The sequence below is a fragment of the Triticum urartu genome, chromosome 5A (genome assembly GCF_056163025.1).
Source record: "Triticum urartu cultivar PI428250 chromosome 5A, HENAU_Tu73, whole genome shotgun sequence".
Taxonomy (NCBI): domain Eukaryota; kingdom Viridiplantae; phylum Streptophyta; class Magnoliopsida; order Poales; family Poaceae; genus Triticum; species Triticum urartu.
Window position 1 is genome coordinate 549,140,268 of NC_141877.1, and position 72,089 is coordinate 549,212,356.

At 43.3% G+C, this 72,089-nt stretch overlaps 1 protein-coding gene, 1 long non-coding RNA gene, 1 other non-coding gene and 2 pseudogenes across 3 annotated transcripts; 4 read left to right on the forward strand and 1 right to left on the reverse strand.

The window, feature by feature from the left end:
• The first annotated feature begins 15,021 nt into the window (after positions 1–15,021).
• LOC125510458 (putative UDP-3-O-acylglucosamine N-acyltransferase 2, mitochondrial) lies at positions 15,022–25,295 on the forward strand. The gene is made up of 9 exons (XM_087521670.1): positions 15,022–15,247; positions 15,350–15,426; positions 15,808–15,857; positions 16,199–16,263; positions 16,507–16,558; positions 16,634–16,704; positions 16,809–16,875; positions 25,053–25,124; positions 25,221–25,295. The coding sequence occupies exons 1-9, from the start codon at positions 15,072–15,074 to the stop codon at positions 25,293–25,295; spliced, it is 705 nt and encodes a 234-aa protein (XP_087377796.1). The 5' UTR covers positions 15,022–15,071.
• Positions 25,296–33,001: 7,706 nt separating this feature from the next.
• LOC147972756 (uncharacterized) lies at positions 33,002–35,132 on the reverse strand. The gene is made up of 3 exons (XR_015602668.1): positions 34,125–35,132; positions 33,490–34,016; positions 33,002–33,235 (listed from the first exon to the last, which is right to left on the reverse strand). It is a non-coding gene; the product is annotated as an uncharacterized LOC147972756 (long non-coding RNA).
• A 2,007-nt stretch (positions 35,133–37,139) lies between these two features.
• On the forward strand, positions 37,140–37,213 carry TRNAT-AGU (transfer RNA threonine (anticodon AGU)). The gene has a single exon. It is a non-coding gene; the product is annotated as a tRNA-Thr (tRNA).
• Positions 37,214–53,370: 16,157 nt separating this feature from the next.
• On the forward strand, positions 53,371–54,286 carry LOC147972757 (protein FAR1-RELATED SEQUENCE 5-like; annotated as a pseudogene).
• A 33-nt stretch (positions 54,287–54,319) lies between these two features.
• On the forward strand, positions 54,320–55,557 carry LOC147972758 (protein FAR1-RELATED SEQUENCE 5-like; annotated as a pseudogene).
• Positions 55,558–72,089: the final 16,532 nt, after the last annotated feature.

Genomic DNA, 72,089 nt, shown 5'->3' on the forward strand with positions numbered 1-72,089 from the left:
TTCCATGTACTCACAGTCCCTCTTATACTTTTCTTCAATCTCAAGACGCATCTTCGCCATCTTACGGGAAAACTCCTCACGCTCCTCCTTTATCATCCTGTCCACGTATGAACGTTCTTTTTTCAGTTTCTTATCTACCTCAGCGCGATCCTTTTGCACCTTCAAGTCGATCTCCCGACGCGCTTCATGCAAAGACTTGTCGTACTCCGCACGGATGTTATGCGCCTCTGAGACCATGGTCCCTACAGCAACACATATTCCCATAGTACGAAAACTGTATCCACACCCTCATCCAACTAATTCGAAACAATATGACCGTGAAAAAATATTCATAATCAGTTCGTACGATCAACTAGTACAAACTATCAATCAAAAAGCTCTTGCATGACATCCTGTACTTGAATCACACCAGGACTACTCAACTATGGCAAAAGCTGGATTTTCTAATCTCCTCGGAAATTACTTGTTGGTCGAATCAATTGAAAAAATAATGAGCACTGCAATCGAAGATGAGAGAAGCCGTGGAGGAGACCTTTTTAATCCGGCGTCGGCGTGGTCGCTTGAGAAGCGATGGCGCGATCCCGGCGATGGCTATGTGAGGAGAAACAAGGTAGATGGGGGTGGTTAGGATAGGGTAGATATGTGGTAGAATGAGAAGGTATATATCCGTGATTGTAGGGTTAATTAGTTATTTTGAAGTAATGCGCTTCGATGCAAGTTTTTTTTAACGAGCGCGATCTTTCCGGGGCTTCGAAAACATGTGCACTGACCGCGGGTCGAACCACATATCACACAAGCCCGAGCCATCGCCGTGCCCGTGCCAACCCGCCGCCCACCATTCTAACTTATTGTTCTCTAAAAAAGGAAGAGCAATAAATTCAGTCCAAGAATTTCCAGATATAGTTGTCAACCCATTTTCGTTCGTAATTACGAGATATGTTTGGCGCAATTAGTGGCTAACTGGGTTCTGTTTTTTTGAGGAATAGTGGCAACTTGGTTTGATACATGCCAAACGTTACGTTCAGATTAGTTGCATTATTTCGTTCATTTTTTACCAAAAAAATCTATACAAAGTGTTAATTGGACAATGTGAACAATGTGGCACGAAGATTGTCGGCCCAGCCACTGGATGGAACGGATGGTACATGTACACGCAAGTACGATCTCTGACACGCGCATTTCGGGTCCCTGTACATGTACATGTAAAATAACCCAACATTGATCCGGTTCAGTGGATGCATGCATGCTCTATGTGGCACGAAGTATGTCGGCCGAGCCAGTCGACGGACCAGATCGATGCTACAGGAGGGACTCCATTGTAGACCAACGCTCCATCAATGTCCGGTGTGTGTGCTACGTCCACCGTAAGACAAACATAGTTCCGTCAACCCTAAAACCCATAAACCCTAAACCCTGATAACCCTAAACCCCCACCCCCTCCCACTAAACCATAAAAACATTCAATTTTTTGCCCCACATGGAAAGCATTATGCAAGCATTCTCTATGTGGTCATGGGATGCCATGAAAGATTTTTCGGATTATACACGCAAGTACGATCTCTGACACGCGCATTTCCGGCCTAGCATGTCAACACCCCGAAAGCACTAGCTGGGTTCCTCACCTGTATGAAACCAACCAAACATCGATCCGGTCCAGTGGATGGATGCATGCTCTATGTGGCACGAAGTTTGTCGGCCGAGCCAGTCAACGGACAGGATCGATGGTACCGGAGGGAATTCATTGTAGACCAACGCTCCATCAATGTCCGCTGTCTGTGATACGTCCACCGTAAGACAAACATAGTTCCGTCAACCCTAAAACCTTTAAACCCTAAACCCTGATAACCCTAACCCCCCCACTAAACCATAAAAACATTCAAATTTTTGCCCCACATGGAAACCATTATGCATGCATTCTCTATGGGGTCATGGGATGCCATGAAAAAAGTTTGGGATTATACATGCAAGTACGATCTCTGACACGCGCATTTCCGGCCTAGCATGTCAACACCCCGAAAGCACTAGCTGCTTTCCTCACCTGTATGAAACCAACCCAACATTGATCCGGTCCAGTGGATGGATGCATGCTCTATGTGGCACGAAGTTTGTCGGCCGAGCCAGTCAACGGACCGGATCGATGGTACCAGAGAGAATTCATTGTAGACCAACGCTCCATCAATGTCTGGTGTCTGTGATACGTCCACCGTAAGACAAACATAGTTCCGTCAACCCTAAAACCTTTAAACCCTAAACCCTGATAACCCTAAGCCCCCCCACTAAACCATAAAAACATTCAAATTTTTGCCCCACATGGAAACCATTATGCATGAATTCTCTATGGGGTCATGGGATGCCATGAAAAAAGTTTGGGATTATACATGCAAGTACGATCTCTGACACGCGCATTTCCGGCCTAGCATGTCAACACCCCGAAAGCACTAGCTGCTTTCCTCACCTGTATGAAACCAACCCAACATTGATCCGGTCTAGTGGATGGATACATGCTCTATGTGGCACGAAGTTTGTCGGCCGAGCCATTCAACGGATCGGATCGATGCTACCGGAGGGAATCCATTGTAGACCAACGCTCCACCAATGTCCGGTGTGTGTGCTACGTCCATCGTAAGACAAACATAGTTCCGTCAACCCTAAACCCTTAAACCCTAAACCCTGATAACCCTAACCCCCCACTAAATCGTAAAAACATTCAAAATTTTGCCCAACATGGAAACCATTATGCATTCATTCTCTATGTGGTCATGGGATGCCATTAAGAAAGTTTGGGATCATTAGTACATATACATGCAAGTACGTTCTCTGACACGCGCATTTCCGGGCTTGCATGTAAACACTCAACCCTAAACCCTGATAACCCTAACCCCTGATAACCCTAAAACCCTAAACCCCTAAACCCTAATAACCCTAAACCCCTAAACCCTAAACCCCGTAAACCCCACACCGACTTCACAAGATTTTCTTATTTCTTTATATCATTTATCCAAATCTCACATAACTCACGCGGCCCACCCCTCCCTAAATCCCGCGATTACAGCTCCGCATTCTAACCACCCGGGCCGTCCGCACCTCCCACGACCGCTGTAAGATCAGATCGGAGACGCCGGTCGCCCACGGAAATACAGGAGTCGGCGGCCAGCACTCGCCACCCACCGCCAACGTGATCTGAGGGCTCGGACGTCAGTGTTCTTCTCGCCGCCTCCTCCTCGCGTGAACGCGCCGTTTTTCCTTTGCGCCGTCGACCGCGCTATACCGGCACTTATAGTTTCCGACGCACTAACCGCCGCCAACTACTCGGTGGCACCATCTCCGAGATAAGGTATTAGCTGATCGTAACTCTTTATAATCGTTGTCCGCCGATGCTTTAGTTGTTGAACCCTCATAGGTTTTGCACCCAAATAGGTTCTGTGCTTAAACCCATAAGTGGATCATATGTTAAATGACCCAGTTAATTTTGTTAAAATTAATTCTCTACTAATTTTGTTATACATTTTCCAATTTTGTTCAGATTAATTGAGCCTGATTTTATCATTGCATACGAGGCAGCAATGTCAGTTTCAGATACGAACCTTAATAATGGAGAAAAGCCCATCTCCGAAATTACCGATGCAGTAAGTAATTTACTGTTTGTGTACAATCGTTTCGTACACATAATTCATGTGTACTTAGTAATATTTAATGGCATGTAACAGGAACTCGCCGAAAAGCATGGTCATATGAAGTTAGTATGCTCACAGACAAGGTTCGGAAAAACCATGAAACTGTTGTCACAAGACCACAAAAAGTACATCATATCAGAAACCAGTCTTGGCGGTCTAACCCAGATGCATGAAGTGACTCTACGGCGCATAATGTTGGTTAGACTAGCCAAGAGCATAGATATGGACACGCAATCCATTACCATCGGTAAAACGCCAATTCCTATAACAAAAGAGGACGTGCAAGGTATATTTGGCATTCCGATAGAAGGGGAGGATATAGAGCCACATCTAGAAATGCAAACCGACACAGAATTGTTTACCGCCTATGCAAACAATGGGCAAATTTTGATTTCTGACCTTGAAACGGCGATCCGAGCTTCCAAAGCCCCAACCGGTGATTTCCTGAGGCGGTTCGTTCTGTACGCAATTGGTACTGTTCTAGCACCAACAGCACAACATTATGTGGACTCGAAATTTCTCAACCTTGTTACAGATCTTGAAAACCTTCGGAAATTTAACTGGGGATGTTTCACACTTAATCACTTCTTCAAGTCCGTTCACAAGTTTAGAAATCGAGATCACGTAAATCTACAAGGAAATCTAATTCTGCTCCAGGTTAGTGATAGATCACTACTTAATGTCCTTTAATTATTGTTCTGTTGCATATCTGTATGGTGATGAACTAATTTATTGTGTAGTATTGGTACTGGGAGCACATGCGTAGTGGCCGATTAATGTATGCTTCTAGACCCCCTCCATTGATCGCACGATGGGACGAAATGATGGCTACTTTAAGAAGCGATGCTTACGAGAAAGGAGGTCTTCATAACGGGCTGGTACCTATCTACAATTGAACTTTCTATATCCGATTTTTTATTTGGTACTAATGGTTCATTATATTTTAAAAAAAATAGGCTGTCATGGAAATTTGTGCTCCTCAACGACCGTCCGAGAATTCTATTAATTTTCCAAGAAAAAAAGATGAACATGTGCATCAACATGATTCGTATCGAGCACCATCACAAGGACAGCAATTTAGTAGCCAGCAAGTATGTACTCCAAAGACTATTTGTTTTTGCAATATCACAAATAGGTGTCATGGAACCTCATTCATTTAGCTATTGTTATCAACGGGGTTTTATTTTGTTTACACAGATTGAAATGGTAGTTGAAGTCATGAATGCACGCATTGCTGATCATGAAAAGAAGGTATGCAGGAAGTTAATGGAAATTGAGCACATATTTGATGTCAAATACCAGACTCTAGGTGAAGACTTGATCAACATGAAGACTAAAACTGGCACTAATCCTAGGTTGTCGAAGGCCGAGGACGAAATTAAAGACTTAAGGAGGGAACTCCATGTATGTCATACTGTGCATTTTGTATTTTTTATGAATATGTTCCTTCATGTTCATTATTGTTTGCATTGTTACAGGACTTAAAATACGAATTTACAAGGAACCGACAATCAGTGTCACAGAAAGGAGGCGTGCAGGTGATCAAAATTGGCCCAACACGTTAATATCTAAAATTAACAAACTAATGATGAACTACCTTTGTTCATTGTAGGATCAAGTCAATGTGTGCAATTCATCCCTGACAGGAACTCCTAGGGCTAGCCAATTCACGACAGGGACTTCGAGTACACCAAGTGCAAGACATGTGACGGAAAACAATGAGGAACCACAATTAACTCCGATGAAGCCTGTCTTTGGTAATGATTACAAGTTCACGGATGAGGACATAGAGACAGCCGTTTACATCCGCGGAACACCCTGTTGAAGTAGCTAGAATCGGAGACATTTCCCTCACAGCAGAAAATCTGAAGCGAAATTTGGACGACAAATACATTTCTGGTGATGTAAGCCCATTATACTCTATTCTACATCATTACTGCAACAACTGTCTTATTATTGTATGATTGAAAATTTGGCAGGTTATTATGGCATATGCTCGCATTAGCCAAATTGAGAATGATACTACCTCAATCATATCCCTCAAGAAGCCGAAAAGCTGTTACAAATGAAGGGGGTGGTTTCTGTTGGACGTGCAGCCTCATGGTTAGCTCGTGTAGCAGGAAAATTTGTAGGGCGCCGAAAGGTACACGTTTTCCACACTTTCCTAGTTTACGTACACACTGTACACGACAAATTTCGGTTCTCAACCCAGCCCAAATTTTACTGCAGGTGCATGTCCCACTCAATGTACACCAAAACCATTGGATGCTAATGATGTTTAATTTTAACAAAAAAGAAATTCAGATTCTGAACTCCATGAATTATCATTGCGACAAGACCAAGGAAGATTCTCTTGTAAGTGTTCTCTTGCTGCCTCTTTTGATCCGCATGGAACATGAGCTCCCAAAGTACCGTAACCCTATGTATAACTCGTCGTACCCTAGGTGGACTCGATTCAGTTCTGCATTGACGAAGCTGTCAAGAAAGGGTTGATATCACCAGCTAATAACATTAATTTTTCCAAATGAACCAAAAAACGCTATAAGAACATACCACAACAGACCGATGGGTACGCATGGCCTCATAAATTATTATGTGCGTACACGAATAAGATTACTGATCTTTAACTAAACATCGCAGGACTTCCTGTGCGGTTTGGACACTGCAGTACATGTTGTCATGGAACGGGGATGAAATGACCGACATTTTGAACCAGGTAATTGAATGCCTAATTTAAATTTGTACTTTGTTTAGCTTGAAAGCTATGCTGACGTCAGTGTCGGTTATCCAATATAGGCAAGGATAGATATTTTCAGGTGGAAAATATGTACAGCCTTACTGCATTCAAATTGCAATGCGCTTCGTCTCGAATCATATAAGTTCCCCATAACGGTTAGCGCTACATGAAGAATATATCATTTATTTCATAAGTCTCATGATTAGAACTAACCCAGCACTCTCTCTTATACAGAAGGAGGTGTACGATGCCCAGCAAGCAGTTCTACCTGATGCTTCAGAAGAGGACGTACAATTAGTCAACAATCCCGATGGTTCCAACGAACCTGACACATCCAACTCCCAGAAGGATACCGGTGCAGCCAACTCCCCCAATAATGGTGCACCCAACTCCCCCAAAAGGAAGAGAGCACGTGGACGCCCGAGAAAGCTAGTCGATCCCGAGCAAGCAGCAAAAACAAAGAGTCTTAAAGAACTGAAACTTAAATTTGACAGCAAGACCATAGCCAACCAAGTGTCTTTGTTACCATCACGGTCACGCAGAGAGCATAAACCAGCACCAGCTTTATTGAGCCCATTCAAACACAAATAGGTAGCATCAATTGATACATGCTCATGCTCATGCTATACTTCTAGCATCATTTGATACACGTTTAGTTCTTATCAGAAAGTGGAAATAGGTACTTTTGGCAATCATGAGCATCCTCTACTTATTGCAATATCTAATGCATTGATACATGCTCATGCTCATGCTCATGCTCTACTTTTAGCATCATTTGATACACGTTTAGTTCTTATTAGAAAGTGGAAATAGGTACTTTTGGCAATCATGAGCATCCTCTACTTATTGCAATATCTAATGCATCATCAGTACAAAGCTTGATTTGGCAATAGGTGGAATCGGCAATCATTTGCATGCTTTCATTTTGTCAAAAATTAATGCATAGTTCAGTTGTAATTGCTCATAGATATGGTAGGAACATGCTGAGTTATACACTAAACATAGTCATGCCAAGCTATAACTACCATAGTCATATTATGACAATTCCTAGCATGCATCACCGTACAGCAGAATAACACAGCAACCATAACATAGACCACCGTACGATACTTGAGTTGCTAAGGCCTTGTACAATGCAAGGTGCTTAGGGGAGTTGCTTATAGAAATAAACCAGGCTTTTCTTAAGCACATGTGCTTATTTGTACAAGGTAGACGCATAACTAGGTGTCTCTCCTGTAGAAATAGGCACTGGTGCTTCAGAAATACCCTGTTTATTTTTCTAAGCACCACCCTAAGCATCTAGCATTGTACAAGGCTTAAACATGCATCACCAAAATAGTATTAACAACTAGGAACACTAAACCAGAGTAGCAGCAAACTCTTAACATAAACGGCAGATCAACCACCGCTCAGCATAGGTTCAGACACACCATAGGACATCAGTTTTAGACTCCAACAACAAACAAACATACATAACATAACAGGACACGGCGGTCCTGGGGCACCAGCAGCACTCTAGCAGCACATCACTTCTCTCCCTTCTTCAATGCATGTTGTAGGGCTCATTGACTTTGACAATCTCGAGGAAGCGTGCGTAGGCAGCATGTTTAGCCAGAGTACTGGCGTCATGCTTCTTACCATGTCCATTGCCAGTGCTGAAGGCATGCTGGATCATGCCATCTATGCCGCCACCGATCGACTTGCAACAGAAAGGGCACCCAATCTTGCCAAAGAAACGGTACTTGATCTTCCCAGCAATCAGATGCCTCAGGGTGTACCGGCTCTTGCTGTGCCTGCTATCCATGCTGTAGTCCACGTCGTCGTCATCCTCCTGTGAATTTGTGAATTAGTACACATAGAAGAACTCAGCTAATCTATTATGGTACATTGACTTTAATTACAATGTTTTGAAAGTACACATGTGTAACATGGCAACTATCTATTTGCTAGAAACAAGGCGTATGTGCACATACATAATTGAGCCAAAGAAACTGACATGCATAAATATGGACGGTGGAATAGTTGCATTTATAGATTAGTGCACAAGTAGTACATAATTAACACATGAAAGACTTTATGAAGTGGCTTGGTTTAATGATATTTGATACTTGTTACAGGTGTAATTCTTCTTGGAATCAGAAGAATGGCTTCATTATACTCCTCCATGCTTCACACAAGGGGGGTTTGTTCTATCTACTGGAATGAAGAAACCATTATTCTATCTGACAGCGGTAATACTGCTTCTCCAACATTGTTAGACCCTGATAAGTTTCAGAAGGAAATTGGTAAAGGAGCTATGGGGTGTCTCACTGCTCATATTGATGAGAGATGTGGCTGTGATCATCTAGATAACATACTGTGGAAAATTGGCTAGATAAAATGTTTTGATTTTTTGGTATCCAGTGGATATGTACTGTCAGCCCATAATTATTAAGGGAGCGATCACTTCCTTTACAAAATGGAAAGCTATATAGAATTTGCAAATGGATCATCTATGAACATGTGTGCAAACTAATCATATATGAACATGTGTGCAAATTAATTCATCTACATAAACTAAAATGAATCAGGAACTGCAGCATTTTGTCACTGTCCTTGGGAAGCCAATGGAGAATCCTGCCATATATCCATTGTTTAACCCACTTTTCATTAATGTATCCCTGCCATGAACATTTTCTTGTATTTGGGTTCATTACCCCACTTCTTTCATTAATGTATCTCTTGTCAAACTTATGCTCATCTAGTTAACAAGACAAACCCCAATGCCATGAAAAAAACCAGAGTATCTACTGGAATCAGAATGTGAATCAGATTTAAAAATCTACATCCAACATGAAGATCTATGCTAGATCCCTACAATCCTACATACGTAGAACTAGCACGCCCAAGTGAAATTGATGCTCATCTAGTTTACAACAAAAACCTCAATGTCATGAAAAAAACAGAGCAAAAAACAGAGTACTACCTCAAATAGCTCGTCGGTGGCATCCTCGTCGAAGTCGCTGCCCTTCCTGCTATCTAGGTCGAACTCCTTTATGGCGTTCTCCTCCATGAGCTCTTCGATTTCTCATGCACCTTCCGCTTACGCCTTCTCATCTCCTCCTCCTCCAGATATTCCCCGACCTTGTGCTCGCTGACGGGTGCCTCGACGGCTGCGATGGCAGCGGGAGCAGGCACAACGGTCGCTGCACCGCCAGCTTCCGCCGCTACGGCGGACTCAGCCGCTGCACCCACGGCTACAGCCACGGCAGCAGACTGCTGTGCTCCGATGGTTGCCTCCAGCTCGTCCGCCGCATCTTCATGCCCGCGCTTCATCGTCGGTCGAAGACAGGAGGAGGGAGGCGTAGGAAGGGAGGAGGGTGGTGAGGAAGGAGGAGAGGGTGGTGAGGTGGTGACGAAGGAAGAGAGGGTGGGGAGAGGACGAGGGTTTTGGGGAAGAAATGCCCTGCTCCTGCCTCTTGGAGTTACCGAGAAGCCGCGGGTGCCGATTTGACTTGACACACCCACCCGGCCGTCCCCATTCCACGTGGGGACGTGGCGGTCGTGCACGCGGTCCTGCACCTCCTGCGGTTTGCCATCAATTGCTATCGGTCTCACAAGTGGGTCCCCTTGTCATCCACACAACCGAGCCACCACATGTACCACATTTTTCTTTCTCCCCGTCTCGACCACTCCACATTTTTCTTTCTCCCCTTCTCGACCAGCGCCGCCGCCGTCGCCGCCATCTCTCGACGACCCCTCTCTTCGCTGCCGGTGCGCGGCCGCCGCCAACTCCAGCAAGTACGTGAGATCTCCCCTCTTCTTCCCTTCCCCAACCGCGTCTCCCTACGGAGGCGGATTTGAGCCGATTGGTTTGGACTGAAACTTAGTTTTTGGATTGGATCTTGATTTGGTTTCTATGGTTTGAGACCAAATCTATCAATTAGTTTGAGCCACCACTACCACCTACTACTGCTTCAAATCCAAGAGCCGCTGTTGCTGGCCGGAGCTCGTCGCCTCTCTCGAGCTTTGACGCCATGTCTGATCTAGATTCATGACGTGCCCTCGCGTATGGCTTTGTCCACGGTTTGAACCTTTGGATTCAATCCAAAAGTTGAAAATGGTTTGGACTGGGTTGGATGACGAGCATGTATAGTTCAGTTTGGTCTAGATTCTAAATGAAAATATCTGGATTGGTTTGGTTTTGATGTGTGCTGTGGATTGGACTGGTTTTAGTTTGGATGCCGAACTATTCCCAGTTTTAGATGAGACGGGCATTGCCATTGTCATTGGCATTGCTTTATTACGTAGATGATAGAAAATAGATTGATTGGCCATTGCCAGTATAGGTTATCACTATGATTTATTATATGTATGATCTTTGTATTGTACTATGTACAATTCAACTTAGAGTTCAACACGTTCTGTGTAGAATGGAGGAAGCACAATGTGGACGCTGCAACTCACGGTGCCGGACCAGCCTTTCTACTGCCACGCTGTTCGGCATCTACTTCTAGCCTTCTTTTGTTTTTGCAGCGGTAACAATTTATATGAACCTTCTGACAGTACATTCTTTTTGTTTTTTTGCTATTTCCACTAATGTATTGTGTGTGTTATTTGTTTTTATCTTACATAGATCGTACCATGCAATGTGAGATTGGCATTCAATGAGCTCGTCGCAGACACCGTGACCTCCGATGCTCTTGGGGGCCCATACACTATGCAGGTCGAGAAGGGGCGAAAGATAACCCAGATAGGAGGAGATGATTGGGATCGTTTCATCGCCCGCAACCGTCTTAGTGGGGGTGAATTGATCAGCTTCTCCTTCAGAAAAGATAGGCCTAGGATTTCTGTTATCTATCTAAATTTGATTCCGGATAGTGAGGATGAAGTTCATGAGGAGGAAGATGGTGCTGAGTCAGATGATGACGATTCTGATGATGAGAACCCACTTGTTGAATACCTGTATGCCCAAGGACTCAGACTGGGCGACGAGGAAATCGGCAACCTCTGGGACATGCTTACGCTACGTGAAGACTACCTAGGGAAGCCATTCGTGACCCGCCTCACAAGGACGAATGTTAAACGGCATATCATGGTATGTTACTTAGTGTGGTAATTACATGATATACATGCTTAGTTAGTGTAGTAGTTCATATGATATGCATGTTGTAGTACTGTGATGAGAGGCCTAGTTTAGAATTCATTTAGTGAAGAATTTTATGACATGCATGTAGTGTAGTAATATGCGATGATATGCTTAGTGTACGCAGTAATCTAATGATATGCCTAATTACTGTAGTAATTTGATGCTTGGCGTATAGTGTACTGATGTGATGATATATATGCTCAGTGTTGAATCCAATGATATATGTGTCTTGAAGTGTATGCTTTGTTGATAATTGCACGTGACATGATCATATATCATGTCAACTGTTTTGCTATTTCCACTAATGTATATGATCATGTCAACTGTTTTCAGAAATTACCTAAGAGGTTACTTGATAGCTGTGGCATCGACCCAGACGAAGAAGGCATGGCTGCTGGACTACGCCTTACCAGAACGGGCTCCATCACCAGCTGTGCCTATGTAGTGGACACGGACGGTCACACTGTCTTGAGCAGGGCAGGGTGGAAGAAGTTCCTTCGTGCCAAGAATCTTCGGGTAGGACAGGCCATCCTACTCACTGTTGCGAACACCCGTCGCCATGACTTGAGGATGATGATCACCATCCACCTCATTTAGAACTGCGGTGGGCCATGTATCAATCTGAAATGAACTTGTTATGTTAGCTCTTGTTTGCGAGTACTTGTCGTGTATTACCGTACCTATATGTACTCATATTAACTGGTACCTAGTGCTCTACTAGCTATGATTATTCCACTGTGTGATGTTTTATAGGCTGTAGTGTGACATGGTAACTGTTATATATGGTGGAGGCTTGTCTCTAAGACCTTGTACAATGCAAGGTGCTTAGGGATGTGCTTCCACTGTGTGATGTTTTGTACGTGCCAGGTTGTAGTATGAAATGCTAACTGTTCTATATGGTAGTGGCTGGTCTCTAATTGGACCGACATGTTGAACTAGTATCAATGGTAGAGGCGTTTCGTTATGCGCCACATCCAACAGTTCACATAATTAATTATCCAAAGATTAAGGTATGAAACCCTTGGTCATACATAGCAACATTTCATTCCTAAAAATTAAGGTACTTCCACATTCAAACTAACTAATACTACAAATTCGAAGGAACTACTTAATACATTAACAGCACATAGGGAAGTAGCCCTGGTCCAATGGCTTGAGAAATGACGAACAAAAACTGAAAGAAGAAGGATCAGCCAGTAGCAGCACCATCAGCCTCCCAGCCTCACAACTTCAGCCAGCCTGGTGAACTCCAGGTTTTTTCCTGCAAAACACACATGTGATGTTGGAGGCAAGAAAATAAATATGCCAGGGGTCTTGTCATGGCATCTAATCGCACGGAATGCTAGTACAAATGATGGAGAACAAAACATCCAACATGAGCAAATTCATAGGAGTTCTAGATCCATGGATACCATCAAGAAAAAATGCTCAGTTTTAATTCAGACACAAGACTAGGTGAAAACATGCATATGTCATATCAGCAACATTGATATGGCATCTTTGCAAGCTTGGGTCAGTGACTTGTCTTGTGTTTCATGGCATGACAATAATTTTAACAATAAATAGACATGAAATTGACCCAAACTCATGTACAAAGTTAGGCCATATGATGCATGGATTAATTCACACATAAATGACAAAATGCCAACTTTGTATAGAATTTGCAGTACTGAAATATTTCAGTGTGTACCGGTGTGTACTGAAACTGCAGTAGTGAAATAATTCAGTGTGCATCGATGTGTACTGAAATTGTAGTAACGAAATATTTCAGTGCCTACCGGTGTGTACCGAAATATTTCAGTGTCTACCACTACAACATTACAAATTTTGCCTAGGGCAGTACCGAAATATTTCAATGCCTACCGGTGTGTACCGAAAAATTTCAGTGTCCACCACTACAACATTACAAATTTTTCCTAGGGCAGTTCCGAAATATTTCAGTGCCTACCGGTGTGTACCGAAATATTTCAGTGTCTACCACTACAACATTACTAATTTTTCCTAGGGTTCATATGATGCCTAGGGTTCACATACATCATAATCCATCCTCCAAATCCATGTACTCAAATGTTCATGCAATTCATTGAGATTAAAATGCCATCTAGCATTCCCTCTCTGAACTATTATGATCAGTATCACCACGATGTAAGCACGAGCAGTAGAAAGATGAGGAGTGGGGAAGCTTACTCTAAACATAGCTACCACCGCCATTCAGACGAGGAGAGCGGCGAGGGAAGCGTGGAGAACGGCGGGGAAGCGAGGTCGCGACCATTGTCCTCCTCATCTTGCGCTTCGAAGTCTCCGGTGACTCGGTTGGAGGCTGCACAATCTGCGACGGCACCTCGTGCACGGTGGGTTCCTGATCCAGTGGATGCTCTACCCTAGATCTGAACGCCCACCACCTCCGCCTGGTCCACTCGCTGGACGAATTGGCCTGCTCCATCGCCCAGAGGAGGATCTCGATTTTCTGAATCGGTTGCGCGGGCTGGGGGAAAAGCTTTGCCCTCTCCTTCTTCGTCAAATTCTTGAGAGTGGCCATTGCCGTCCAGCTCATCTGCCTTGTGTTGTCAAACCAAGAACGGATCTCCCTCAACCTGGCCAACTTGACCTGGTCGCCGCCGGCGATCTCCACGAAGTCGGTGTTCTCGTCGCCGGCGATCTGCTCGATCTGCTGCTCCATCAAGGTTCTTGCATGGATGGAAGAGGGGGCTGGATGTGGAAGATGAGAAGAGCAAAGTTGCGGCCGCAAGAATGAGGAGAAGGCTAGGAGATGGTCGCGGTTGTAATGGTGATGGAAGAGGGGAAGGACCACGACGGCGGCTTTGCGTTGGACGAGAGGGGCGGCTGTTTTGCATTGGACGAGAGGGGCGGCAGTTTTGCATTGGACGAGAGGGCCCCACCTTGTCATATATTTCCTGGGACTAAAATGCCCCTAGACTAATTGTACTTTCGAGTACTTTCATCTACGTACTTTCGAGTACTACGTATGTATGCGCCGTTAGATCAAGACAAACGAACGGCTCCAAAAAATGCCAACTACTGTAAAACTTGTACTATACTGAAGTTCCTAAAGGGCTTAAAATTCTGAAATCGTGCAAAATTATAAAAGTCACTCTATGACTCAAGTAAGAAAATTATACAGTACGACTAACCACACCAGTCCCTTTTTCAGTGGATTATACGAATAATGATGATTTTTTATGTTTACTCATAAAGAAATCCTGAACTTTGTTTTCTTACATCACCTCGGTGTATATCGATGACCTCATCAGCAATATCTTTACAAGACCTACATACACAAAATCATCTTAAGATGAATAAAAATTGGGTTCAACCAAATTTTACATAAGTTTACAAATTGAGCATTCTCTGAAGAATGCATATACGCATCAGTCTAGATATATCCAAAACATATAGGAGAAATGTTTCTGCCATACTGTACTTGTGAGATGTGTAGTCTGTACGACCCTGTTGGCTTCCTGAATGGCTTGAACCAGATGCTGGGACAGCGACCTCTGCGGCGGCGGAGTTCATGCCTTGGCGTAATGGTGGCGGCGTTCTGCACCGAGCAGCGTCCGTTGACCCCACCGCAGTGGTGGAGGCCGGCGCCGTCATGCACTATGGTGCTGTGATTGGCAAGGAGGTGGTCATCGGATCTGGGACCATGGTCGGGCCTTCGGTATCCGTGGGGCAGTCCACCAGGATCGGGTATGGCGTTTTGCTGGTGTCATCTCAATGTTGAGACAGAGCAATCTCTGTTTGGTTGCAGTGATCATTTGTTGCAGATGAGTTATGTGTTGATATGTGCAGGTATAATGTTGTGTTGAGCAACTGCTCGGTGGGCGAGTTCTATACGATCCACAATGGCGCCTGCAGCGGTCAAGACGGTGAGCACTTTCTCACCTAGTGTTGCAAATATGTCAATTGGCAGACCTGGTATGTTCTATGCTCTACCACACTACAAAGAACATGTCATGTTACTTATTTCAGATACGTTGCACATGTTTACTAGGAACACTAAATTGCAGCTTCTCGGCTGATCAAAACAGTTCAGTTCTCTTAGTCATTTTAGCTGGTGACTTGCATCTCAAGTTTTTTGGTACTAAAGCCTATTTGGTTTGTTTATTGTCAATTTTTTAATTTTCTTTGTTTTACTGTTATAGTAGCTGAATAGTAAATATTTGGTTTATAAATTACTATCAAACAATAGGGCTTGATTTCTGATGCTATGTAGATGTAGGTGTCCATTGCTGATGTATCCCTTGCAGATTTTGGTTTCTTTGTGGACAAGGATGGACAGGTCAAGAAGAAACCACAAGTTAGTCCTCATCACTATCACTCGGTGGAAATTAAATACATGGGTGAACTGTTGGTGAAGATTACAAATAACTACTAAGTATTAAGGTTGAAGTGTTTTGTCACAATTATTGGGTTGAGTGGTGAAGAAGTTCTTGGTTAATATATGTTAAAACAAATGTGCAATGCTAGTAACAGAGAACAGAGGAAACCCAGAGGTAATGTTTTTACAACGTGACATGGAAGAAATAATGTCTTTCAGTAAGAAGTGCCTACTGACTGAGTGACTCTGTATATCGTAATTTGATAATTTTTATGCATATAAAAAATTAGGCCTCATAGAAAAAGCTTTGTATTCTTCAGGAGCTTTATGCAAGAATTGGAGACAATGTGGAAATAGGCGCAAATACATGCATTGACAGAGGTAGGTAACTTGTCACCTTTCTATCCTTTCTAAATTTATGTATTTTGATAATGTTCGATAGTTCAAAGCTCATAGAGTCGGCGTGCTAATGTCCAGGGAATGCTTAGCTTGGCTAAGGCCTCTATTGGCTAGTCCATGATTGATCTCAATATACCTGACGAACTATGTACCCTTTCCATGCCACCATTATACATTTGACTGCAACTGATTCTTGCTGACAACTTCTAACTATATTTGTTAACTGCAGTTGGAGAGACACAATGATTGGAGATGACACGAAGATTGATAATCTAGTTCAGGTATTCTCTCCCCTGTTTTAGTTATCAGATTCAGGCTCTTCTCTCCTTTTTTGTGAATTGGCATCCCTCTTGCAGATAGGTCACAATGTGGTGATAGGAAAGTGCTACTTGATTTGTGGACAAGTAGGGATCGCAGGTTCTGCAACGTACATATACCTTCATCTCATGGATGAAGTGTTCATTCCTCTTAGGTGTGTTATATAATTTGTCATGTGTGCCTTTTGAAATTTGTCCTATTATGTACACACAGGTTGAGTGACTACACAGTATTAGGTGGTAGGGTGGCCATCCGGGATCATGTCTCCATTGCTTCAAAGGTGTTGTTTTCTCAGCTCCGTCCTTTTGACCTTGCTTTATTTTTATTCCACAATATTTGTAATTTCCATGCAATTCTTTGTTGTCATGTGCTAAAAACTAGCTGCATTCACTAGTAGAAAAAGGGTCAAATGTGAAGCACATTAGTGCCGGTTTGAATTTGAGCCGGCACTAATGTGACCATTAGTGCCGGTTCCAATAGCTAGGCGGGCGGGCATCATTAGTACCGGTTCATGGGCAACCTTTAGTACCGGTTCATGCCACGAACCGGTACTAATGAGGCCAGTGCGGCTGTGGTCAGGCTGGGGCCCCCACGAAGACCTTTAGTACCGGTTCATGGCATGAACCGATACTAGAGTTTTTTAGTAAGCCGATTTTTAGTCCCACCTCGCCAAGAGAGAGGCAGTATGAGCGGTTTATAAGCCGTGAGTGCAGAGACAATGACGAAGAGGCGCAATGCTCACCTGCACGTTGATTAACTTCAAGCCTTTCGGAATAGCATAGATTGCACTGAGCTATGTGCAGTGCAGTCTACACTATTCCGAAAGGCTTGAAGCAAATTAACCAGCATTGCACCTCTTTTTTATTTTTAATAACTTATTTGAACTCGGGACTTCTTCTATTCCGTATGCAGCATTCAAAGCGACGTCATCAATTTTCAACATGTTCTGACATCATTTGTTGTTTTCAGTCATTTACCTAATTGTTTAGAGAGCTAAATGACCGTGAAATTGAAAATCACTACAAAATGAACTCTGAAAATGTTGAAACTTGCCATGGTATCATCATTCACCCGCATAGCATGTGCGAAAGAGTAGAGAGGGTCACGGCAAAAACTGGACGCACTTCGTGTACAAACTGGACAATCTCTTTCGGAGTATCAGGGTTTCAGACGAGAACTCATCTGTTACACGGGCACTTCAATGTTTTTTAAACTTATTTGAAGTCTGGACTTCTTTTGTGTTCAGTATGCAGCATTCAAAGCGACGTCATCACTTTCCAACATGTTCTGACATCATTTGTTGTTTTTCAGTCATTTACCTAATTGTTTAGAGAGCTAAATGACCGTGAATTGAAAATCACTATAAAATGAACTCTGAAAATGTTGAAACTTGGCATGGTATCATCATTTCACCCGCATAGCATGTGCGAAAGAGTAGAGAGGGTCACGGCAAAAACTGGACGCACTTCGTGTACAAACTGGACAATCTCTTTCGGAGTATCAGGGTTTCGAACGAGAACTCATCTGTTACACGGGCACTTCAATGTTTTTTAAACTTATTTGAACTCCGGACTTCTTTTGTGTTCAGTATGCAACATTCCAAGCGACGTCATCAATTTCCAACATGTCCTGACATCATTTGTTGTTTTTCAGTCATTTACCTAATTGTTTAGAGAGCTAAATGACCGTGAAATTGAAAATCACTACAAAATGAATTCTGAAAATGTTGAAACTTGCAATGGTATTATCATTTCACTCGCATAGAATGTGCGAAAGAGTAGAGAGGGTCACGGCAAAAACTGGACGCACTTCGTGTACAAACTGGACAAACTCTTTCAGAGTATCAGGGTTTCGGACGAGAACTCATCTGTTACACGGGCACTTCAATGTTTTTTAAACTTATTTGAACTCCGGACTTCTTTTGTGTTCAGTATGCAGCATTCAAAGCGACGTCATCAATTTCCAACATGTTCTGACATCATTTGTTGTTTTTCAGTCATTTACCTAATTGTTTATAGAGCTAAATGACCGTGAAATTGAAAATCACTACAAAATGAACTCTGAAAATGTTGAAACCTGGAATGGTATCATCATTTCACCCGGATAGCATGTGCGAAAGAGTAGAGAGGGTCACGACAAAAACTGGACGCACTTCGTGTACAAACTGGACAATCTCTTTCGGAGTATATTGGTTTCGGACGAGAACTCATTTGCTACACGGGCACTTCACTGTTTTTTAAACTTATTTGAACTCCGGACATCTTTTGTGTTCAGTATGCAACATTCAAAGCGACATCATCAATTTCCAACATGTTCTGACATTATTTGTTGTTTTTCAGTCATTTACCTAATTGTTTAGAGAGCTAAATGACCGTGAAATTGAAAATCACTACAAAATGAACTCTGAAAATGTTGAAACTTGCCATGGTATCATAATTTCACCCGCATAGCATGTGCGAAAGAGTAGAGAGGGTCACGGCAAAAACTGGACGCACTTCGTGTACAAACTGGACAATCTCTTTTGGAGTATCAGGGTTTCAGACGAGAACTCATCTGTTATACGGGCACTTCAATGTTTTTTAAACTTATTTGAACTCTGGACTTTTTTTGTGTTCAGTATGCAGCATTCAAAGCGACGTCATCAGTTTCCAACATGTTCTGACATCATTTGCTGTTTTTCAGTCATTTACCTAATTGTTTAGAGAGCTAAATGACCGTGAAATTGAAAATCACTACAAAATAAATTCTAAAAATGTTGAAACTTGGCATGGTATCATCATTTCACCTGCATAGCATGTGCGGAAGAGTACAGAGGGTCACGGCAAAAACTGGACGCACTTCGTGTACAAACTGGACAACCTCTTTCGGAATATCAGGATTTCGGACGAGAACTCATCTGTTACATGGGCACTTCAATGTTTTTTAAACTTATTTGAACTCCGGACTTCTTTTGTGTTCAGTATGCAGCATTCAAAGCGACGCCATCAATTTCCAACATGTTCTAACATCATTTGTTGTTTTTCAGTCATTTACCTAATTGTTTAGAGAGCTAAATGACCGTGAAATTGAAAATCACTACAAAATAAATTCTAAAAATGTTGAAACTTGGCATGGTATCATCATTTCACCCGCATAGCATGTGCGAAAGAGTAGAGAGGGTCACGACAAAAACTGGACGCACTTCGTGTACAAACTGGACAAACTCTTTCGGAGTATCAGGGTTTCGGACGAGAACTCATCTGTTACACGGGCACTTCAATGTTTTTTAAACTTATTTGAACTCCGTACTTTTTTTGTGTTCAGTATGCAGCATTCAAAGAGACATCATCAATTTCCAACATGTTCTGACATCATTTCTTGTTTTTCAGTCATTTACCTAATTGTTTAGAGAGCTAAATGACCGTGAAATTGAAAATCACTACAAAATGAATTCTGAAAATGTTGAAACTTGGCATTGTATTATCATTTCACCCGCATAGCATGTGCGAACGAGTAGAGAGGGTCACGATAAAAACTGGATGCACTTCGTGTACAAACTGGACAATCTCTTTCGGAGTATCAGTGTTTCGGACGAGAACTCATCTGTTACACGGGCACTTCAATGTTTTTTAAACTTATTTGAACTCCGGACTTCTTTTGTGTTCAGTATGCAGCATTCAAAGCGACGTCATCAATTTCCAACATGTTCTGACATCATTTGTTGTTTTTCAGTCATTTACCTAATTGTTTATAGAGCTAAATGACCGTAAAATTGAAAATCACTACAAAATGAACTCTGAAAATGTTGAAACCTGGAATGGTATCATCATTTCACCCGGATAGCATGTGCGAAAGAGTAGAGAGGGTCACGACAAAAACTGGACGCACTTCGTGTACAAACTGGACAATCTCTTTCGGAGTATCAGGGTTTCGGACGAGAACTCATCTGTTACACGGGCACTTCAATGTTTTTTAAACTTATTTGAACTCCGGACATCTTTTGTGTTCAGTATGCAACAATCAAAGCGACATCATCAATTTCCAACATGTTCTGACATTATTTGTTGTTTTTCAGTCATTTACCTAATTGTTTAGAGAGCTAAATGACCGTGAAATTGAAAATCACTACAAAATGAACTCTGAAAATGTTGAAACTTGGCATGGTATCATCATTTCACCCGCATAGCATGTGCGAAAGAGTAGAGAGGGTCACGGCAAAAACTGGACGCACTTCGTGTACAAACTGGACAATCTCTTTTGGAGTATCAGGGTTTCGGACGAGAACTCATCTGTTACACGGACACTTCAATGTTTTTTAACTTATTTGAACTCCGGACTTCTTTTGTGTTCAGTATGCAGCATTCAAAGCGACATCATCAATTTCCAACATGTTCTGATATGATTTGTTGGTTTTCAGTCATTTACCGTGAAATTGAAAATCACTACAAAATGAATTTTGAAAATGTTGAAACTTGCAATCGTATTATCATTTCACTCGCATAGCATGTGCGAAAGAGTAGAGAGGGTTACAAAAAAAATTACTCAGAAATAAATAGAAGAAAATAAATAAAGCACAAAAGAAAAAAAACTATATAAAAATTACTCAAAAATAAATAGAAGAAAATAAATAATGCAGAAAAGAAAAAACTATATAAAAAATTACACAAAAATAAATAGAAGAAAATAAATAATGCAGAAAAGAAAAAACTATATAAAAAATTTGTTGGGGCGCTGCCCAGTGGGCCTGCCAAACCTAGGGTGTGCAAATGCAGGCCCAGAAAGGCCATCAGACTCACAGGGCAGCGCGCCCTAGTTAGGCCGAGAAGCCTGCTATATAGAGAAGTTCGAAGGAGCAGCCGCGGCTGGCTTTATAAAACAGTGCGGCTGCCCTTCGCTCGGCGAGGTGGGACTAAACATTGTGCACCGCCGGTGGCAGCGCACAACCATTAGTACCGGTTGGTGGCTCCAACCGGTACTAATGATTGTGCCTTTAGTACCGGTTTGTGGCACGAACCAGTACTAAAGGGGCCGTTTCCCGCCCCTTGGCCTGGCGAAAATTGGCCTTTAGTACCGGTTGATGACTCCAACCGGTACTAAAGACCCCTCCTATATATATGGCACTTACAAGAAATTCAGTTTCATCGATCACCACTTTTTCTCGATCCAACTTCTTCGCCGCGCCCGTCGCCCATCGCGCGCCGCCCTCGCCGCCCCCGCCGCCCATCGTCGCCGTCACCGCCGTCGCCCCCGCTACCCGTCGTCGCCGTCACCGCCGTCGCCCCCGCCGCCCGTCGCCGCCGCCTCGCCCGCCGCCCGTCACCATCGCATCGCCCGTACGCCGTCGCCCCCCGCTCGTACACACACACACACACAGACACACACACACACATACACACACACATACACACACAGACACACACACACATTGTTTTTACTTATTTTCTATTTTCTGTTGTTTAGATTAATGTTAGATAAATTACGTAGATAATAATGTTAGAATGTTCATGTTAGATGAATTATATGGAAATGATGTTAAATATTAATGTCAATTTTAGATGAATTAGCTAGATATTAATCAGGTATATATATGAGAGTTGAACTAGTTGAATTAATATAACTAGTTTATTTTTAGTATGAAAATTAATAGAACAAGTTTATTTTTAGTAAGAAAATTTAGGTATATGAGATTTGATGATCTAATCAAAATATTACTATATAGAACTACGTACTTTATTTTAGTAAGAAATTAATAGAACTGGTTTATTTTTAGTAAATGCTTAGTTGAATTAATAGAACTAATTTATTTAGTTAAATTAATAGAACTAGTAAGTGTTTAATGTTTCACCTATATATGAACATATGTTAGATATTAATGTCAAATGTTAGATGAATTAGATATAAATTATATGTTAGATATATATTTAATTTAGTTATATGAGATTTCATTATCTAATTAACATTTTATTATATAGAACTAGCTACCTTATTTTTAGTAAGAAAATTAATAGAACTAGTTTAGTTGAATTAGTTGAACTAGTTAGTTGAATTAGTTCAATTAATTAGGTATATTTTTCGTAAGTGCTTAGTTGAATTAGGTCAATTAATTAGTTAAACTAGTTGAATTAATAGAATTAGTTGAATTAATAGAACTAATAAGTGTTTAATGTTTCACCTATGAACATAGGAATGTCGTCTGACGACGAACACAATTTCATTATGTGTGAATACTGCGAAGACCAGCGCAACCTGTGCGGCAGAAATTTTCTAGTTGATGATAGATGCTTCAGCATCAAGCTGGATGAGAACTTCGAAGTGGATACAGTAAGTCACAACGACAAGTCTTTTTTCGTAATTAAGCATGACTTATGCTTCATTTGCTTCAACTTTTAATTTTAATTTTTCACTATTCTACTAGCGTATCCCCTGCAATGCAAGAATTTTTGTCTTGGATAAGATAGGTTTCAGTCCTAACGAAACTATGGAGGTAAAAAGAGTTTACTTGAAGACCGAGCATGGTTATACCTTCAACGTCAAATTATACAATGCAGACACATACACCTATTTTGAATGTAAAACTTGGCAAGCACTATGCAAGGCTTATGCATTTGAGCTTGATATGGTTATCACCTTTGATATTCGTCCGGAAGATGATATTGAAGGTAATAGAGACATCTGAGTCGATGTGCAGTCGCCTCCAGTTCTACCATTATGTGAGTTTCTCAACCATATTTATGTCTTCGATATGAGATTATTTGAACCAGTTGAATAATTAATAGATCTCAATTTATATTGACAGCTTACTTCCAATCAAGCAAACATGTCCGACGCTTGGTAGACAGGACCGTCCACTGTCCCGGGGCTGAACTAAACTGCGAGGAGACAAGTCATTATGTTTCATGGCTTGAGGATCTTGATGCTGTCAAGACAAATTTCTTTCCTGCACTTAGAAATGTTAGTACTCAAAATATGCGACCAATAGTGTTCGTACTGAACTACGGTCACATATATTTAGGAAAGATGGTAAGATTTCTACTATTTCTCCTCAGTGCATCTTTTGCATACATTATTTTTTAAGCTAAACTTCATTGCTAAGTATGTTACTATACGATGTTCTTCAACAGGGACTCCCGATGAATGTTGTGCCTGATTGGATCGAGACTAAAGGTACCATGAATATTGTTAGCTTACGGCCAAGATATCCTACAATGCACTTTAGTGCATTCAGGATTTCTAATAGCGAGGAATGCTTAATAGTAAAAGACTGGAGCAAAATTGTGAACAATCACAGAGAAGTACTAGGGCGCAGCAATCAGAAGCGCAACCCACGATTAGGAGACAGGTTCATCTGCATGCTCCAATATGATGAATCAGCAAAGCTATACATGTTCTATACTATTTTACCTAAGAGAGAGAGAGCAGCAGGAGTGATTAATTAGCTAGTTCATGCTCTTAGTACTTGTCCTCTCATGTCCGTGTTCTTCGTCCTGAACTTAATCTCAAAGAGTGATTTGCTTTTGCGGTGTTATGAACGCTTATAATATCATTACCATGTTGAACTTGATGATATCTTTGCTATGAAAACTGTTGTTGGTGATAATATATATGATGCAAGAGTTTTTATATTAATATGATGATGATGAGTTATTATATCATTTATATAAGAAACTACATATTAGTTTCAACTGGATGGATTCTAGCTAAGTGATTAAGTATATGCCATATTCATATTACCTCGATCACTTAATTAGGTGATCAAGTATATATAATATGGATATGACATATACTTGATGACTTATCTAGGATCCACGCATCCAGTCAAACTAATCTGCGGTACATTCATCAAATGATTTAACAACTCATTATAATGTAAAACAATCACTAAATTAAATTGAAAACACAAAATTAAAGTAAAAATAAAAAATAAAACCAAAACACACCCAAACATTTAGTACCGGTTGGTGTTACCAACCGGTACTAATGTCCTACGCGCCCACGGAGCCGGCTCGTGCCACGTGGTTGCCCTTTAGCACCGGTTCTTGCTGAACCGGTACTAAAGGGGGGGAGGGCTTTAGTGCCCACAATTTAGTGCTGGTTACCGAACCGGCACTAAAGGGCCTTACGAACCGGTGCTATTGCCCGGTTCTGCACTAGTGATTGCTCATCGTGCTCTAGTGCCTGATAGCACTTCACAAGTAATTCAGGTTGCAGGGAGAACGTGTCTTACTTCTCACCTTGTTAAGCAACTGACTGTGATACAACAAATCCATTTACGACTTCATCTTCATATCCAGTGGTGACAACAAAGAAACAAATGCTCAAGCAAAACATGCATTTCATTCCTGTTGGTATCCATGGCAAGCATCCAGATAGCACTGGTCTAAACATTTGACCAAGATCTAGTTGATAACATCATATTTTGATTGCCCACAATTTTTTTCCACCGCCCTCGTAAATTTGTTTTCCTCGGTCCAATTACAGGTTAGACTTGCTGCAAATAGTTTGGTGACAAAGGACATTCAGGAGCCCAGTGACTATGGCGGATTTCCAGCTGTAAGCATTTCAGTATAGCAATGTCCACATTTCCAGCTTGTGTTCCTCATTTTTACCATTTGCTTACTAAGTACTCGATATTCATATTGAATTTAGGTCCCAATAAATGAATGGCGTCGACAAACTGTGAACTTGCGCTTGTTTTCGAAGAAACACCATGATAGAAGATAGTATCTCTGCAATCCCAGTGACATCAAATGTGTTGAACTTGATTCTCTTGAAGTGAAGTCGCAATATCTCACTACACAACTAGCATTGAAATTGGTATCCGAAAAAATCTTCACCATGGAAGTTGGATTCTTTATTGTTTAAACTTGTATACTTACTACTATTAAAGAGTGCCATAGTGCTGCACGACATGCATTGCTGCCAAGAGGATTAAAGGATGGTTTGTGAAATTGTGAGGCTATCGTCATGTACACACATATTTTTAGCTATCGTTTGAGTCGATTATACTACACCATGTAGCTAATTATTTAGTGTGGAGAAGTTTATCAGTTACACAAGATTAAGTTTTAGTGTAAAAAGTGTTTGAACCAATACAAAAAATCTCAATCCAAGAAACAAAAGTCTATGTAAGAAACAATTTTGGAATACATTCCTTCAGCAAGACATAAATCGAGACACACAGTGCAGTTCTGATACAAACTAAATTTGTTCTTGCAGGACAATCTCAATATTGTACTCAGGATGACATTCCTTCTGCAAGACCAGCTTGTAGATCTTCACACTGTCGTAGCTTGTCCACCTTTGAGTTCCCCAGATGAATGGCTGGAAATTCTCATCAAGTTTCCAAGTTGAACTCAAGTTACTTTGTTTTGACTTGAACTCACGTTCCCAATGCATCACATTTCTACAAAATCAATGCCACTCAGGCACTCAATATCCTCCCGTACATGAAGCTAACTAAAACCAAGCTTCCGCATCCAACCAGCCATAAGAGTGGTATGAGAGATGAAATTTTTTTCTTACTGTTTTCAGCATTCTACTATGGAGGCTATGCGATTTTGTGAAGCTGCAGCGATGAAACTTAAATATATAGTGCAACAACCTTGCTAAAGTACTTAGGGCATGTCTGGTTGGCATCCACTGTTTGCCACACTTATCTGCCATGAGTGTGGCAAGTGTTTGGTTGTAGCCACAGTTGTGGCTTGCCACATTGGGCTATTTGGATTGTGACTATCTTTTCCATATATTTTCACATTATTTTTGCCACATTTGTCACACTTGCCTTATTTGAGTTGCTCAAATTGTTAGCCACACTTTGGCTTGCCTAAGGAAATCTTGCCACACTTTTTGTGTCTATGACATGTGGGGTTTACTACCTATAAAAAAATTCTAACCTTAGGTGTGGCTAGGACCAAACACACACCTAGCTTGGTCAAATTTGCCTAAGATGAGGTGTGGCAAAGTGTGGCAAGAATTTTTTATGAGAAGTGAACCCCACATGTCATAGACACAAAGAGTGTGGCAAGATTCCCTTAGGCAAGCCAAAGTGTGGCTAACAATTTGAGCAAAGGGGCTGTTTGGTTTCTAGTCATACCTTGCCACACTTTGCCACACCTAACCTAAGGCAAGTTTGACCAAATTAGGTAGGTGTTTGGTTCTAGCCACACTTAAGGCAATAATTTTTTTATGAGCAGTGAACCCCACATGTCATAGGCACAAAAAGTGTGGCAAGATTCGATTAGGCAAGCCAAAGTGTGGCTAGCAATTTGAGCAACTCAAGTAAGGCAAGTGTGACAAAAATCATGTGGCAACATATGGCAAAGATAGTCACAATCCAAACAGCCCCTCAAGTTAGGCAAATGTGGCAAGTATGGCAAAAATAATGTGACAATATATGGCAAACATTGTCGCAATCCAAACAGAGCTAGCTAACTTTTGTCACAAGTGTGTAGGGCAACTAAGGCCATGTTTGGGACTGCCCCGCTCCCTAAAATTTAGCTCCGCTCTAGAAAATGCAAGTCAAACGGTGTAGCTCCATGATATGCCGCTCTGCAAAAAAGAGAGTAGAATCTAGGGTACAACTCAGTGTTTTTGTGAAGCTCTTGAGGGGGTGCTCTAAAAACTCTAGAAGCTAAAGTTGGGAGAAAATTACGCACCATTGCCACCAGTAAGTGGATACCTATTTGTTTATCCTTACGTCATCCAATCAAATAGGTCATTTTCACCAAAATTTTAATTCTTGAAGTTGGAGCTAGCTGGAAGCCAAACATGATAAAGTGCTCTTTGGTGGAGCTGCAACTCCTATATGAAAATGCTCCAAAGTGGATTTGGTGGTGTGATGTTAATTTTGGTGGAGCAGAGCAGTCCCAAACATGCCGTAAACATACCCTTATCATGTGGCTATGATAAATGATGACAAGTAATGAGAATGTCGTCATTTAGCCTTTAAGTTGGAAAAAATGAGTATTTTTCATAATCTCTACTACTATTAAACAAGCAAACATATTTTTCTCTAAACGCATTTAAAAACACGTACACGAAACAACCAAGACAAAATACCACCTCACGATTCGATCCACCTAATTAGATCTAACCGTTAATAGCCCTTATCTGTATATGTTTAGCAATTTAGAGAAGCGGACGAAACTCTGCCATCTATCCATCGAGAGGATGAAACGTTCCGCTGCGAGCAAAAATTTAACTGATTCGTGTGATTAAAGGCCTGCATGCAGCGGCATGGCCCACGTTCAGCATTATGGCGTTCGCATGCATTCGTTCGGCCTGCCGAGGCGCATCTTCAGGAGAGGGGGGAGAATGAGAGGCCTGGCGGCGGCACAGGGCGTGCTCGCCGGCGAGCGTGCTCCCGCATCTGCCTGGCGCACGGGGTTGGATCGGGCGCTAGGGTTGCCCTGCCACCGCCCACAACAGTCAGGGGTTGACGGGGAGAAGCAGTCGGGCGGCGACGGAGGCGGCGGTGGCTCGTTTACATCTATGCGACGATGACGGCTCGGCAGCGGCGAGTGGCCGATTCATCTCCTCGCTAGCCCCTCGACCTTCAAAGGTTAAAGATCTGGCACCCTCTTCCCCCGGACGCCCAGAACGAGCGGCGGATCCAAAAAACCAGTTCGTCAAGATACGCGCATACACAAGAAGTAGACATGCAGACAGCTGGATGGATTTTTCTTACAGGAGCACACACACATATGGAAAAGGCAAGCCGCCGGTGAAGACAGCTTCAGCCTCACCACCAAGGATGGAATCACGGAAAGGTCACCTTCATCCGAACCAACCGCGAGGACCATGCTAAGGTACATACATACATATACCAAGATCGATATTGACCGATGCTTGTGGTTGCAATTTCATGTCCGTCACTGATGTATTGGTGCTCATGGTGAGATATGGGATAATAAGTGGAAACTTTTCACCGCTCAGTTCTTACCGAATGAATCTTTGTAAGTAATCTTTTTTCCCTACCCCCTCTTATATTTACAGGAAATTCAAGTGTGGTACACATATGAGTATGCTTTGCTTCCCTCTGTTGTACACATGTGGTTATTTGTTATCTCTGATTAAGAGAATCAAGGGCCGCTACATTCTTGAATATTGAGACTGTGTTAGTTGGTTTAGGTTAAACTTGATAAATGCTATTTACTTTTTTTTCATCTGACAATTCAGTTGTACTATTGATTTTGACAGTTTTCAGGAATTTTAAGCCGTCTTTGGATTTTAGCTTCCTCAATCATTCTGAATTATTTAATGTTAGTATGAGGTACAAGTGTTCCCAAGATTAAACTTGAGAAATGTGTAGTTGACCACTTGGGTATGTTTGATTTCTTTAATAGATGCAGCAACAACCACCATTGTCCATGATCTATACTAAAGATAGATTATTAACAGTGCAACATCTCTGTTGGTTCAATCAAATAGTTCAGCCTGGTCGGTTCTTACTAATATTTAAGCCACCTTCAATTTTTAGCCTGCTCGGTCATTTTGGAGTAGTTTCAGTTTTGGGTGCATGTCTTTAATAGAACAACAAACTTATTTTAGGTGCTAAAATAAACACTAAACGCCAATTCCTGATGGCGACTATTTTTAGAAAGACCATCCGGCTGGAGGAGATCCTTACTATCGATGTCAAGCCGGGGTGGAAGAAGGGCACGATGATCACCTTCCTAGATGGAAGGATCTGGTTTTTCGGTGCAGTTCTGTGTTTTAAAAAGTTATTGCGATGTAATTTTTTTTATTAACACTACAGTCCATGAAGTTATATTTACGGATATTTCATTTTTCGCATAAGATGAAGCACCATTTTATTTTTAAATATTTTCTGAAGTAAAATTTGTGAATAAACGGAATGATGTTTCAGAGGATTTGAATGGTTGTGACTTGTGGGGTCGCCTGGAAAGGCGACTGCGGCAGGGAGCAGCGGCACATCGGCGGACAACAACACATGTGTAGCGTGCAGCGGCAGCGGCTGCACGACCACGACGGAAGAGCAATAACGCGAATGAGGTGCAGGTGGGGGTAAGAGTAAGTATCACTTGTCATGTTTAACTCATGGCAACAAAGAGTAAGGATCACTTCACACTCACTACAGGAAGAATACTGCTGTGACGATTATATACATATATGTTCCACTTGGTCGCTCAGTTAGTATTAATTTCCTATCTATTCCTTTTTCTTGCAGACACGTTTTGAAACTAGACTTTGATGGGAAGTTCATCCGTATATGGGAATTATACCTTTGTATGCCTCTGGTTTCACATAATGAGCAGTTAGAAATTACCATGTATGGACGCATGTATGTGTGCTCTTTGTGTAGGTTTACCTACATTATTCCTAGACAAATGGAAGTCATATACTCCCTCTGTCCTTCAAAAAACATCTTGCTGGAATTTGTTTGATGGTTTCCAATGCAGACTAAAATTTGAGTTGATGTTGCCTTTTGCAATTATGTTAATGTCAGCCATAAGATTGAGAGAGATCAGCAGACATTAGATCTTTGAGTAAAAAGTAGTAACTTAGAACCTTTGGTGAACTGTAGAAAGTGAGCTTTCGTTGTTTGAGATTGTAAATAACATGGGATGGAGACTTGACCGCCACATAATTATTTTACACTGACCTATTGAACCATGAAACAACATTGCTGAACTTCAACATTTCGGTAAAACATCACATGGAAAGTCGGCTACAACCAACCAGATTGTTAAATCCTCATGTGTTTTATACTGAACTCAAGAAGTGTGAATAAGCAAGAAAGCTTCTGAAGAGATCAGTGTATCATCGCAACTGCTACTACAATTGGCTCCTTTCCAAGCACTGGTAAGATCTTTCAACAGATCTTAGCGACATCTCTCTCTTCTTAAATTTGCCAGGATTTTATATAGTTGCTTTTCTTCTAATAAGGTGCATCCTGCTTGCTGTTGAATTGTGCAGAAAGGCTACATTGTATTAATTTCTTTTTCGCATAGTTGATACAATTCATCACATTTTGTATCAACTGATAATTTTGAATCTTTGCGTCTTTCATCAGATCATGCTTTGAATTTGCACATGAATAACTAAAAGCGCCATGACATTACGCATTTCCTTCATTTTAGCCATTAAACCTACTTATGTATCCGGTGTTAATTTATCATTTCTTGTATATTCATCTTAGTTAGGAAGGGTGGCTTTGGTCATCCTAAATTTTGTGTGGATTCTTTTTTCAGTCCTGGCTAGCTTTGCGAAACAATAATTATTATAATCCTTGATCTGCACATGCCCAATTTCCTTATACCGTATAGTGTCCCATTCTAGAATAGTAGCCTTTCTGCTCTGCTAAGATGTTGAAGCACGGCGACATTTTTAACTCATGTTTAATATTGACAGAACTAAGCATTAGGTAGAGAAAGGGTTGCTTGCATGTCATTCATGTCATAGAGAAAATGTTAAATTCCCTCTCTCCAATTCCTTACCATGAACCTAACGCTTTATTGATCTGTTTTTAGCTTCTAGATGTTCTGAAACTATATACACAATAGATACTGTTTGTCTGAACTGTAGTTCCACTCCATGAAAAGCTGAGATAAACTGAGAATGGGGTAAAAAAAATCCGACTCTTCCTGCTCGCAGGCGGTGCCCGCTATGGCATGGGTGGCTTTACCGCAGCCGCCGAGCCTTCAAATTCTGAAGATAACAAGCAGCTCGAATCCAAGAAGAAAACTAATTTAGTTCAGCCAACACCTATTTTTTGTGCATCTTTGTTCCAACTTTGCATTGACGCCATGTCCACTTGGACAATGTTCATATGTTACTTTGATTTTCGCCCAAGAAAATAAACATTCTGAAATCTTTGTAGGAATAGACTAAATAGGCTACGCCCTTACATTCTTTGTGGAGAAGTTGTTCAGCCAGTCTATTGCCATTGATTTGTGTCATCCTAAAGTTTGAATTCAAAATTTTATACCTGCAAAATTTGATATGGTTTGATTGAGACGTGCGACGTGCGTTGCACGTACACACTTACTAGTAAGATAAATTCCACAACAATCTTTTCTTGTATGACTGCTTTTTTTTGCAGAGTGATGAACAAAGTTTAATGAAAAATAAGTATATTACCATATATATACTCCTCCAATGACTAGAAATGAAAGATTATTAACATAACATATAAAACTTTAAGTTGAAAGAATGGTTTTTGAAATTGGCATTCATATTACACCATAAAGTCGGTAAAAGTAATTAATGTGCATTTAAAAGAGCCCACAAAAAGCATGTGAAAAGGGTTGACTCCGGTCTACAATAGGTTGGTTGGTGGCCCAACTAAAATTTTGGAAAGCAATTATCTTTGTAAGTTGTCCTCAAAAAAAGAAAATTTGGCTTTGTAAGTTCAGAAAAAAAATCAAGTTATTTGAATACTTAAAACATTCTGCACTCAATCAAATATTTTTGCGGGCGCACTCTTGTGCGAGTCAAATGTTATTTGCCGTGTTGGAAGATTGAATAGATTCTGTCAGAAACTCACACATATCTTATTGAAAGCTCTTGTTTCAAGTTTTCGTCATAAGATGGAGAGCTCACCGGTCACAGGTGCAGTACTTTGCCAAACTACCAAAATGCCATCAGCGCTGTTGGGCTAGCTAAGCTACCAAGTGGCACCCGAGACGAGTTCTTGCCGGTATCTATGCTGAGCAGTTGACCACAATTTAGCTACTAATCATTTGCTAAATTGCGAGTTGTTCCAGGTAGTGATGCATGTAATGCTTGTGTCTATCATAAAGCAATGCAAACATTACGACTCCCAATGTAAACAAATATAAGACGTTTTAGGTCACTAAGTATTTGTTACAGAGGGAGTAGTAAGCAAACGATCCTGCGAGCCAAATTTCACAACATAGATAGAGAGCTCGAGTTGGCATAAGGACATGTCCATTAGACAAACCGCGGTTTCAAGGTCTTGCCAATAATTTCTCATACAAGAATAAGAAAAGCACACGAGTTCTCAATCTGTCCAAAATTTTACCAAGCAATATATGCAGTGTATATATCAGTGTAGAGACCATCAGTTTCACAACAACAAAAAATCAGTGGAGAGGATTAGCCAACATCCACTCACAATCCTTATTTTCTGCTCTTCATCCATCTATTTTCGCACAAATAGATTTAGCTTTGATTCGGTTACTCATGCTGGTGTAATCACTTGCTAATTTCTTTTCTTTGGGGGCGAAATTCTGTAAGCACTAATCTATTGTTATATCCCATCACATTCCTATAGGAAAATAAACATATTAGTTGCGTGTTACAACATAATTAAGTTTGGCACTGTAATGAACAGGCAGAGTGGAAAACAAATAAACAATGACAGTAAAGGGAATAATTTGTGCAACCAAGAACTCTGATGTACTGGAATACAGTAACATTTGGCGAAATCGCCTTTCTTTAGAAAACTAAGATAGGTGCTCACCTCGGACGCCTGTGTGGAATTCGTATTTCCTGTCCCTGACACTGCACCTCGCAGATCCTCTTTGGGTTCTTGGAAGATGTCTAGTTGTGCTTCTGAAGCAACATCCAATCTCACTGCATCAACCATGTTAGCCCTCACTTCACTGATAATCCCACCTTGTTGTTCAGGGTCTATATCCATGATTGACACTGCCCCCTCTTGTTCAATCACAACCCTGTCATTAAAAATAGCGTCTTACTCGCATGTTTTCGCATCGTAGGTAATGATAAGTAATGCTATAAATGTGACATGCACGGTCGAACAGATATAAAGTTTGGAGCGTGCCGAACAAACTCTATATATGTACATTCAAGCAAAGGCATACACATATGTTAATTTTCAGAAAAGTAAAGCATGATAGCAATACTCCAAATCTAAGGTAGACAATAAGATTGAAGAAGATGAAGAGAATGGCAGGTGAATTGTCACCTTACTGATCCCATCAGATTGACATGCGAACTTTGCTATAACCTAAGTCAATGATCCTCACAATCCTGGAGAATATGAAGCGGCCACTTAAAAGAGAAAGGAGAAGCAAACGGTAACTACAAGAGCAACAACGATGGCATGAACTTTGGTGCTAAGTTACCTAAAATTAGCGGAGCTGAACACATGAAGAGTGCCATCTTTTAAGCCTATAATTAGATATGGATGATCAGGAAGAAGACATAGAACTGAAAGAACTGGAGCCATGAAAGCTCTTATTGTATAGACACACACCCTATTCTCCAGGTCCCATATCTGAATTGACAGAATCAAGCAGCAATATTATGCATATCAGATATATAGAACAGAATACATCTTTTAGAATGCAAGTATCATACCCTGGAGGTCAAGTCATCTGAGCCAGAAATCAGATACTGTTGATCACCATGTGCGAAGAAATCAAGGCAGTTCACTTGAGCCAAATGCCCAAACAGAGTGTAGCTAGATTTCGGGGAGTCAAGGTTCCAAACCTGGACAAAAAGCGTGCATAATATCAAGTTTGCAATCAAGGTATAATATTAGAACTAGTGTTTCATTGCGTATTAAGTTTTGGTTAGTGCAAAGGAAAAGGAACATACCTTTACTGTCTGATCTGCGAACGCGCTAGCAAAACAATTGGCATCCTTTGGGTTGAAGGTGATCTGACGGACAGTTCGAGAGTGTTTGTCGTCGAAAGTTCGTGTGCACTCCCAGCCATTTTCCCCGTTCCAAAGCCTAATCGGGCTTTCATAAGCTAAGGAAAGCACATATGGCTGGGTTGGATGGATGGTCATTGCTGTGACATTGGAAGAACCAGCTCTGAAACTAACGATCTGTTGTACTATCTCTTCTTCCGTAGGTGCACACATGGATGAAGCCATCGTCTGCACCAACGATAAGAAAAGAAAGGAAAATGTGTGTAGGATCCAAGGCTGAAGCCGACTGCATTACAGTCGCACGGTTTAGTGCTGCAATTTCAGTCTATTTTCAAAAAAAAAAATGCTGCAATTTCAGTGTGGATGAACTACAGAAGGCCAGGAGGGCGAAATGGTGTGTGTTTGTAGGTTTGGGGAGGAAGACTTGGTGGCTACTACGGCATAAAAGGAAGGACGACACCGTACAAGGAAGGAACTGTCAGGACCTAGCTATGATTTAAGGTGTAGGAGAAGAAATCAGAGAGAATTCGCAAGGGAAGATACCCCGATCTAGGTGTTGTATTGATCTATAGGCGTTGCCGTGTATGTTTAAGTTTCTGCCATCAGGCGAATTGGGGAAAAATCATATCCGCTAAGCCACAACCTGGCTGCTTTATAGGTGAACAAGTTACTTCTCTTGACGGTAACTTGTTGGAACGGTAACAATATCTCTACAGTAGATTGTATCTAACGGCTAGCGATGAAAGTAACTTGAAGAGCTACCAGAACCGTCCGATAACTGAACCGGTATTTGCTAGATGAGCTACAGTTAACTTAAGATGTATCTTCAGTATACAGCAGGCCTGACATTGCCTCCTCCTGAAGAAGCGACGTGACCTCACGGCGTTATGCTGCTGGTCCTCCACTCTTCAGTAGTTGTGCGGAAGAACTATGGAAATGCATGCTTGATGAAGTCCGCATCTTCCCATGTTGCGTCCTTAGGAGCTAAATTTTCCCACTGAATTAAGCTCTTTACGACAGGCAGGCCTGATAGGAACGGGCTCCATTACCCCAGAGATTCGGTCGTTGATAATTAATCGAGCTAGAGGCGAGCAAATCTATCTAGCTCAGCTAATCGTCGCAGTGAGCCCTAATGGGTCCCTCCCGGTCAAGTGGGGCGTCTAGTTGAAAAGAGACAGCCGGATTGTCTCGGGTACCACGTTTCTGGCCAGCCTCCCATGGACCCTTGTGGTGCATCACCTCTGCAATCATGGGGTACAGGTTAACGTGTTTAGTGTAGACGTGAACACAATCAGACACAAAATTCAATACCCAAGTCGAGGTGAAGTACTCCTCTTTCCTGCTACTTAATTACCTTACTCAGAAAACTAATATTTGAAAATAAAAGGATTCCTTGAGAATAATTTAAAATCACCGGGTGGATAGAATGTGTTCAGAAATAAATAAAAACATAAAGTGTGTCATAAGTTTGGTTAAATGGAGTAAAGTGGATGAAACTTTCTTAAATGTGGTAATCTCCATAAAAATGACAAAAAGAAGGTGTAAAAAAAATGGAATTCACTGTAAATTTTATGAACGCTGCTACTAAAAAAGAGCAATTCATGCAATGAAAATGAGAGTGCAATTCATTTTTACTAGAAGCCATGGTTTTTTTTTCTAACTTAAAAGATCGAAAGAAATAATTGTGCATCCATTGCGTATATGTGCATCTGTTACGTATCTGTGCATTCATTACATACCATCTTGCTATAATATATGTCATATTAACACTATAAATAAGGTGGTTGATGCTACAATGCTGAACTGTGGCTATTTGCAACTACACTCCAACCTATACAACCACATAGGGCCTTCATAGACGATCAACATCAAAAGTTGTAGTTTGAGTTAAATTATAGCTTGTCTATCTCTCGTGTGGGTGCAACGTTTTGGGAAAAATGCAAAGACGATGTTAACTTGGTTGGGTTGAGAGTAGGATGCATTAGGAATGGGAGTTTGGCTTGATCAGCAGTTCGAGCTGCAATCGAGATGAAACATGGATGGTTCACTTATTGCATTGTTGGATCAAGGTGAGGCAACTTAGCTTGCAACTATCTCCCGATAACAGCTTCGTCGAGGTTGTTGTGTCTATCAAGACTCCCTTGCATTTATAATACTGGATGACCTGTTATGGCAATTGGCGCAGAGGCAACCACCAACCCAGAAGCTAAGCGAAGCATTTGAATATGTGAACTGTTTCGAGGATGTTTCCTAAAAATGGTCTGCAAGGGATTATGTTCGTAATGGATTTGTATATGCCATCTATATTTACCAACGCCAGATAACAGTGATCGTTTTTCATGTCCTTTTTTGGCCGGCTAGGAGAACCAAACAGTCATTTCGCCCGGCTGTCTACCAAATACCCAGCCTTTCTGTTCAGACTAAGACCTAAACATCCTTTCTACCCAGCCACGTCTTGCTCGACCGTCCCGTTTTAGCACTATGTATTGTTGTTTATTCGGCAAACAAAGCATGGCAATGTTCCTGGATGGAAACAAAGAACCACCCGCATGGCCGGCTCGCACGCGTGCGGGGCCTAGGAGGGCCAAGCGCGCGCATGCCGGACTCTTGCCATCTCGGTCTCTGGCCGGATGCAACACCCACATATGTAATTGCCTCATATATTTACCAATGACAGACAAAGACAACAAGTGTTACAGTAATTCTTAGCGAGCATGCGAGAGTAGGACTCAGGCCCGTCTGTCAGTGTCCTATATATGTTTTTATTCGTGCTAATGCCCTTTGGAGATTATCTATGAAAAATATTTTTTAGATGTGTTGTCCATATATAGCATTGTGTCACTTTGTGGTTGTTCGATCCGTCGGGCACCACCTGGTGCCTGTTATTATCCTGCAACAGTCAAATGAAATCAGAAGACATCGACAAATAATATCCCTTCTGCATACAAGGCAACCGAAGCTTTCATAGCTCAGTTGGTTAGAGCACCCGTTTAGTAAGCGGGAGGTCTTGAGTTCAACTCTCAATGAAAGCATCCCTTTTTATTATTTATCCTTGGCAAAAATAAATGAAAGAACCGTTTTTCGTTTGATTACCTAAATTATGTGTTTGCAATCTCTCCAAAAATGTACTACAGTGTATAATTTTTTCATCGCAATTGTATGTATCTGTTAATATTGGTATTGAAGACCGGCAAATGCTGAGTGGCCGCGTCAACATTCAAGAATATACAACAATGAAAAATAAAAGACTACTTGCGTAACATAGTTTTTCAATAAATAATAGACCCACCATTCCTTGGTTAGGTTAACATCTTGGCAGTCTAGAGATGTGAATGGGCTCTTCTTGAATAAGATTTGATTGAGCAAGTCTGTGATTAATATTCAGGAACAATCTCAAAGTTGTGTTCATGAGAAATGTGCAAAACAGAGGCATATCTTCGTTTTATTTGGGATGAGCTGCAAAATGATGGCTATTGGAATGGACGATCACCATCATGACCATATCGGTCATGCAAGTGAATAGAAAAGACAAAGATGACTAAACTTAGTAAAAATGTTACGGATAATACAGGACAATATTTCCCCCAACAAAAGATAAAAGGATATGTTTAATGAATGCTGGTAAACTAAGGCATAGGCCATTGTACTGATTTATCAGGGTGTGTAAACTGGCCAATGTACGTACCCAGACGTTTCTGTTGAAGTCGAACTCGCCTCAGACGTTATCTCTCGCTGTGCAGTAGTAGCAACAGCTTTCACTATCACTTGCCGCACCATATTACCTTTCTCTTTGATTTCTTCTAAAAAGTTGTCCCCTCTAAATTCGCTACAGTACATTGGCATATGTGCATCCTTAAATGTACTGCTCTCTAAGACCAAATGAGTTCAACTCTCAATGAAAGCATCCCTTTTTATTATTTATCCTTGGCAAAAATAAATGAAAGAACCGTTTTTCGTTTGATTACCTAAATTATGTGTTTGCAATCTCTCCAAAAATGTACTACAGTGTATAATTTTTTCATCGCAATTGTATGTATCTGTTAATATTGGTATTGAAGACCGGCAAATGCTGAGTGGCCGCGTCAACATTCAAGAATATACAACAATGAAAAATAAAAGACTACTTGCGTAACATAGTTTTTCAATAAATAATAGACCCACCATTCCTTGGTTAGGTTAACATCTTGGCAGTCTAGAGATGTGAATGGGCTCTTCTTGAATAAGATTTGATTGAGCAAGTCTGTGATTAATATTCAGGAACAATCTCAAAGTTGTGTTCATGAGAAATGTGCAAAACAGAGGCATATCTTCGTTTTATTTGGGATGAGCTGCAAAATGATGGCTATTGGAATGGACGATCACCATCATGACCATATCGGTCATGCAAGTGAATAGAAAAGACAAAGATGACTAAACTTAGTAAAAATGTTACGGATAATACAGGACAATATTTCCCCCAACAAAAGATAAAAGGATATGTTTAATGAATGCTGGTAAACTAAGGCATAGGCCATTGTACTGATTTATCAGGGTGTGTAAACTGGCCAATGTACGTACCCAGACGTTTCTGTTGAAGTCGAACTCGCCTCAGACGTTATCTCTCGCTGTGCAGTAGTAGCAACAGCTTTCACTATCACTTGCCGCACCATATTACCTTTCTCTTTGATTTCTTCTAAAAAGTTGTCCCCTCTAAATTCGCTACAGTACATTGGCATATGTGCATCCTTAAATGTACTGCTCTCTAAGACCAAATGAATGGATTTTTCATCCCGTTCAAGGAGTGTCAAACTAAGAGTGTGAGTTGACCTCGGCGACACGACCCCGTACAGTGGCAATTTGGCAAAGCGTCGCTCAGTTTCTTCTGCATATGATTCCACAAGCTTAAATGCAAAATGTTCATCTGTGAAGTTTCTAAGGTTCAGTGAACTAGGGGTCAGCTTCTTCGGTACACAGGGAAAGCAGAGGAGATGCGGATGGACAAACAGCTTGGTGGGTACAACGCTGGATAAGACACTGGATACCTGCAAGGGAAGAGCTTGTGATGTTAATGTCATGGTGAATTTCCAACTAAAGTCATTTTTGATTGAATTAATTGCAAGCTATCTTTTTTTTTGCGAGTAAATTGCAAGCTATCTAACATACGTGATTAATTAGTTTTAAATATAAATACAGTTCAATGAGTTTCCTAGAACAATGATACTGCACTTGACATAATATATATTATTTTCAATATGGTCGTTCAGAACAACGTAGGTGATATTTAATTTGATCTAGAGCCCTAAGCTATTCTTACCCTAGCTATTGTGCTAAGGCGCATCATATTAGCATATTTACAAGAATATAATTGCTGAACTAGCCCATCAAGGAAATCAATAATTTAATATACCATCACTAAAAAAAATTCCACTACACATTTGTGTTAGATGTTGAAACATGCAACAAGATTAGCAAAGAATTTAACTGAAAATTTATATCATGAGAATTGTTGCTGAATTTCAAAGGCAATTCTTTTTGGCTCAAAATAGAACAAAAGGGGAACTGAAACTACGATGAAACAAAAAGTCAGTAATGTTTTATTGTACTCGATGTGAACAATATCTACACTGACAAACTATATTATAATTAGTAACTCCATAAACTAATCAAAATACATTTCCACCTTTCCCTTTAGTCTTAAGAATTTAATTTCAGATTTTGTGGTAAGATGCATGGATGCATCTCTTGTCAATGTTATGAATAGATCCTAAACTGTCATTGTGTTTAAATGTTGCATTGTATCATAGCTCCACCAAGATTTGGACGCATAATAACATGTACCAACAACCATGTCCAGTTCACCTCACACACCATATTCGGGCAGCCGATTCTATTTTAAAATACCTCACCTCATCTGTAGTTTCTATTTCCTTGAGCCTTCCGATTATATTACGTGTTCTAACATGCCTCTTCGATGGATTGAAGTCGCTGCACTCTATCCCTATTTCAGTGCAAACTCGTACTTGTTCCACCTGTGTGTCTTCTAGTGGTTTTCCCAACCTTCCACACTATCTCTCAAGTACCTATAATATTAAACCATCAACTTATGACAAAAGTCCTTCAAAAAGTGAAGTGTGCACCAATGGTTTCTAGTCAGATCTATCAGCATTTCAATTACACTTTCATGGTCAATAACAAAAAATTAAAATATCAAGTGAAGTATTTCATGTAAGTAATAACAAATATGCATATGTACTTCTCTGCCTTTATTTTAGTTTCAATTTTTCCATATAGTTCTTTAAGTAAAAGGTTTCATATAGTACATGTGAGGGGCAACACTTCAGTGGTTAAGGTTGACTTGTTGGGACAAAAAAAATCTCAGTTAAAATATATTCACCCGAGACAAAAAAAATGAGATTAGAAGAGACTTAGCCAAGTTACAGTGTAGCAGAAATTTTTGAAGTAATAGATTGGCTAGTTTTCCTTTCCTCAAAATACCTTGAGAGGCCAAAGTCAGTAATCTTTGGTACCATATTGTCATCTAGCAGTACATTTTCTGGTTTCAGATCTAAGTGAACAAATACAATTCTCATGGAGATAATTTAAACCTTGGCAAATTCCGTTGATAATTTGGTGGCACTTTCTTCATTTAAGTCGGCAAAAGATTCATCTATACTAGAAGGGTTGGGCGTGCTTTGCTGCGCCGTTGATGTTGTTGGGTATCTTAAAAAAAATCCAGTCTATTTCAAAATACAGGGTGTATTACTTTTTTGAAAAGTCAAACCTTTTTAAGTTTGATCAAATTTGTAGATAAATATATCAAAATCCATAACATCAAATCTATATAATTAGATTCATCATGACAATGAATTTTCATATTTTTTTAATATTGTGTATGCCGATATTTTTAGCTCTAAATTTGGTCAAAGTTAAAGGAATTTAACTTTCCAAAAAACTAATACCCCTTATATTTTTGAACTGATGGAATATTTAGTTCGGCGAGGCAGGGGGATGATGGAGTGTGTTTTTTATAACATGGTGATTTGGTTTGCCTTTTGTGGTGTGATTCTATGTCATCCATTAATAAACCCATATTTATGTGAGGAAATTTCTGTGTCGGTAGCTGCATGTACTGTATTGGTGCTACAGTACAAGATGGTGGTGTTTCTTTTTTCTATGTGGTGGGAGGTTGCGCGAGATTGATATGTTTCTATAGACCAGTTGCCGCTGATTGATTTGAAAAATCATTGGCCCGATCAAAATAGTAAACCAAATCTAAAATTGAATACCTCAATCGAATGAAAAAGCTTCAAAATTAGGAAGCATAGTGAATTAAAATACTTGAATGCGAGAGCTCCTGGAGAAATTGTTGACTCGATCAAAATCGAGTGACCCAAATCTAAATTGAAGACATCAATTAATTGTGATGCCTTAAAAATTAGGAAGCATAGTGCATAATATAAAAAAGAAATGAATGAGAGAGCTTTGAGAAATTGTTGACCCGGTTAAAATCGGGTGAACAAATTCCAATTTGAGACCTTAATTGATTGTGAGGTCTTCAAAATTAGGGAGCTTAGTATGTTGACCCGGTCAAAATCGAGTTGAACCAATTCTAGATTGAAGACATCAATTAATTGTGAGGCATTAAAAATTAAGGAGCATAGTATATAGTATAAAAAAAATTGAATGTGTAAACTTTGAGAAATTATTGACCTGGTCAAAATCGGATGGCCCAATCTCCATTGGAGACCTCAATTGAATGTAGGCTCCTTAAAACTAGGGAGCTTAGTGTTATAGAGAATGGGGTCATGAGAAAGTGGGTTTAAAATTCAAGACACACTTGGGTTTTTTTAATATTTCAATGGTAGGTCGTATATGGCATGGTACATGATTTATAACATATGTTGGGAATGCTTGACCAAAAATAATATTAGGGTTCATATCCGTACCACTGATATAATCACGTAGACTCCCTTTGGACATGTATTCGAAGCAAAGCAATCTTTGCTGTACATCTGCCATGACTAATTTTCCGTTGTAGCTCAACATATTCTCTTGTGTGTCGCCACAATATCCTAAAAACCGTACTAATGTTTTGTTCCTTTCCTTCATCAAACATTGAACCTCTCCATGAAATTTCTTCTCATCCATACACATATCGCTCAACCTCTTCACAGCGACTGTACCACTCAGTACTCCCTGCGACAGAAACATGCCTTTTCAGCACCGTATGGAGTTCACAAATCAACTAGGCATTTCAAAGTTGTATTACCTTGGTACACGAAACAATAGACTTTTGGCCAAGTCTAGTGAGCGGCCGGCTGCTCGCTTAGCTTACGCAAGCGGCCGGCCTAAACTGGAAATTTTGTGTCCTTTTTTAATTAACCATCATAATTAAGAAAACTTTTCACCTGATCCTTAAATATCTGCACAGCTATCCCTTCAATGCATGCGTTTTACTTTTTGATGTATTTAATTCATGGTTTCAAAAACTAAAAAAATATAACTTTTAATCCGCGTGCCGGAATTAAGATCCGTTTTCATCGCTGGAATCCTCGCGACGTGTTCTTCGAAACCAGATCCCGCATGGGAATGTTTCAACGAATTAATCTTCCTGCCAACTAAACATCAATGTGTGTGCAACTAGACTAGATTGCCGCGCCAACTGAGCATATGTGTGTGCCAAAAAAAGTCCTGCCAACTAAACATCAATGTGTGTGCAACTAGATTAGATTGCCGCACCAACTGAGCATATATGTGTGCAACTAGTGTCCTGCTAACTAAACATGAATGTGTTGTAATTAGACTAAATTACAAGCCAACTGAGCATATGTATGTGCAACTAGTCTTCCTGCCAACTAAACATCAATGTGTGTGCAACTAGACTACATTACAAGCCAACTAAACATCAATGTGTGTGCAACTAAACTACATTACAAGAGGAGGTTGCATATCGACTTTCGTCAAGGCAATAGACTAGTTGCACATCAAAGTTGTCGTGGTTGCTAGGTTGCAACCTCATACGAAGGTGCAGCTCCAAACATTAGTTTGGGAAAAAAGTTGCACGATGTAGTAATAAAGTTGCACAATACAGTAATAGAGTTGCACAATATAGCATCAAAGTTGACATAAAAAAATTCGTCAAAACATACCCATGCGGGATCTAGTTTCAAAGATCTCGTCGCGAGGATTCCAATAGTGAAAAGGGATCTAAATTCCGAAGCACGGTTTAAAAGATATGTCTTTTTAAAAATTTGAAAACCCGAATAAATGGACATGCGCATCCATGGAATAAAACGGTGTCTTACCCATATGACCATCCTAGTAGTACATGCCACGTTACGAATAAAGACAAAATTTAGACCACAAAACTGCATGCATGCGTGTGTAAGACCGGCCACTCATTTCCTCTAATTAGTGTGTATGCACTTTTTAGAATTTAGGTCAGGGGCGGAGCCAAGGGAGGACGAGCAGGGGCCTGCCCCCCCCCCCCCCCAATGATCGACAATTTTAGTAGCAGCGATGAGTAATTACCAACGAGATTAGATCAATATATGTACTCGGCCCCCCCTATACTCGAATTCTGGCTCCGCCACTGATTTAGGTAGACTTTTCTATGGGCCGCAAGTTGGTTTTACATTGCTTCTTCGAACCATTGATCCCCTGGGCGATTAACCCTAGCCTGGGGCTAGCAACAAAGGAGCTTTAATATTGCCCGCACGTCTCCATCTACGCTCGTTAGGGTGTCCGTTCCTGGTGATTATGGGTGTTCGCCCGCCGCCAGAAATCCCTTACGAGGTCCAATTCGGGAATTCCTCGGAGTCTTTGTTGTCTACGGATCTGGAACCCACGGGAATCAGATTAGGTCTCTGTGCGGGTCCTCCAATGAAAGGATCGCCGGGTGTAACTCTAAACGATCGTCATCGTGTTTGGCTAAAACCTTCGACACCTAAATCTCGATTGTCTCTGTCGTTCCCTACCATGGCGCATCTGCTGTCTGTCGCCGGTGATCGGGGTGGTCATGGCGGCGCTGCTGAGGCACCTACCCACCCGAAGTCATCTGGTGGCAGTTCCAGGGTGCTGCTAAATGGCGAGGTCGGGGAGCCTATCTTCCATAAGAGAGGTTTTCGCCAAGGGGATTCCATTTCGCCTTATCTCTTTATCCTAGTGGCCGATGTGCTTCAGAGACTCTGCTGCTGGCACTTCCACAATGGCAGCTTGGTGCATCCTCTTGAGGCTACTACCATGTTTCCAGTGCTCCAATACGCGGATGACACTCTTCTGATCTTCTGTGGTGATGTTCGGCAAGCTGGGATCATTAAAAACATTCTAAAGGCCTTTTCAGACTTCTCGGGGCAGCATATTAAGTTCAGCAAGAGCACGATGGTGCTAGTTGGAGTTGATGAAGATGTGGCTGTGGATATTGCTCAGCTGCTTGGCTGCTCTCTGTCCTCCTTCCCGTGCAACTACCTTGGGCTACCGCTTTCTCTACACAAAATTTCCCATGCTATGCTCCTGCCTGTCATTCACAGGGTCGACAAGCATTTGTTAGGTTGGCTTGCCACCTTCATTTCTATGGGGCCGTTAGATTGTTAGGGTTAGCGCAAATTCGCCAAGTCAAGATTGGGGAGAGAATGTTGACAACAACAATCTAGCCGGCAATTTGACTTGTCGTGATGCGAGCGGATGAGTCGATAAAGGGTGAATCATCAACGAGCCAAGACCGGAGAAGCACAAAGACAAAGAATCAAGATTAAGGAGAGAATGTTAGATAATCTTGTCTAGGTTTGCGTTGTAGCAGTACATGTCCTGTGTAGAGTCCTAGTAGTAGTTAGCTTCGGCTGAGTTAGTAGTAGTCAAATTAGTAGTCCGTGTATTGCTAGGATGTGGTAACCGTGTTAGCTGTCTACGTATAGGAAAAGGACTTTGTCTAGTTGGTTGGTAGTTGCATATATATATATGCACAAACCTGCGTGAAGATTGTAACATCGTGGCTAAGAAAGGAGAAAAGGAAATAAAGAGAAAGAGAGGCACGACATGTGCCTTTGGCTATCAAAGTTTCTTGTGCGCGCCTCTGTCGTGATTTCATGTGATCGATCCTGTGGGCGGAATTCCAACAATTGGTATCAGAGCTAGGTCGATTTGAAGCCGCGCTTGCCCCGGGGTCGCGACCCGATTAGCGCCTCGGGGCGGGCGATATGGTCGCTGGGTGGTGCAGCGACGATGAAGAGCGTGCCATGATGTTGCTGGGTGATGCAGCGACGAGGAGGGATCTGACGATCGTCGTTCGGCGGAGCGACAAGGAGCGAGACGGCAGGCTGTCGTCGGGAAGGCGGTGGAAGATCGTTGACGGGAGCGGTGGTGCCGTGGTGCGGTGCCGGAAAGTCGTCACGTCATCCGCGGGAGATAGATGAGTCAAGGAGTCGTGCGGGTTTGCACGGTCGGTTGTGTCAGTCATCAGCGTCGTCATGTCCAAGTGCTCGTCTTCGTGAGGAGGCGTTGAAGATGAAGCGCATCCAGGTCGTCTATGTGTCTCGATGAGAGGATCAAGTTCAAGTATGTGGGGGCGGTAAACCAGTGAAGGTGAGTCTCTTCAATGAGGCCATGTCTCTACATGAGGCTGGAGTGGGCGGTGTAGTTCACAGGGTGATGTGATCCACAAGGAGCCGGCATGTATCTTGCTAGGGTGGATGGTGAAGTTCACCGGGTGGTGTTTTCCACATGTTACTAGTAAGACTGGGTAGTCCAAGGCATATTTGAGGTGGTCCGTAAATTCGCCAAGTCGAAATTGGAAGGGAGATTGTTGCGATCAATGAAGCCTAGCAATTTAACTTGTCATGGTGCGAGCAGATGAGCGATAAGGGGTGATTTATAACGAGCCAAGATCGGACAAGCATAGATGACAAGATCAAGATTAAGGAGAGATTGTTAGATGTAATCTTGATTAGTTTCCATGTATTAGGTGAGTTCCTGCGCTACGCCAAGTAGCGTACTAGTCAAGTCCTTCACGTTGGCTGAGTCCTTCTAGGACGTGGCCGTGTGTTGGCTGGTTGAGTCCGTGTAGGTATAGGACTAGAGTTGTTAGGTCGGTTGCTTGACGCATATATATATATGCACAGGTCTGGTTTGGGTTTTGTATCGACAGAGAACAAGAAAAAAAATAAAGAGGAAGAGAGGCACGACACGTGCCTTTGGCTATCAAAGTTTCTTGTGCGCACCTCTGTCGTGATTTCATGTGGTCGATCCTGTGGACGGAATTCCAACACTCACTCTCATAAACTCTGTGCTCGTTGGCATTCCCAGCTACTTCATGGCTTGCTTCCCTTGGCCGAGGGAATCTGTTTGCAAGCTAAAGAGTCTCCTGTGCGCCTTCCTATGGCAGGGCAAGAACAAGGTCAAGGGCGGTCAATGCCTTGTTGCCTGGGATCATGTTACTTTCCCCCGCAGCTCTGATGGTCTTGCTGTCTGGGACTTGAGTGCCTACAATCAATCGATGTTGTGCAAGTTTGTGGCCAAGGTTCTGCAACCATCAGATATCCCTTGCTACGTTTGGTTTGCCACGTAATATTGCACTAATGACCTGTCCCTGATTGTGCACTATACTGTACGGCCTTTTGGAAAGGTTTCACAAAATGCATCCCTCTGGTTATCAACTCCACCAGCTGCTCGCTTGGCTCTGGGCTCTGGTTTCCTTCTGGCAAGATTGTTGGCTTGACTCCGGCCGTTTGAAGTTCTTGCTGCCCGTCATATACTCCTTTGCGAGGGACCCGTGCTGTTCTGTTGCTTCACAGTTCACTCAAAACAGCTAGGAGGTCCAACTCCATCCAAACCTCTCGAGGGCCGCGCGCTCTGAGCTCCAGACTCCGCATGAGATTCTGGCAAACATCGCCCCAGTCGGTGATTCTGAGGATGCCCGATCTGCTTCTATCTCTGGCAAAGGTGTGTGGACAAAATAATTCTACAAACTGCTAACTTTTCGAGGTGTCCAAATTCCATATGAGCAGTGGATTTGGGATAAGCTTATCCCCTTAAAGTACAGAACTTTCCTTTGGCTTGCTTTTTGGGGACGGCTAAACACTAGAGATAACATGATAAAGAAGGGTTGGTCAGCTGTCGCCCCGCATGCACACTGTGATCTGTGCCCCGCCGTGGAGTCCTTTGAGCACCTGATTCTGCATTGTCGACCGTCACAAGCCTTTTGGGAGTTCTTGCACTTTTTTCGATAAAAGTCGATTTTATTATCTCAAAATGTAGCATCAAGCAGATACAAAACATTATGAGTAACACCCGGTCTCTGCATAACTAAGATGCACACAGCCAAATCCAAAAATCTGACAAAAATCATGAATAAAAATCGACAAACCGGCAACAGTAGAGTCTTTTAGACCGACACTATGCCTATGTCAAAGAAGGTGGTGATTCGATCCGTAGGTTATGCTGCCACCCATGTTGAGAAAAAATCTCCGTAGCCACCTGCTCCAATTGCGTACACACTGCCATGAACAGCGGTTAGTACTCCGGCCGTTGTAGTATAGACCACGTACGTAGTGAGTGCGTACACCGAAAAATAACCTGTAGAGGAGAAGCATTTTTGTCATTAAAAACCAAATCATTTCTACATAGCCAAAAGCGACCAAATTAAGGCATACGCTCCCACCCTTATTAGCGTTTTGAACCTATTTGTAATACCGTCCAACCAATGACCAAAAATATTGGCAACACTTATGGACGGATACAAATTTGACGCTATTTGGATGACTGACCACATAGAACTTGCAAACTTGCATTGGAAAAAGAGGTGTTTGATTGTCTCGTCATGAGTACAAAAAGAACACTTCTTACTCCCTCGCCAGTTGCACCGTGCGGGGTTGTCTTTGGTTAACACAACTCCCCTACGGAGATACCACATGAAGATTTTCACTTTTAGTGGAATTTTAGACTTCCAAATATTCTTATTATTACTCGTTGGTATCTCAGAATGTGTGAGTGCACGGTACATAGAGTCCGTGAAAGACCCTGATGTAGTAAGGTTCCAGCGAAACACTTCCCGACCTTGTGTCAGGTTAATCGAATCCAGCCGGGATAAAAGATTATGCCATGACATAAGCCGGGGGCCAATCAAATCCCGCCTGAACGAAATATTCGGCGGGGAAGAACCGAGCACGTGTGCAATAGTATTATTCTTATCGCGAGCGATGTTATATAAGACTGGATATTGTTCTCTGAGACTGGCACTTGGCACCCCTGGCTCTTTCTACGTTAGGGGAAGTGCCACAGGTTGATGTACCCCCTTACTGGATCAAACCTTAATGAATTTCTAAGGGTACGCATCAAGTTACCATACAGTAGAAGGTTGCAGCACGAGATCATTCCAATGAAGAATGGCCGACCTGTGGGAAAGAGTTTTGAACTGAAGTATGAGGGTGTCCCATTCTACTGCTTCCACTGCGGCTACATGGGGCATGATAAGGATACATGTTAGAATAAGAGGCTAGGTGTTCCGTCCAAGCACTATGATGATGGGCTCGGCTCCATTGCCCTCCATTTAAGAAATTTGAACACAGGCCGACACACTTCCCTTCACCAGCTAATCCGGCGATGCGGAGAGGGCTGGATTTTTCGTCGTTTGGAAGGGCAGATTCTGCAAGCTCGGGTAGTCAGAGAAGGGAGGCATCAGCTAAGATGGACAATAGGACACAGTGTCGTCAGTATGGTATGCCGATTGGTGCACATGATGGGTTTGAGGAGGTAGGGTCTGTTGGGAATGTAGAGGTTGATGGTGAGTTATCTGCTCAAATAAATGCTTTGAATGTGCACCTTGCAAAAGAACAGACGGAGTGTGACAACGTTGATGAAATATAAGCAGCTTGAGACAAAGGAGAGGCAAGGACAAAAATTTGGGAAGGGGAAGAAGAGTGGGGGGAAGCAAGCTGTCATCAAGCGCACGACGCCCTCCTCTCGGCAAAGCAAACCATACGATTCCAGCGCTGAGAAACCTCAGTAATTAGGGGGTGTTGTATGGTGATTCAGACACCGTCATGACTGCTGCAGATTCAGTACTTGGGAAGCGCACAACAGCAGAGAAGGATGGTCAGGAGGCGGTGCCAGCAGAAGACAAGGCACTGGTGCCGTATGTTGTAGGGCAAGCCGGTGGTAACCAGAAGTGTGGCAAGGTGATTGTGCAGGGGGCTGATACAGAACAGAAGGTGGAGGGAGATGTTAAATTTTTGGAAGCAACCGGTCTTGGGGCTGCCGGTAAACTCACGGGGCCAAGTGTGCTGCCCCGTCAGGAGCCATGAATTGCATCAGTTGGAATTGTCATGGCTGTGGGAATGCTGCGACGATTCCTGAACTTTGTGTCTTGACAGAGACACACCATCTCAAAGTTATCTTTCTTTCTGAAACTCGTCAAAAGTGTGTTCGTATGGGTCGTCTTAAGAGTTGATTAGGCCTTTTTGGTTTTGCTGGAGTTGATAGTGATGGTTTAAGTGGTGGTTTAGCCTTGTTCTGGCATGAGAGTCTGTCTGTTGAAGTCAAGGATTTGAATGAAAGATCCATTATGGCATGCTACTTTTGTGTATGGAGAGCCACGTTCCGAAAACCGGCACCGCGTGTGGTCGTTGTTGTGTAATCTCCGCGCGTCCTCATCTCTCCCTTGGATGGCAGTGGGAGACTTCAATGAAGCTCTTTGGCAATTTGAGCACTTCTCGCTTACACCCCGGGCAGAATATTTGATGGCTGTTTTCAGGGACATGATGTTGGTGTGTGGGCTGAAGGACTTGGGATTCAAAGGGCTGCCATATACTTATGATAATGGAAGAGTTCGGAGTGCAAATGTCAGAGTCCGTTTGGACCGAGCTCTAGCGGATGATAGTTGGCGTGATATTTTTTCTGAGGTGTCTGTGGTGCACTTGGTTTCCCCGGGGTCTGACCATTGTCCAGTTTTGCTCTCACTAGAGCGTGAAGTGCGAACTCTAAACACCCGCAAGTGTAGGCAGTATGAGATTTGTTGGGAGAGAGATGAAGCACTTCCGACAGTCATCAAGGAGGCCTAGCAAAGTGTTCCTCAAAGGGCTGACTTGGGTGGGGTAGGGCCCATATTGATTTAAGGGCACCCTATCTTCTCCTCGGTACCTCGACTCAAATTCGTAGCTGAAGTGGAGCCAGAGGCATGAAGGCAGATTTTGTACAATGCACTCGATGGTCACCCAAAATAACTAAACAATCCATTTTTAATAGTCTAGTTGATATGCAACACCAGAAAAAAATAAAGCAATTTCTGCAGAGATAACATGTACCCGAATACATTTCTACTAGAACTCATACCCAGAACTTTTCTAATATTAAACGCATAAGAAAAATAACTGTGCATTCATGACACATGGTCGCTTTGTATGGCACACTAACATTATATATAGTGGGGAAGTAGGTGGCCAGGCCAATGGCAACAACTGTTCACGCCGCAGATACAATCACAAACCACATAGTGCCTTCGTAGCAGATCATTACCAAAACTCACGCTACGGTGTACTTTAGCTGGGTATATGTAAGCAGGCGATGCTAGATTTCGTAGAAATGAGATGCGTTGGGAATGGAAGTATAGCTTTCTGCTAGCCTCGTACGGCCTGATTACCACGGTGATGTACATGTTTTTTCTCGGCTGGAAGCCCTTTACTGCTAATTCGTACTTTTTGGAGAGAGTAAGCCACCACTTGAAAGCACATTACATCCAGTCTTCACATGATTGTTGCTCCGAGAACTCAAGAGGCCAGTTCCCTCAGCATCCAAAGCAAAAGCAAAGTTTTTCAAATTGTCATCTCTAGTTAGTGCCGTTGTCGCAGAACCTGATCGAAACTGGAACACATTTTTCATCGACTAGCTAGGAAGAAACGGTCTGACAGTTCCAGTTGTGAAGTAATAAACTTGAGTTCAAGGTCTTGGAATGATGTTCCATAGACATGCCTAGACACAAAACGGGCTAAATGAGTTGTTCTATTTTTTTTTGCCAATTTCATGGACTAACAAAAGATATTTAGTATAAACAATTATGCATCTACTTGTTTTATATGGTCGGTTTTCTTTTCCCAAGTAGATCCAAGTTCAAAGGGTATGGGCTCATCAACCTCTATGTCGTTAGCCCCTGTGTTCACATCCCAAGCATCTTGCACCCCCACTGTAAGCACAAGCTCCATCTGGCCCTCATTCACCACTAAACAGATCCCTAAAATGAAAATAACTAAACCACTAAACAGTTTCACTCGGAAATCATAATGGCACACATTGTACCTTCGGTAAATAATTCCATGGTACCATTGTACCATGTCTAAAACCATTTATACTATGCATTCAAGCTTCATGCTGGTCCAAAATATTCTCATAATTTTAGACTACACTAGATTATTAAAGAAGAGCTTCAATATGTGTGTGTTTTGTACCCCGATTGCCTTATCTTCACCTATCAACATCTTTCTACTTCGAAGAGAGACTTCATGGAAATTTAAATTTCACATCATAAATTCCTATCAGTCTACTATAAAAATTGATGGGTTCGGCAACGAACACCTTCGATGATCTAGTTTGCACCTAAGAAACATGCTACTCCCTAACATTTCGTAGTGGTTCTCCTAAACATCTATGTTGGACTACCAACTGGTCCCGTATGTGGGATTGAAATAACTAAAAAGGTTGGGCGCGCTTTGCTGCGCCGTTGGTGCTGCTGGGTTTCTTAAATAATTACTCACTCTGTTTGAAAATATAAGGTGTATTACTTTTTTGTATGTTAAACCATTTAAGTTTCATCATATTTGTAGAGAAATATATTCAAAATTCATAATATCAAATTAGTATGATTAGGTTCATCATGAGATGACTTTCCATACTTTTTTGTTTAATATTGTGGATGTCAATATTTTTTGCTTTGAACTTGGTCAAAGTTAGAGAAATTTGACTTTCCAAAAAAATACCCTTATATTTTGGAACTGATGAAATATTTCGTTTGGCGGGTGGGGAAGATGCTGGATGTGTTTTATGAGGTCTGCTTCGGTACACCCCCCCCCCCCCCCCCCCCGCTTAACGTATAAGGGCATTTTGGGCATACAGTTCTTAACGTATCCCACGCCGTATGCGGCGTGCCCATACAGGTAGAGCCGAGCGCACGGCTCGAGCCGATACGCCGGCTCGCATCTACCCTCTCCCAGTCGTGCGAAACAAAAAAACCACGACCTGCGTTGATCACGCGGCCCGTTCCAACGTCGCCCCGCCCCGCCGATCGCCGCCTTTCCCCACCGATCTAGCCCTGATCACGCTGCCAATTTCAACGTCTTCCCGTCCGGCCGATCGCCGCCTTTCCCCGCCGATCGCCGACCATTTTCCCCGTCTTCACCCGGGATCTGGCTGGCGCGAACGTTGTTGGAGTCGCCCGCCGTACGTGATGTCGCCTCCGTGCAGGTCGTCGCGGTGACGTGGCCTACGTGGACGCCGTCGCCGCACGCAACTCCGTGATCAACCTCTCCGGGAACGTCCTCGCCGTTCGCAGCCACGCCAGGCCAGCCGAAGTGCACGTGCACGCCATGTAAGCCGTCTAGTTTGTCAAAAAAAATTGTATTTGTAAATAATTATGTGCAATCACTTGTTAGATAAGAAGTTGTCATCTGTATGATCGTAGTACATTTAATTTGATTTAAAATTGATAGATCAATTTTTATTATAATATTGGAGTGTTGGTTGTGAGATCATTCAATGGATAAAGAAACTGCATTTACGGATCTGTTTTTGGACACGAGTGAGTGGGATGGTAGCGATACTGTTGATCGTACGAATGGTAATGATAGTAAAGATGATGATGATGGCAGCGACAATGAATCCTGGTCGTCGTACGATAATTTACCTGAGGAGGATTTTCAAAAGGAGGGGGTGCTTGTAGTGAAAACGTAAGTGTCGTGTACAATCTTTTCGTCGGATGAAGAAACATATGGTACTTACATGTGCATATGATTTTTTTATGTGCAGGAGGATATTGACGTCCAGAACGAGGAAAATCATGGTGTTGAATCTTTCGCGGATAACATAAGCCAGGTTCGGTCCAAAATTTAAGATGTCATTGAATAATAAAAACTTATTGATGACAACTTACACTTGCTTATGTGGAATATTGTAGGCTAACTTTGATGGTTGGAGTGGTGATGATGAATATGAGCATGAGGATGGAGCTAATATGGACATTGAGGAAGATGAAATCCAGCAACGTGCGCTTGAGACACAGCTGAAGGTTATGGGTATGACATTTGCATCACAATGGGAGGCCTACATGTTTTATAATAACTACGCCAAAGATCGTGGATTCAGTATTAGAAAAGATAAGGTGAAACGAGGAAAAGGACTTTCAACCACTGTTCGGTATAGGCGATACGTTTGCTCGAGGGCAGGAAAACGTCTCAGTAAATTTTTAAACCCGGAGGGCCGTACCCGCAGGCTAAGACCTGAGACTCGTTGCGAGTGTGGCGCACATTTAGTCGTGAAGTTGGACAAAGGACATGGAGTTTGGTTCGTGGCAGCTTTTATGGATGATCACAACCATTTGTTAGCGAGACCAGATGAGGTGGTATTTCTGCGGTCACATCGAGTGATGGGAGATCACCAGATAGCTGAGATCTTGGCGATGGAAGGAGCTGGGATCAGAAAGCATATCATCGTCGACAACTTCATTAGCAGGTATGGCTCGTATGATAAGTGTGGGTTTCTGAGATGAGACGTGTACAACCTATGTTGCCGAGAAAAAAATGAAGTTGATTGCGAAGGGTGATGCTAACACGGCAATCGGGATTATGAGGAGCAGAAAGGAGAAGGATCCAGACTTTTTCTTTGAGTACGTGCTCGATAAGGAGGGCCGTTTGAAGAGCATGTTCTGGTGCGATGCACAGTCGCGGCGTGACTATCAGTTGTATGGAGATGTGACTGTGTTCAACAGCACATATAAGATGAACAGATATGGTATGCCGTTTATCCCCTTTGTTGGTGTAAATAATCACCGTTGCACCACAGTTTTTGGTTGTGCCATTGTGTCCGACGAGACCGAAGTGACGTACATGTGGCTGCTCCAGACATTCCTGAGGGCCAATTGTCAGAAAAAGCCAAGGTCAATCATCACAGATGGAGACGCTACAATGATACGAGCTATTCGGTTGATTTTGGTTGATGTGTTGCACCGTCTCTGCTCATGGCACGTGGAAAAAAACATGCAGAAGCACCTTAATTACAAATCGCTAAATGAGTTCAGGGCACTCTTGTACTACTCCACCTCTCCAGCCAACTTTGAGGCGAGATGGCACGCTTTCGTCCATAAATGGAAGACTGATAAAACAGAAGAGTGGCTGAGCAGGATGTACAGGAAGAGGAGTCTGTGGGCAGCATCATATCTGTCAGATGGTTTTTTTCTGGGTATGCGTAGTAAACAGAGGAGTGAAAGCCTTAACTCTTGTCTTCACCTTCACCTGGACGGCGGTATGACTATTGTTGACCTAGTTGTGCATTATGAGAATTGCATAGTTCGACTACGTGAGAACGAGGTGCATGATGAATGTGTTTCAAGTCATTGCCACAATCAGTCACAGAATATAAGGATATTGAGAAGCATGCTGCCGAAGTATTCACTCATTCTAATTTTTATATTCTTCAACAAGATCTGAAGAAGATGGGAGAGCTTGAGATTTTTGAGACGCTAGTGGGAGTTGACTACCACACCTTCATCGTGACATGGAGAAATAACCGCAAATTTCAGTTCAGTGTGAATTATCAAGCTGAAAACTCTGAAAATACGATAGACTGCAGTTGTGGACGAATGCTTCGGAAAGGATTGCCTTGCAAACACATTCTGTATGTGTTGGTTCATCTGAAAATATCTAAAATACCTAAGTGTTGCATCCTTAAGAGGATGTTGAAAGTTGCGAGAGGTGGGCTGCCTGCACAGCGAAAGAGTGACATGTTTGGCTGGGGTTGGACAGGGGCAGAACAGCGTACTCGCTATAGTCAACTCAGTATAACAGGAGCTGAAGCTTTTCATGTTGCTTCAAATGATCCATTCGTGTTTGATGAGTTGATGCAGTGTCTGCAGAATATAATAGCGAAGAAAAAGGTCTCTGATAATGATGTTGTTGGTAGTAGAAGAAATGTGCATGAGGAGCCACGTCAGCCGGAACAACATGTTGATGTCATTGGTGATCCCGTGAAAGTTTTCACGAAGGGCGCCCCTAAACAGAGCACGACAGGGCGGGCAAAGAAAGATCCAAATGTTATAAAAAATGGAAGACCAAAATCATTTTCTGAGAAAAAACCCGGTCCTCTTTGTGGCATTTGTAAGAAAGAGGGCCATAGACGACAAACGTGCGCTGAGAATGAAAAGTAAGTTTTACATTATTTTAATTATTTTTTTGTACTGCTAGCAGTGTAAACTCAAATCATATCATTACTATCTGTCTTATTTTTTATTATTTGCCACACTATGCAAATTTCATGAGTACTATCTACAATATTTTTTTGACATCCTTCAAATGAACCCAAATTACATTAGTAATATCTACCATCATATTTATAATGTCAATACGAAATAAATTTTGTATTAAGTACTGTTTTTTATTAACGGTCGTTTCAAAATTATTAGTTATAGCAATAAACTTATTAATTTATTTTTGACATCCTTGAAATGAACTCAAATTTTTTTATAGTGTTCCACAATCATCACTAGGATGCATGCCAAGTTTTCTATATTTTTTATCGCTTTATGAATTTTTTATAATTTTTTCTGTGAAAACAGCACACAGCACACCCCAGACATGACACAACATGTTTTTGGTGTTCAAATACGTTCAATTCTTGAATTGAATGTCAGGGTGACCATACCAACTCACTTGCAAAAGTTGAGGTCATTCAGAATATGTTGAAAAATTGACCTCCTTTTTCGGAGACCGTTCGGGCAGGACCGAAGGCCCCGTCTGAAAGGAGTTTTTTCCGACAACCCTCAAATGTACCCACATTTTTTATAGTGTTCTACCATCATCATTAGGATGCATGAAAAAGTTTTGTGGCTTTTTTATCGCTTTAAGAATTTTTTTCTAATTTTTTGGTGATAACACCACATACCACACCCCAGACGTGACGCAATATGTTTTTGGTGTGCATGCATGATGAGTTCTCCAGAGACCGTTCGAGTATGAGTGAAGGCCCCATGCATGCGTTTTGCGACTGATTTTTCTCGTAACATTGAAATGCATGTTTCCGTTTATTTTTTGAAGTTGCACGACTAACATCAAATTAAACATACGTTTTTTTTCTTCAATAAGCCATTCCGAGTTCATTCATAATTCAAACTACCTTACATAACACTAAACATAACCGAGCACTGCTCTTACATAACTTAGACCGAAATTTAAATAAAAATCCTAAAACTAGACTACTCGTCGTCACTGGCGCCGGTGAGGTCGACGACCGGCGCCATACCGCCGGCCTCTCCTTCGCCATCGTCGCCCCCGTCGTCGTCGCTGAAATCCCACCAGTTGTCTTCCCGCGCCTGCTGCTCCTGCACCGCCGCTATGGCCGCCAGCCGCTCTCGTTCCACACGAGTGGCCGCCGCCTCCTCCTCTGCCGACTAGGCCAGCACCGCAAGTAGCCCCGGCGTGTCGTCGGGGTCTCCGTCTTGCGCGAGGGCGGCCTGCCCCGGCGGGATCTCGACCAGCGCTAGGTCAGGGGGCGCCTGCTGTGCCGGGGCAGTGGGGGTGGCTGGAGGTGGGCCGTGGCGGCGGCGACCCCAGGAAGTGTCGGCCTTGCCGGCAATGTCCCCGACGGTGTGGCCGGCCGCCGCGTCCCTGAACGCGCCGAGGACGATGTCAAAGTTCTTCCCGCGCCAGAACCTGCGCCGGGCCCTCCGGTTGTACCGGCCGCCAGGGAACGCGTGGAGCTGCTGCCTCGGCGGCGGCGGTCCCATGGTGGGGATGCCGTCCGCCCCGAACCGCCATGGCCGCGGCACTTTGCTACCGGCGGCACCATCACGCCGTACCGGGCCAGATCCTCCATGTCGCCGACGGTGAGGCTCAGCGGCCAAACGCCGGTCGGCCGCGCGCCCTCGTCGGAGTCGCTGGAAGACATTGCCGGCGAGGAGAGGGAGATGGGCGGGCGAGGAGAGGAAGAGAGATGGGCGGGGCGAGGGAGATGGCACGGCCTGGTCAGGACTGGCGTGGCCTTTTATAGACGGCGGGGGAGGGACGTGGGCGGGCGAGCCGTCGGTGGCGCGCGCCCCGAGGGAGAGACGGGCGACTGGCGGCACGCGCGACAGCGGTGGCGTGTGAAAGCGAGGCAGCGTCGGTGTGTGAAGGCACGGCGCGGCAGGCGAGGCATCGGTGGCGTCTGGGCGCGGCAGCGGTGGTGTGTGAAGGCGCGGGAACGGCACGCGCGGCAGTCGAAGCGTTGGTGGCGTCTGAAGGCGGGCGGGCGGTCGCCGCAGCGGCGGCAGCCGACCGGTCGCGTCAACTGCCGGCCCGAGGCGGAAGGCGCCCGGTCGCCGCACCCGCGGCAATGGAGGGCACGGACTACGACGGCAGAAGGCTGGCAGCAGGAGATCGGCCACGAGCAGTCAGCGCCGCAATTAGTGCGCAGTTAACTGCACGACCGCGCCACGACCACACGTACGCCCCCACCGACACGCCCTGCATCTGACATTGTGGGCCCATGGATGCTAACGGCTCGGCTCGGCTCGTGTCCTCACGGCTGCCAAGCGGCTCGGCTCGTGCGGCAGCCCCGTATACACAGGCGCGCGGGGGGTATCTGCGTGGATGCGGGGGGGGGGGGGGATTTTTTTACATAAGACGATCATGCCCCTGACAGCGAACGGGTATGGGCAGATCTCAGCCCTTGATGTGTTTAAGGAGGGTGTACCGAAGCAGAAGTGGTGTTTTATTTATATTTATAATGCAGTGATTTGATAGGCCTTTGGGGTTTGGTTCTGTGTCATCTGCTAACCAACGTATATTTATGTGGAGTAATTTAAGTATCGCTGGCTACATATACTATATTGGTGCTAGAGTATCACATGGTGGCGCTTTTTTCTCTAGGTGGTCGGAGGGTGCGCGGGATTTGTATGTTTTTATGGGTCGGTTGCTGCTGATTGATTTGAAAAATCATTGGCCTTATCAAAATCATAAACCAAATCCAAAATTAAATACCTTAATGAACTGAAGAGCTTCAAAATGGGAACATAGTGAACCAAAAAAATTGAATGGTAGAGCCCTTGAGAAATTGTTGACCTGGTCAAAATTGTGCTTACCCAATTCTAAATTGACGATTTCGAATAAAAATTAGGAAGCATAGTGCATAGTATAAAAGAATTTAATAAGATAACTTTGAGAAATTGTTGATCCGTTCAAAATCGAGTGTTCCTATCCCAATTGGAGACCTCAACTGAACGTGGGCTCTTTAAGATTAGAGAGCTTAGTGTTTTTTTCCTTTTTTGCAGGAAAACATCCAATTTATTCATGTTTAATCATGGCAGTACAACAAACATTAGAAGTAATAAAAAATACATCTTGATTCGTAGACCACCTAGCGACGACTACAAGCGCTGAAGCGAACCGAAGGCGCGCCGCCGTCATCGCCCCTTCCTCACTGGAGCCGCGCAGAACTCGTTGTAGTAGACAGTCTGGAAATCGTCGTGCTGAGGCCCCATAGGACCAGCGCACCAGAACAGCAACCGCCGCCTATGAAGAGTAGCGTAGATGGGATAGATCCAACCTGAAGACACATGAATATAGACGAACGACGAACAAATCCGAGCAAATCCACCAAAGAAAGATCCGTCAGAGGAACACCAACACACGCCCACCAACGATGCTAGATACACCTCCGGAACGGGGGCTAGGCAGGAAGAACCTTATTCCATTTTCAAAGAGCCGTCACCGTCTCGCCTTTCTGAGTAAGACATAAACCCTAACAAATCTCGAAAACACATCTAAAAATGGAGCCTCCCACCGGCAAAGGCCGGGATCCACCACACCCCCATGGCTCTAAGGCCGCCGAAGATGAAGCGGACCGGCAGCGGCGCCGGCGGGAGGCAGAAGAACCCTAATTTTTTTGGGAGGAGGCGGCTGCGTTGAGCTTAGTGTTATAAAGGATGAGAGGTCCATATTGATTTAAGCTCAAATTCTTACGTGAAGTGTGGTTGAATGCACAGCACCATAAGATGAAGGAAGAACTATACTATGCAGTCGACACTCACCCGAAACAACTAAACAAACTTTTTTTTAGTTATCTAGTACGTAGATGGAACTCTAGAAAACAAAAATTATGAACTATCCCAACAAAAAAAGGGAACAATTCCCGCAGAGTAACGTGTGCAGTATTCATTTTGATCAGAAGCCGTATTTAATTTGTCCTTTTATAACTTAAATATATAATAAGAAAAATAAAGTCATTCATTATAGAACATCTCTTTGTACGTCCGATTAACATTATAAATAGTGGGACTGTTGGTGGCCGATGCCACACCATTGGATGGGGAACCACTCTTCACGCGGCCGGTACAATCACAAACCCCATGGGGGCGACTTTGTAGAGGATCAACACCAAAACTGGTAGCATAAGTTGCAGCGATGCTTGGTCATCTCTCTTTTGTAGATGCTACGGCCAAATTTAGCTGGGTAGATGAAAGCAGGCGATGCTAGATTTTGTAGAAATGGGACGCGTCAGAAACGGGAATTTTAGCTTCCTGCTAACTTCATACTCCTTGTTTACCACATTGATGTACGTGTTCATACCATGCCGGAAGAGCATCACTCAAATGCAGTACTTTTTTCAGAGAAAAAGTTGCGATTTCATAGCACATTACGTCGAGTCTTCGCATAATTGGTGCTCCGGTAACTCAGGAGGCGAGCCCTCACAAGATTCAGACCCGGTGTACGAGAGCACATCATCTTATTTCCATGGCTCGATGGGCCGTACAACGAGCTGTCCAGCTCCGCCAGCTTGCTGATGCTGCCTACATACGGTCAAGTTATTTCTGAACAATGTGCAGCCCCATGCTTTGGGGCATCCCTACTGCCATTCTAGCAGCATACAGCTCAGCCCAGAACTGGGTCTGCAACCTGATCGAAACTGAAACATTTTTGCCGCAACGAACCTCACCTCCCCACCTGAGAAAAGGGAATAGCCCGTGAACCACAGTGAGGGGTGGTAATTTTCTCGACGCACATTTTCCCGTTCCTCGGCTAGATGATGAACCTACTTGGCCTACTGTAGTACATGTAGTTTGACATGCACTGGACAAAAAAACTAATAACCAGAAAATGTGTGCATCAACCGGTGTAGAGGCCGAAAAAATGTGTATAAACGCCCTCCATTAATGAAGAAACAATGTGATGAGGCTGATCAACTTCCAAGGCTGAAAGTAATTCTCTACACCAACTATTTAGCAGGTGATAACATACAACACACAAATATATGTATATATGCAGCATAGTGCACGTTATTTATGTAGCACCATGATTTCTATATACTAATATTTGATACTCGTAAATCATTTGCAACAAACATCTAACATTTTTTAGTAGTCCAGTTGGCAGTCGATATAAAACAAGAGAAGTCATATGAACTTGGCCGGCGAAACAAGTGCATTTCCTGAGCGGAATATGGTCTTGAATTCATTCTTACTGGAAGCCCTACTCGTGTTTACTAACTTAAAATTTGAAGGAAATAACTACAATCTTCATTCAATACCAACTATTTAGACATGATTTGGATAACAATATAAATTCTGGAACAATACTGGATGGTTGATGCCACACTGCCAAAGCGTGAACCCCTCTTTGAACCTATGCTCCTACTAATACAACCACATGAGGTGTTCATAGCTGATCTACACAAAAAGTTGTTGTTTAAATCAAATTGGAGCTTGCCCATGATTTGTGTAGCTGCTACGGTCTGATGATGCAGAAGCAAGGTTGACTCTACCTTGTTGGCTCTATGCTATATTTACTAGAAGTGGGGTGCACTAATCTACTGATTAAGGGTTTGTCTATATAATAACTCACTCAACACGCTGAGTAGTGGTTCAGGTAGAGTTGTCATCGATACTACGACCCAAGTTCTCAGGTGAAGTAGAGCTGGATGCACTCGTGAGGATGATGAAGGAATAAATTGTACTATGCAGTCCATGCTCACGCAAAAAAAGGGCTAAACAAACAATTTTTAATGGTCTAGTACATACCACTGACGAAAAAAAGAGCAATCCCTTCCTGAGAGTGATTTTTTTTTTGCGGGAAAGGGAATTTCATTCATCATGCGTGTTCCATTTGAGCGAGAGTATGACTAGCTAAATTTACATAACACTTGAACTTAACAATATGAATCCTCTTTTCTTGAGATAACAGCGACCTGATCTCCATAGCTCTGTGCCTGTGAGCTGAATAATCTTGTTCGGATGCCGAAATCAGTTGCTTGGCTTCAGCACAGTTAGTCTCCACTCTCCACCACAAGGTTCAGTTCAGGAACAGGTCTCGGAAAGGGTCCACTCTTGGCCACCTGTTGAAGTAATGTGCCACATGGAGTCAGGGCGGCGGGTCTCTATCAGTAAAGTTCCATGGGCATAGAACTGCGCAAACCATCTTTTAGCGCGATATGGCCGTGTGCAGGGACGACTGTTTGGTTAGGATCAGGTTTCAGAAGAATTTTTTTCATCTCATCTTTCGGGATCATAATGTTACTCATATCTAAATAATGCAATCTCTTTTATTCCACAAAAAAGTGCTAACGCATGGTTCAACGCTTTGTTTTTTACTAGTTGCAGCGAATAGGGTGGCATCCGTTTTGCCTCATGCATGGTCCACGCCAAGTTGGTAGCATCATCCTCTATGGTAATTTTGGTCTTCTTAAACAATTATGGGCTCAGTGGCCATGATCCAATTTCTATATGCTACCGAGTAAGTGTTTGTAGAGTGTCTTCAGGTTTGGCGTCTTCAGAAACTAAGACCTTCAGAGCATGGCAGAGGTGACTCCATCAGTGAGTGAATATGAACACAGAAAGGATCTATACCCTGCCTAATAAATCTTTGGAAACTATTCTCTATTTTTCGACTGCTTTTAGAATCAGCCGCCACATCTATTTAATTCCAACCTAGGTGGTAAAAACGTAACTATTCCTAGATTCAAAATGCACCATAGGATATACATGCACATATTGAGAACCAAAGCAGAGTGTTTCCAGATGAAACTAACTTTCCAACTGAAACAATGGAAAATTATAGAATTCTGCATAGATTTTTGTGGAAAAACAATTGTTATGGAGGAAACATATGTATAACATCATGGAGATAGACTAGATATACTCATGTTTTTATCTGAGAGCTCACACTAACAAACAAACTCTAAACATTAGCATGGCCCATTTGTTTTGTTTTCTTTATTTTGAGTATGTTTGTGTTGTTTCCCCGACAGACTTGTTTTCCCCGTCTTGCAGCAACTTAGTACTATTCCCGGAGGCCTAGAACTAGTTGTTAGCATTTGATTTTATCATACTCACCTTTCGAGTTCCCAGTGCATCCCACTTTTGCAGTTAACACTCACCATGCTTTTGAGTCAAACTTGCAATTTTTGGGTTTCACCCAAAAGCGTGTGCATCCCACTTCTACTACAGCAACCATGCCACTCAATTAGCATCCTCCTCGAGCACAGCTAAGCTAAAACCTCAATTGTGTATCTAACTATAACAATTATCGGTGTTGATATGCCGCAGGGAGGATATTGGTTTTTATGTAACGGAAACACAAAGAGTGTTTTAGGATTCGGTGGTGCGGCAGCACTCACATATCTATTGTCGCGGTATATATGGTCTGACTATGCACTATTGTCGAAATATACATGCAATGGGCGCCAAGTTATTTCCTTCATCTTCCTTAAGTTGGAAAAACACAAGAAAATAAATTTCACATGACTCTTCTTATATTGCAGACACTACCGGACTCGCGGTCTATGCCTACGGCCAAGGGCCGTCGGCATAGGTCCTTTGCCGTCGGCATAGATCTATGCCTACGGCTGCCGTCGGCATAGATCTATGCCTACGGCTGCCGTCGGCATAGACCCGTCAGCGTAGATATCGTCAGCGTAGTCTTGTCAGACCGTCGGCGTAGTATAGCCGTCGGCATAGGGACCTATGCCGACGGCCGGGGTCAGCCGTCGGCATAGTTTAGCCGTCGGCAGTGTTTTTCCGTCTGACGGCAACGGACGGCGCCATCAAAAGCGTGACAAGTCATGGGACGCCATGTGGCAGAGGTATGCCGACGGCTTGGCCGTCGGCATAGGTAGAAATCTAAGAACATGGAATTATGCAGAAATATGACACTTCGTCATCTAAACATACTCAAGTTCATCATCATCATCTAAACATAGTCAAGTTCATCATCATCATCTAAAGATCATCACCGGCAGAAGTTTATGAACATAAAATTAGTGCAAGACATGGAACATCATAAAAGTAGCAACATGAAAGGCATGGCAAGACGGCCACATGCACGGAATCATCATCGACATCAAGCAAGACCACCTCCGCCAAAACCACCACCACCAAGACCACCTCCGCCAAAACCGCCACCGCGACCACCATCACTCTGCCAGATCGGAGTGACTGGGGTCGACGGAGCAGTAGTCGAGCCACCGGTCCCCTACATGTTTCAGAAAAGATTCTAACGGTAAATATGATATGATAGTGTTTAATGAACGAGAACTAGTTTGCCAGTAGTTAAGCAAATGTACTAACCGGACCATCACTGCCTAGTGCCACCCATTCATCGAACGTGGGCACGTGTGGGGGTTCTCCCGCAGGTGGTGGTGGGGGTCCCATTTGTGGTGGATCCGTGCGGTTACTCCAAGACGCCAACATAGTCTGGATGTTAGTTAAACAAGTAAACTAGAAGGTCAGAAGGAATGAAAGTGCAAAAATTTAGCTTGGTTTTAAGAGGGCAAAACTAACCGCCATCATCTGACGGTTGTAATCATCATTTGCCTTCACTCGTTGCAAGTACTCTCGCACCTCGAGATTCCTATGCTCGACAAAGGCCTTATATGCCTACATAATTTAGGTTGTTTCTAAGTGAGCAATGCTGAAAATGAACTGAGAATGCTAGAGAGAAAAAGATAAAGGGGAAGTACTTACAGCATGCTGGCGGGCTAAGGGAGTCTATGAACGCCCCGTACTCTCTAAGTGGCTCGGGTTGGTAGACCGAAGCCGTGTGTACGATATCGAAGGAGTTATCAAGCCATCGAAACACAGATACCGGCCATGTGACTTCCCCTGGATGGCCACCACCGCCGTGTCGTTGATCTGAGACTGGGCGACCTCAGGAACAGGAACATCCGGATGCAACTTCTGATAGTGCTAAGTGTAAGACTCCAGGTGCTCCTCGGTCTTGCCGTAGTACTGGCTCTCGCCCTCCTTGGGATGACTCCGCTCGCGGGCTAGCTTCCACGACTCAATGTCTGAGAGCGGCCTCTACAACTTGTCCTCCTACAATGTCAAACAGAAGTTAGCCATACATAAGAACATGACGGTAAAGAAGAACAAAAATGCATCATGCATATAGATATACCTTCATGGCCTTGAAGCCCCAGTGGTTCCTGTTTCCTTGGCCGTGTGTCCCGTCTTTTCCACGGTTAGCCCAGGCCTTGATGCTCTTGGCAGCAAACTCTGCATCGTCGCCGAGCCACCTATCCACCAAACTCGCCCATCCGTCATGCCTTCCATAGCACCAACGAGGAACAACCTATGCAAATTTTGGAAGCATGACATGTGAGCACGAAACATATAGTTGAATGCTTGAAACAATGATAAGTTAGTAATAGTTACCATCATGAACTGCTCCCTGTTCAAGGTAAGTCGTTGCCTCTGCCCTTGAGTTTTGGTCATCTTTTGTTGCAGGTAGATGTGGTAGTACTGCGAGACGGCAACCCAGCGCACCTCGTACTGCAACTGACGAGCTTTATTCTTTGCAGCCGCAAGCAAGACCACGTCGGCTCTGGCCTTGTGCTCGTCAAGAACTCTATAGAGTTGCTGCAATCATGCATAAACCAGAAGCAAACAAGGCATGAGTTGAGTGATTCAATGATAAACTATGAACAAAACTGAAGACAAGTGATTCGGAAGAGAACTTACCCAAAATTTGGTGATCACGGCCTTAGCGGCCGTCCCATACTCCGCGTTGCTGCAAGCCTCGTAGTGGGCCCAGCTCGTGGCCAAACCCGCAGCTGCGGGTCCCTGTCTGGCCGCGGGCAGAATAGGCCAGGCCAAAACTCCTTCAACAGGACGGTGATAAGGCCGTTCGGTTTACGGCCCTTTCCGCGAAGGATCCAGTTTCTGCAAAAGAATCAAATGATTGCCATGTGTACAATAAGAAAATGTTGTCATGTGTTGAAAATATGATTGAGAGGCACTTACTCTGTCCCCACAGGTTCAATGAGCCACTTGTGCTCCTCGATAGAAGGTGGTGTAGGTAGTCCGGCATTACCACGCAGCCACCCCTGCGGAGCACCCGGTGGCAAGTCACCCCACAACTCGGGATCAACATCCCCTCCACCCTCCTCGCCCTCCTCCTCACCCTCCTCCTCGGCCTCCTCCTCCTCGCCCTCCTCCTCCTCACCCTCCTCCTCCTCGCCATCAGGAACATACTCCTCCTCCTCAGACTCGGAAGGTGCCTCTGTATAGGAGGGCATCGAAGAAGACCCTCCTATTTCGGACACGTCCCGGAGTTTTTTGCCCCGGCTGCCTCTCCCCCCACCTCCTCCTCCTCTAGGGGCTCTCCCCCCACTGCCTCCTCCTCTAGGGTCTCCTCCCCCGACCCCTCCACCTCCCTGTGAGGTGTCATCCTCGCGTAGCCGGGAGGGAACCTTGTGGGCTCGTCCACTCCGAGTAAGTCCTTTGAATTTACTGAGGAAACTGGCGCCGCTGGACTTGCCCATGATTAGCAAACCTGCATTGAGAAGAGAATAAACAATTAGTAAGGATATCAATTAAACAAGCATACAGGAAAAACATTAATACCAGAAGAGCACATTAAGCATACTATTGTAATGATCATTAAAAGAACTTACATTTTCTAGAACCCATATGAATCATCACTATTGTAATCTATTTGTGGACCGGTCTCATCATCACTATCACGCATATCTTCTTCGTTGTCTGACGGAGGTGGAGGCTCTTCCTCATCGTCAGCGTCTTCATTTAACTTTTCAAGCATAATTATGTCTCTTTGATTCACAACTGCCTCACCATCAATCTGTGCGTCGTCGTCGTTTGGGCCCAGGTCAACATAACCCAAGTCATCATCCTCGTTGTTTCGGACCACGTCATCATGTTCCTCTTGATAGAACACTCCCTCGTATGTCATGGGGTTTATGTTGTAGTAATCATCATCGTTCGGGTCCGGTAGCTTACCATGCGGCGACACCTTGAACACAACTTCCCAACCCTTTAGGTACTCTTTCTGGCATGGGTAAGGCAGATAATATACTTGTGTGGCCTGGGTAGCGGCGATAAAGAGATCAGCTCTGGCATAGACGGTTGATGGTTTAACTTCAACTAAACCAACAGAAGGCGTATGTCTCAGACCCTTTTTGGGGTCGAACCATCGGCATTTGAACACAGTGAGACTTAGGTGTTCGCGGCCATGTTTGAATGTAAGCTCGTATATTTTTCCTACCCTTCCGTAGTAATCTACTTTATTATCTCCTTTAGTGAAGACTCCGGTATTTATGGTTTTGGGATCAGGCCGACTATTCTGGTGCTCCTCTATATGGAAGCGATACCCATTCACATCATACTTTTGGCATGTCATGACGACAGGGTCAAAACCCATGGAAACCCATCTCAATTCTTCATCCATTGTTTCGGTCGGATCATTTCCCTACAAGTTTAATTGAAATTATAGGGTGCATGAGTTTAATTGAAATAGGTAATAGGGAAGTGTGAAAATTACTTTCTCCATGAACCACGCAACGAAATTTTTCCTTCCATCAGCACCCCTTCGGAGAAGAGCAAGTGCCTCCGCTTCAGTAGGAGGCAGCATTCCCGTCCATTCTTCTTCAATGAATCGACTACAATAAGAAAAGCGGTATAAGAATTAGGCAAAGTGAACATAACGAATTGACTAAAAGAATGGTGCAAAGGTATTACCTCATCCACTCATCCTCAACTTCCTTGATGTTGTGCAAGATATAGAACATGACATCCTCCCACTCATCTCGTGGCATGAGATAAGGTTTCGAGCATCCAGCCCTACCACCTTGCCCGATGAATAGAGGCAACTTGGGTTTATACTTGGGTTCTTATGTATTGTATCGAGACACCTTATTATGCAACGTGGGAACATGGTCCGGATAGTAGGCTGTCCTGAGGTCTGGCACCTCCTCTAGGATAACTGCCTCAGCTATGGAAGCTTCAATCTTAGATTTCTTTCCACATTTCTGTCTCAGATGCTTATTCTATCTCTCAGGGCCGTACTGCCAACGATTCTGCACAGGGCCCCCCAACAATACCTCATTCGGGAGGTGCAAAATGAGATGTGCCATCGGAGTAAAGAAGCCTGGCGGGAAGATCTTCTCTAGCTTGCATATCAACTCCGGCGCCTTCTTATGCATTTCTTTTATCTTCTCAGGACATACTTCTGTAGCACAAAGCGTGCGGAAGAAATGGCTTAACTCCGCAAGCACACGCCAGACACGCTCGGGAACATAGCCCCGAACCATCACCGGCATAATCCGCTCAATCCATACATGATAGTCATGACTCTTGAGCCCGGTCACTCTGCCCGTTGAAAGATTGACCCCCTTACTTATATTCGACGCATAACCATCAGTGAACTTCACGATGTGTTTCAGCTACTTGAATGCCTCCATCTTATGATCCTTTTTAAGTACGAAGTCAGCATCTGGCTTGAACCAAGATTTTCGACTGCCTGTGGGAGGCTGCATGTGTAGACGTGGTCTATCACAAATATTTTGTTGATCAACTCTAGCATTAACATTATCCGTTGTCTTATCAGGAATGTTGAGGATCGTGTGAAAAAGGGACTCTGCGACATTCTTTTCGGTGTGCATCACGTCTATGTTGTATGGAAGTTTGAGGTCCTTAAAATAGGGAAGCTGCGTGAAGGGGGTAATGTGAGTCCAGTTGTGCGTCTCATCATATCCTTCAAAAAAATCCCTTTACCTTTTCCTTTGCCCTCGCCCTCGGCTTCGCCTGTGGCTTTGCCTTTGCCTTTGCCTTTGCCTTTCCCTTCACCGGCAGGCTTAAGAGCTTTCAGCTGAGCAAGCACATCCGCACCAGAAAACATTGGAATCTCGTTTACTTCATGGACAACTTTGCCTTTTGTGAAGTTCTTCTTGTCTTCCCTATCAGGATGGTCTGGAGGGAGGAACTGTCGATGCAGGTCAAATGCAACATACTTTCCACCCTTCTTCAGCCAAATGAAAATCAAGGCCTGCATGCACACTGGGCAAGGCATCTTTCCACTTGTACATCATCCGCAGAACAGGGCATAACCGGGAAAGTCATGCATGCAATATTGTAGCCAAACTTTCATCAAGAAATTTTTCTGCAGATGTCGGTCGTATGTCAACCTCGGGAAGTACCAAGAATGGTGCAAATCATCCACCAACAGCTGCATAAAAATACTCAAATTCTTCCCCGGATATTCAGGCCTCGGAATTATAAGCGACAGGAACATGGTCTTGCGTTGCATTATGGCGCCGGGAGGGAGATTGAGCGGAATAACAAATACGGCTCCTCCGGTTCATTCGATGAATGTGACGGAGGTGTCGGCTGTGCAGCAAAGACATCATCTAGCATGTCTCTAACCCCATCGTCCTCATAACCAGCCACGCGTTGTCGTATCACATCCTCTCTACCACGGTCCCGCTGGGCAAAGTTTATCAGCATATTAAAGTTGGGCATAAATCCATGCGTGCGAAGGTGCTTAGTCATCTCACTCTTATCTCTGCGGATACGTCTCTTACATCTGGCACACGGGCATTCTGGCACCATCCTCATTGGACTATGGAATATCTCTTTCAAAAACACATCAGTTTTCTCGACCCACTCTGTTGTTACTTGATTCCGACGAAAAAACCCACTATACATCCACTGATTATCTGCCATCTCTGCTTTATTGGAAGCCACACAACAAAATTAAGGATTCATTTAAATTACTCACATCAATATTTTATTTTTTACAAGGTTGATGAGAAACGACATTTAATCCACCTACATCTCTAATAGGTAAAGATGGGTCCTAATCCCACCCGAGAATGTGTAGATTGAGTACGTTGTCCATGCTCTACCCCATTCCGAGACAAAATTTCGGCAGCACCTCCCCGCTGTTCTCCAAATACACGTCTCGGCAAAATGCCGAGAGAATGTGCATCCGGAGAACAACAGGGAGGCGCCGCCGAAATCCTGTCTCGGAACGGGGTAGAGCATGAACAACGTACCCAATCTACACATCCTCGGGCTGTCCGTGGAAAGCGCTGGACAATCCGAAAGAGCTGCGGTGATAAATATGCAATTGAATGCATATTTATCGATGCAACCCTTTTGGACGGGAGACCTAGGTTCCATGACTTGATGTGAAAATTTAATCTAGTTAAAAGAGGCTAGGAGGTGAAGGTGGAGTCGTAGCTCACCCTCCGCTATAGAGGAAGTAGTCGAGCAATGGCAGGATCACGGACCAAACCCAGACGACGAAGGCTCCAGGGAGATGAATACCACAAAGCCTGTAAATTTTACCGAGTCAAAAAATTTGACGGCACCACATCACATAAAGCATTGACACTTCAAACTATGAAAAAAAATCATATTGCTAATGACATCTAGTCAAGGTTTTAGATCATCATGATACTTCAAATCCTAATTTTCATCAAGTGTCAAATTTTGTTCTTCAATTTTTTTAGCAAGATCATCATGATAAAATAACTACTCATCAGATACCAATTTTTTCAACATCACAAAATGAAACTATAGCTATTTGACAACATCTCAAATATACCAATTTCGTTCTTCAAATTTGAAAACATTTTACAACATCACTAAGTTGACCAAAGCTATAACTAACCAATATACATTAATCCATCCATTCATCCATACAACATGCATATATCACATAACAAGCAGTAAAAAATGAAAAAAAATGCTCACCGGGGCGGCCGCGGACGGTGAGGCAGGGGCGGCAGGGGACGGGAGGCAGGGGCGGCCGGGGTAGCGGCGAGCAGGGGGCGGCGGTGGAGGGCCGAGGCAGGGCGGCCGAGGACGGGCCGGGAGGGCAGGGGCAGCCGGACGGGAGGGTCGGGCGTGCGGGCCGGTAGGAGCCGCGGCCGGCGCGCGGTCGGGGGGAGGCCGGGGCGGTGTTGGGGTCGGGGGAGGCCGGGGTGGCGCAGCGCGGTCGGGGGAGGCCGGGGCGACGACGGGTGGAGACGACGACGGGGGAGGCAGGGGTGAAGACGGCGGGGACGGCGGGGAGACGGCAGGTGGAGACAGCGGCGGGGATGGCAGGGGCGACGGCGGGTGGAGACGGCGATGGGGGAGGCAGGGGTGGAGTGGGCGGCGGGGCCGAATGCGGCAGCGGTGGATCGGGGTCGGGGGCGAGCTGGATCAGGGTCGGGGGCGAGCTGGATGGGGGTCGGGAAACGACTGGACGGGGCGCGCCCGGGGATGGATAAGGCGACAGCCATATATTAATCATGCCACGTGGCATGTATGCCGACGGCTAAGCCGTAGGCATAGGTATATTTCTTTTTTTTCAAATACACGTTCTTGAATTTTTTTTGAATGATACATGGTATATAATTATATTAAAAATGATACATGGTATACATATTTTTTTACATGCATGAACATTATTTAAAATGTACCATACATTTTCTTTAATGGTTTGAAACATTATTTTTAATTACATGATCGTTTTTTATATTGTACAACAATTTTCTAAAATATCACGTATATTTTTTTCTGAACCAGATTTTTTCTATGGTCAGCAACATTTCTTTATGATATAACTATTTGCTAAATTGTACTAACAAAAAATGTACATTGTGTTAAAATATTTCGAAATAAATTGAGGGGGGCAACATTTATTTATGATATAAATATTTTCTATGGTCTCGTGAAAGGTGATACATAGGAGAGCAACTGACTGAGGGGTACCGTTACCGAGTACCTGATCCGGTAACTATGCGAGTGCCTGATCCGTCTACTACCGTGTCATCACCGTCCGTGAGGGGGGCCAGGTCCCAGAGACGCGTGCCGCCTCTTCGGACATGCCACCACACCACCCCGCATGTACGAGGGGCCGGTGCAATGCTCCGGTGGCATTGCTACCCCCGTAGGGCCCCCGTCCCGCCTAAACCTGTAGCGTTTGACCACGGGATCTAGCCCTTTGACTTTGCACGGACGGGCTTTGACCAGTGGACCACCCCGTCCGGTTGCGTTAGGTCAGCCCATAGGAACACTTTGGAGCAACATCCGGGCCAGACCCACAGCAAGATCCCCTTCGTGTAGACCCGACGCGTCCGTTCCCCCCCTCCAGGTGCCGGCGGCGGCGCCGTCCGTGAGGGGGGGCACACCCCGGACACGCGTGCCGGGCGTTTACAACCGCCACAACACTTCTAGACTTGTGAGAGGCCGCCTACGCAAGATTTGGCGGCATGCTAGCCCCCGGAGGCCGCCGGCCACAGACGTAGACGCGCGAAGGGCAGTCCGCGTAGAGGAAATTTTTCGGATACTTCTCCATCACCAAAAAATATGAAAAGGTACCATCGTTCCTATAGCACATGTGCCCACGTCGTGCAAAAAACTCATGATTTTATCGCGCTCCGAGTATTTAATAATATTCACGCCGCATCGTTACCGCAGAACGT

What these genes read in the sequence shown, in the direction of transcription:
- LOC125510458 (XM_087521670.1), top strand. Translation starts at nt 15,072, where the DNA reads ATGCCTTGGCGTAATGGTGGCGGCGTTCTGCACCGAGCAGCGTCCGTT. An exon ending in ACATGCATTGACAGAGGTAG is followed by an intron (nt 16,264 to 16,506) that starts GTAACTTGTCAC and finishes TGTTAACTGCAG; the next exon opens with TTGGAGAGACACAATGATTG. An exon ending in GGGATCGCAGGTTCTGCAAC is followed by an intron (nt 16,705 to 16,808) that starts GTACATATACCT and finishes ATGTACACACAG; the next exon opens with GTTGAGTGACTACACAGTAT.